Source organism: Lactuca virosa, chromosome 6, assembly GCF_052849685.1.
Source record: "Lactuca virosa cultivar CGN04683 chromosome 6, Lactuca_virosa_CGN04683_v6, whole genome shotgun sequence".
NCBI classification, from domain to species: Eukaryota; Viridiplantae; Streptophyta; class Magnoliopsida; order Asterales; family Asteraceae; genus Lactuca; species Lactuca virosa.
In genome coordinates this window covers 98,496,528-98,568,616 of record NC_136431.1, presented here as the reverse complement: position 1 = coordinate 98,568,616, position 72,089 = coordinate 98,496,528, and the positions used below count along the sequence as shown (strand labels likewise).

Below are 72,089 nucleotides of genomic sequence, written 5' to 3'. Positions count from 1 at the left end.
CCATACAACCCTGCTGTAAACTCTGCCTCGCCCTGGCAGCAGAGCAGAAAGCTGACCCAAATCTGGTACCCTCGCCATATACTGTAAGCACTCCCCCACTAGGGTCTCGTATAGTCATCATCTGACGCTCGCAGTCGATCACTGCTCCAAAACGGCTCAACCAATCCATACCCACGATGACACATACATCACCCATCGCGATCGGTACCAGGTCAATCGGAAACTCGACACCAAAAATCTCCACCACACATCCTCGGAATACATCAGTAGCAAAAACCGCATGCTCATGGGCTATGGAAACCATCAGAGGTCGACTCAACGCCTCCCGTCGGATACTGATGTGACGACTAAAAGCTAAAGACACAAAGGATCGACTCGCACCCGAGTCAAATAACACCAAACCAGGTACAGAATTCACAAGAAATGTACCTAAATACAGCACACAGAATAAGCACAATAAATCTCAGAATAAATAATAAGGAAATACGTACCAGCCACGACATCAGGTGCTGCGCGGACCTCCTCCGCTGTCAGCTGAAAAGCTATCCCACGAGCCCTCGGAACCTCGGCCTTCACCGGCCGAACATCAGTAGTACGCAAAGCAGCAGGAGTGGAACCCTGGGCTGATCCCTAAACAAGCTGAGGTCACTCGGCCTTCTGATGGCCGGTCTGATTGCAGTGAAAATAGACTGCAAATCCCTTGGGGCAATCCTTCGGCATATGCCCCTCCTTGCCATATTTGTAGCAAATCCCCGCCCGAAAAGATCCCTCATGACTCTTGCCGGATTTTCCACAAGTGCGACCCTTCTGTCCTCCTGATCTCGAATCAGCAGGCTTAGCCCGCTTGGCTGCCGGCTGCGACTGCGCCGACCGTCGGTCTCTCCCCTGAGACTCCGCATCCTCCCTGGCCTGAGTCTCCAGCTCGATCTCCTTCCTCCTGGTATTTGCCTGAAGCTCAGCAAATACCCGATAAGACGAGTTCACCACGAACTCTCGGATATCCCTCCTCAGAATGCTCAAATACCGGCTCACGCGTGCCTGCTCAGTCGACACATGCTCAGGGTAGAACAACGCCCTCTCGTGAAACATCCGTATAATCACAGTCACCGACTCTGTCTTCTACCTGAGAGTCAGAAACTCTTGGGCCAACCATTCCCTCTCCACCGGGGGAACATACTCATCTCGGAACATCGCAAGAAACCTCTCCCAAGTCACTACAGAATGCTCAGCAAGAGTAAAACTGGCTGTCGCAAACTTCCACTAGTCCTTCGCTCCCAAGCGAAGCTGGTTCAGCGCGAACCGTACCCTCAAATGCTCGGGGCAAGAACAAGTGTAGAAACACCCCTCGATATCAGATATCCACCTCATCGCATCAATCGGATCCTGAGCCCCATCAAACTATGGTGGCTTCGTGTTGCTAAAATCCCGGTACAGCAACGAGTCACCTCCCTGTGGTCTGGCAGCAGCGACAGCTGTGGTGGCTGCAGCAGCAGCGGCCTCAGTAACAGCGGCATACCGTTCATCAAAAGTCTCAATCAAAGTGGTCTTAATAGACCCAAACATCTCAGGAATCTCCGCTCGAATAGCTGCGGCCACCTCCTCGTGAATCATCCTGCGAATCTCATCATCACTAGTCCCACTGCTCCCGGGGTTGTGGCGTGTACCCACCATGATGTCTCTGAAACACAACACAAAATCATCAGAGAGTCGCTCGAGCATACACACACTCGATCACTCATCCCTACTCGTTCCTCAGCATCCTAAGGATTCTTACTTGGGTTGCATACAGATCCGGTGCTTTCAGTAGTACGGGCCCAATACTACCTTCCACACCAACCTGTAGTCATCCCAAGTCCTCCTCCTAGGACCCCAGTTCACTATTACTCTATCCATTACGAATAACAGACTACCCTCTCAGAGGATCCCTCATATACTCATCTAGATATCTCCCTTATATTATTCCTTGACTCAAGACTTTCTCTCTCTAAGTGATCCTGCTAGATACTCTCACTCAGTACATACTAAAAGCATATAACAGATAGCAACGACTCCTAAGCTAAGGCATCACAAATCAGGCAACTCTAGCCCTAAAGAATGAAATACCTAGCCTATCCTCTAGCATGCATTACTAATATCTCATAAATATCTCATAACACAATTAAATAAGGGTATTTTGGGAAATCACCGTTTGGGCTCTGGCTGATTGTACACACCGCTTTAACTCGTTTTCTCTTAAAAACTCTTGCTCGGTTTTAGAAAAATCATTTCTTTTGAAACATTTTTCTCAAATCCTCAGTTTGAGTTCAGACATACCCAAAGGTGCATCCGAATCCCTCAAACCAAGGCTCTGATACCAACTTGTAACATTGTAAATTTTCAAACAAAAATTTTCATTTAAAAACCCAAATATATCATTTCAAAATCACAATGTCCACAAACATCAAGTTATCAAAACACATGTCTCAAAAACTGTTTATAACACAAATCCAGGATCCTCCAAATAACATATCTCCGACGCAGGTGTGTGTACAATCAAGCCAGAGCCTTCCTGTGATCCTGAGAAATACCTGAAACACATAACACATAACACGGTAAGCACGAAGCTTAGTGAGTTCCCCAAAATACCACACACAGCTCATTAGCCACTCTAAGCTATAACTCAATAAGACCCTCCGGTCAGTGTGTCTCAGTGGGACCCTCTGGTCCCAACTCACTAAGCTCATAATAACAATACTCAACATAAATCACAAGACATGATGCAAAATATTAAGATACACAGTTAAGCACAATAAACATCTCAATTACACAAAGTTACCACTCATGGTAAGTATAGTGAGAAGACTCACTGTTGGATATAGTGTCTAAGTCCATAACTATATTTGGTATGTACTTGACCCGACCCGGCATGGTCCATTTGGGTTGCACTTCACCCGAACAATTTATGGATAATCGTTTGAGAATAGTATAAGTTATGATTTATTAATATATTATAAGTCCTAATATATTAATATAAAATCATATTATTTAATTAGTATTGATCTATAATTAATTTAGAATTAATTTAGAGATCAAAAGTATGACTAATTAAATATGGGCTCTTGTATTTATATAGTGTGGGCTAATGCTTATTTGGAATGGGCTAGGCTTGCATGGAAAGTCCATGGATACTCCATGGAGCTTTAACCCATGGATCTCATGGAAATGAAAAGACATGGGTATTAGGGTTTACATGGATGTAACCCTAATCCACCACACTATATAAAGGAGGCTTTGGTTCTTGAAATCACACTAGTTGTGGTGAGTAAAGTAAGAGGGTCGATTTCAACAAAGGTGATTACTATTCTCTCAAAATTCCAAGTTTGTGGTGATTTGTGACTTCCATTTGAGGCATCCACATATTGGTGCTAGGCTCTCAAACTCCAAGCAATCAACTACTACTACAAGGTAAGTAATTCTACTAGTTTTATTTGATTCAAGTATCCCATGCCATGCTAGTTAGGATAAGAACCTTGGAAAAATAATTATTTGCATGTATCTTAGTCAAACATAGATACAAGGTTTCTAGGGTTGCATGTACACCATAGGAGTGTTAGAATGCTCAAAACCCATCAGTGGTATCAGAGCCAAGTTTGTTTATTTGATACTTGATGCAAAAAAAAAAACTTGAAAATCGAAGTTTTGTTCAAAAGCTCGTATCAAAATTTCAAGTTTTGTATATGTACTTACGATTCTTGAAATTTTTGATATGAACATTCATAAACATATGAGTTTAGAAGATCATAGAAATTATGTGCTAATAATTGATTAGATTAATTCTTGATCTTTATGTGTTTTAATGGAGTTCATAACTAGTTCTTAAATTATGGATAACCAAAAGTCACATTTATAAATAACCATTAAAAGAACACATAGGTTACAAAAAATGAAGAGTCTTCATTTTTAATAACCATTAACTCATAAGTTATGAGAAATGAAAAGTTTTGAAAGTTTACAAAACTTGCCCTCAAGTTTTGGAACATGTAAAGTCATATTAAAAACTTTAGTTCCAACCCCTAGAATTTTAAAAGTTAAAATTCAACCCTTATACTTTATAATATTATAAGTTTAATAATATTTATATATGTATAAGATCAAGTCGTCTTACCACTAGTACGCCTCATTCACGAAGCCGGTCTACAAGGGGGGTATAAGGTTGTTGCCTATAAAATTGTAACTTAATGGGTGTCCACTCTCACCCACCGCTTCCTTGATCGGTGGAGGGTCGTTAGCCGAACGGGTAGGACAAGGACTTATAAATTCTCATTAAAAGTATAATGATAATACTAAAGTAACTAAACTTTATTGAATTCCCAATCTTAGTTATTTTAGGAAAATGTGAATACTAATCCATGAAATTACACTTTACACTTTGTTTAAGTCGTTAGTGGAGCGTGTGTAGTTAACCGGCACACTAACTTGAACTTAACAAGGTAGGTAAAGGGTGACTTAATGTTTATCATAGTATCGATGGAGCGTGTGTGGTTAACCGGCACATCGATTGAGGGGTAATACATTAAGGGTACCAAGTAATTTGCATGGTTACTTCACACCTTGTTTTGTGATCCTCGACATCCCAGTCACAAAACTTGAAGGGCACACTCGAGATTGAAACATGCCATTGAAGAAAGTTCAATGAAGCTCAAAGAATCTAGGAGTTTCTAAACCAATTAAAACCTAATTAAATATTTCGTTTTTCATGGTGGAAATTGGTGAATCGTCATTCACCTACCTTCAAATATCTTATAGCTTAGATTACGGCATCCCTCTTCTAAGTTATAAAATATTGTGTTGGGTCCTAGCCTTAATATTACATTTGGGTGTTTTGTTAAGGACTGTCTCTATATCTAATCTAATCTATTCCCTCTTCTTTTCAGATGTCTTCCAATAACAATGCTTCTGGCTCAAACCCTACTAGCTCCTTCTCTCTCATGAATCTTTGTGGGAGAGTCATCTTTGATGGGTCCAACTTTACAGATTGGATCAGAAACATCAGGATGGTCACTCGGTATGAGAACAAAGAATATGTTCTCGACAAGGAGCTGAAGGTACCCGAGCCAACTGCTACTCCTGAAGAGCTTGCTGAATATGAGGTACATGAAAGAGATGCTACAAAGTGGCATGCATCATGATGGCCACCATGACAGCCGAGCTCCAAAAGTCCTATGAGGACTATTATCCTTTTGAGATGCACCAGGACTTGATGGACCGCTACCATCAAAGTGCTCGTCAAGAGCGATATGAAATAATCTCCTCCATGATAACAACCCGAATGAAGGATGGTGAACCCATCACGGGCCACATGCAGAAAATGCAAAGGTATGTGGACCGTTTATTGAAGCTGAATGTGAACTTCCCTAAGGAGTTAGCAATAGACATCATTTTGCACTCCTTGCCATCGTGTTATGATCAATTCCGCATGACATATCACATGAACAAGGAAGAAGTCACCCTCAGCAAACTTCAAGGACTCTTGAAGACCGCTGAAAGTGGTCTAAAGGGTAAGTCGGTTGTTACTACTCCTACTCCTACTCCAACTGTGTCCAATATCTTGGCAATCGGGCACGGAAAAGGGAAGAAGAGAAAGAACCCTTCTAAGGGTACCAAGGGTAAGATCCTTGAAGGCTCCTCTTCAAGCAAAACCAAGAAAGGTTTTGTCACTCCTTCTGCTAACCCTAATGAGGTTGAATGCTTCTATTGCCATGAAAAGTCGCACTGGAAGCGAAACTGTCCAAAGTACCAGCAAGATTTGAAGGATGGGAAAGTAAAACCCAACCATGCATGTATATACACTATATTGTCTAATAACTCACCTCATTCTAAGCCTTGGGTCCTTGATATAGGTTGTGGTATTCACATATGTTCTGATTTGCAGGGACTAAGAAGAAGTGAGAATGTGGAGCAGGGAAAGATAAACTTGATCATGGGAAACAGGAAAGCTTCACCTGTCACCAAGATAGGAGTTTATTCCTTAGTGCTAAATAGTGGGTTTACATTAGATTTGAATAAATGTTATTATTCGCCAGAAATGGCAAGAAATGTTATTTCCTTTCATGCATTGTATAAACAAGGTTTTACCTTTTATTTTGATAATAATAATGGTAGTATTGATGCTTTCTTTAATAATGTTCTTTATTTTAAAGCATTACCTTGTGATGGCGTGTATGAAACTGTATCTGTTGTAGATAATCTAGGAAATAATGTATTGTGTATTAACTCTTCCACTAGCTTAGATAAAGCATCCTTATGGCATTGTCGTCTTGGACATGTAAGCAAGAAACGCATAGGCCAACTCCAAAAGGATGGAGTCTTGGAGTCATTTGACCTAAAGTCAGATGATAGTTGTGAATCTTGTTTGCTTGGTAAAATGACAAAGTCACCTTTTACTGGCACTTGTGCCAGGGGTGAAGGTTTGTTGGACCTCATACACACGGATGTGTGTGGACCCTTCAGAACCGCCACAAGAGATGCTAATCGGTTCTATGTGACTTTTACTGATGATTTTAGTAGATATGGATATGTCTACCTAATCAAGCATAAGTCAGAAACCTTTGAGAAATTCAAAGAGTTTAAGCAAGAAGTGGAGAATCAGTTGGGCAGGAACATTAAGATGCTTCGATCCGATCGTGGTGGTGAGTATCTTAGTACTGAGTTCCTTGAACATCTTAAGGAATGTGGGATTGTCTCACAATTGACACCTCCTAGGACACCACAGTTGAATGGTGTAGCTGAGAGGCGCAATCGGACCTTGTTGGACATGGTTCGTTCCATGATGAGTCGAGCTTCGCTACCAATCTCATTTTGGGGGTATGCCTTAGAGACTGCCACCCATATCCTTAATCTAGTCCCTACAAAGAAGGTTGCCAAAACACCTCACGAGTTGTGGACTGGAAAAGTTCCCAATCTAGACCACATCAAGATTTGGGGTTGCGAGGCTTTCGTGAGACGCGAGACTTACGATAAGCTCGAACCCCGAAGCAAAAGGTGTATTTTCATCGGCTACCCACAAAAATCCTTTGGTTACATCTTCTACAGACCCAGTGATAATGTGGTCTTTGTAGCAAGAAGAGGATTCTTTCGAGAGAGAGAATTCATGAGCCAAGGAGACAGTGGGAGGCAAATTGACCTTGAGGAAATTCAAGAGTCAAGTGGTGAAGGAACCTCAAACCCTAGCCCTCAACCTGAGGAGGAAACTCCTGTTGAGCCGACTGAAGAATCTATACCTCTGAGGCGTTCCACCAGAGTTAGGAATGCACCTGAGCATTATTATGGTTTTCATATTACTGCAGAAGGTGAGACACTTATCAGTGATAACACACTGGTAAATCTGGATAAGCCTAACAGCTACACGGAAGCCATGGCAGGCCCTGAGGTTGCTAAATGGAAAGAGGCTATGGATAGCGAGATATAGTCCATGTATGACAATCAAGTTTGGAACTTGGTTGACAATGTAGCTGATCGTAAGATAGTTGGGTGCAAATGGATCTTCAAGAAGAAGACCGACATGGATGGTAATGTACACACGTATAAGGCACGACTGGTTGCAAAGGGTTATTCTTAAACTCCGGGAGTTGATTATGATGAGACCTTTTCACCAGTGGCCAAGATTAAGTCTATTAGGGTTCTGTTAGCCATTGCTGCATTTCATGATTATGAAATATGGCAAATGGATGTCAAAACCGCTTTCCTTAATGGAAAGTTGGCTGAAGATGTTTACATGGTTCAGCCAGAGGGTTTTGTCAGTACAGAGTACCCCAGTAGAGTGTGTAAGCTCGAGAAATCCATTTATGGATTAAAACAGGCACCTCGCAGATGGAATCTTTGCTTTGATGAGAAAGTCAAAGAATTTGGCTTTTCAAGGAGTGAAGATGAATCTTGTGTCTATATCAAGGCTAGTGGGAGTATAGTCAGCTTTTTGGTACTGTATGTGGATGACATACTACTCATAGGAAATGACATCCCAACCCTGCAGGAAGTAAAGTCCTGGCTTGGGAAGTGTTTCGCTATGAAGGACCTTGGAGAAGCTGCCTATATCCTAGGGATAAGGATTTTGAGAAACAGGAGTAAAAGACTAATTGGACTTAGTCAAAGCACCTATGCGGACAAAGTGTTGAAAAGGTTCAACATTCATACCTCCAAGAAAGGAGAGTTACCCATCCAGAGTAACGCCAGATTGAGTAAGACACAAAGCCCTAGTACTGAGGCTGAGATAGCAGAAATGAGTCGAATACCTTTTGCTTCAGCTGTAGGATCGATCATGTATGCTATGACGTGTACTCGACCTGATGTAGCCTTTGCTTTGAGCATGGTTAGCAGGTATCAGGGGAACCCTGGCAAGGAACACTGGACTGCGGTAAAGAATATCCTCAAGTACCTACAGAGGACTAAGGACTGGGTCCTTACCCTCGGTGGCAGTGAGGACTTGAGAGTTGTAGGGTACAGTGATGCTAGCTTTCAGACTGACAAGGATAATTTCCGCTCTCAGTCGGGCTGGGTCTTTACTCTAAACGGAGGGGCAATTACTTGGAAAAGTTCCAAGCAGGAGACAGTGGCTGATTCCACTTGTGAATCAGAGTATATAGCAACAAGCGAGGCAGCAAAGGAGGCTATATGGCTAAAGAACTTCATCGGAGACCTTGGAGTTGTACCAGCTATAAAGGAGCCAATGGAGATTTTCTGTGACAGCAGTAGTGCGGTTGCCTTAGCCAAGGAACCAAGAGATCATGGGAGATCCAGACACATTGACAGAAAATATCACTTCATCAGACATCGAATAGAAGAAGGAATCCTCGTGGCAAAGCGGGTATCATCGGATGAGAATCCAGCAGATCCCCTCACGAAGGGACTGACTCGGGCTAAGCATCTCCAGCATGCTCGGAGCATAGGGTTGAAGGATGATATTAGTTTTAGTAGTTAGATAATCTTGAAATTTGTAAAATGTAATTGACATTTGATGATAAATAAAAGCTGTTATTTATGAGTAAAGTGTTGCTATCTCTTGTCAATCGCTTACTATTATTTCTTTTTGCATGTTTTGACTTCCAGAATAATTATGTTATGGTTTATATCATATTATTCAAACTCTCCACAGTCGGTCATATGTTGGAAGTAGATATGAATCAAGACTGTCATGGGTTGGCTTGTAGAGGTCTCAGATGTTAGACAAAGCGGGGCTACATCACTCATAAGTGCTCATAAGTTCTGAGTATTGGATTCAACCCACGCTCACTTGTATCACTTCATGGAATTTATCTCGAGTGATCGTGAGCCGGTAATATCATATAAGTCTTCAAACCTAGAGATATGATTTGTTGCCTATGAGTTGGTTGTGTGTAGTTCAACAAGTAGTAGAGCAAACATATGAGTCGAAGTTTATCTGTTACTTCTAGGATTAGAAGCGATATCTGGGCCCCTCGATGATTTTGTTTTGACCTATGTACCGGGCCCGGTTAGAACTAAATTGATGTGTTCAGTTAAGTTCTATGTCAAACAAATCGGAAATCGGGAAACAAATGCTGGACAATAAGCAAGACCATGTTCCATGTATTTGTCCGGCTGATATCTAGAACAGAGGATTATATGATCACTTATCTAAAATGGCGCTTCATAGTTCAACAGAGTTTAAAGAGCTACGATTTCTGATCGGTTCCTGAAGTCATACTTGCAACTATAGTTATTAGACTTATCCAAGTGGGAGACTGTTGGATATAGTGTCTAAGTCCATAACTATATTTGGTATGTACTTGACCCGACCCAGCATGGTCCATTTGGGTTGCACTTCACCCGAACAATTTATGGATAATCGTTTGAGAATAGTATAAGTTATGATTTATTAATATATTATAAGTCCTAATATATTAATATAAAATCATATTATTTAATTAGTATTGATCTATAATTAATTTAGAATTAATTTAGAGATCAAAAGTATGACTAATTAAATATGGGCTCTTGTATTTATATAGTGTGGGCTAATGCTTATTTGGAATGGGCTAGGCTTGCATGGAAAGTCCATGGATACTCCATGGAGCTTTAACCCATGGATCTCATGGAAATGAAAAGACATGGGTATTAGGGTTTACATGGATGTAACCCTAATCCACCACACTATATAAAGGAGGCTTTGGTTCTTGAAATCACACTAGTTGTGGTGAGTAAAGTAAGAGGGCCGATTTCAAGAAAGGTGATTACTATTCTCTCAAAATTCCAAGTTTGTGGTGATTTGTGACTTCCATTTGAGGCATCAACATTATTGGTGCTAGGCTCTCAAACTCCAAGCAATCAACTACTACTACAAGGTAAGTAATTCTACTAGTTTTATTTGATTCAAGTATCCCATGCCATGCTAGTTAGGATAAGAACCTTGGAAAAATAATTATTTGCATGTATCTTAGTCAAACATAGATCCAAGGTTTCTAGGGTTGCATGTACACCATAGGAGTGTTAGAATGCTCAAAATCCATCACTCACCTCGTAAGCTAGAAAGTAAAAGTCTCGTACTCGGAAATCTCGAACTAGCCTCCGCCTAACACATAGGATAATCATCTCTAATTAATACTCTACTTATACTCAAATATACCAAATGTTGTTCTCTCTTTCTCTCTAACTCTTGGAATGGGCAAAAGACCATTTTACCCCTCCATGGTCTCCATTACTCATATTGACCAAACCCTAAAGTTGTCGCACCCCCAAACCAGAACGGCGGAAACGTTCGGGGGCGGAGGACTTAAGGTAAGTATCACAACACATGTAACATAGTAATCAAAGTACAAACAACCATTGCATTAATAAGTATAAGTTTTACATAAGTGTTTAAACATTACATATTCAAACACTAAAGTAGGTACAGTAGAAGACAAGAGTCGCAGTACGGTACTAGGTAGTCTTCTCAAAAGCTTCGGGAGTGTACCTGTCTACTGGATTCCTGAGAATACAAGTTATTTGGAAAGAGTAGATCAGCATTTAAGCTGGTGAGTTCATAAGTATTTTAGTTCTGTTAAGTATACCCTAAGTTCTTTGAATAAGTTCACTGGTTTCTCTAGGAAATCCTATATTTCCTGAGGTGCTAGATTGATAACCTCAATAGTTTCCCTCTGTAATTACTTAGTTTATACTGATTATACATAACACAATATCGAATAGACAGTCAATTGGGTGCATCTGCCCTAAGCCCACAACCAAACAAGGAACATGAAGTAAGGCGGAAATCACACATTTCACTGTCAATCGGATATTACTTATGTATAACTATGATGTAATAACTAAGGAATTATAGAATTAACCACTAAAGGTCTTTTATGTTATACTAGTTTACTGAGATTGAATGACTAAGTTCCATTTGATAAGTGGTTTATTCCCATAAACCGTTCTCTTTGTATTACTGTTTTGTATTTGTATTCCTTTCTGAAAACTTGTATTTGAGAGTGTGCCTGGCTCCACCAGGTGTTAATGAAAACTGTATTAAACCATTGTATTTCGTATTCTATAAACTGGTACTTTGAAGGTGTACTTTCGTTTATTTGTTTATACACTTAACGTATTGTTAATATCTTTTTAATGAGTAGTTATTATAACCATACTATGACTGATGGCCTGAAACAAACGCTTTGTGGGCGTTTAAACTGGTGATAACAATTGTCACTCATCTAACTGTAGCTAGCAGCCTGAGGGCGGGGTTGTCAATACCGATATAGATCTACACACACTTGTTTCGATCCCCGGCTGGAGATTCTGGTTATAATGTCAGGACTTTCCTATGTTGTCTAAAATGAATTAAACAACCTGAATATAGAGTCTCATAAAAAACATATTAAACGTTACATGTATATTAGTTTTGAAAACCCAATCATTCTGAAATAATGATTGATAGTATATTCTTGAATCAAAACCCTAATTTCTTGTAAAACAGTGTATTCTAGTATACTTAAATCATGAATTATTACCTCGTGTTTGCTAAATCTGGTACTCTGTATAGTACCATTGCTAATGCAAACCCGGAATTGTGTATTATTACCTCGTGTTTGCTAACTCGGGCTCTCTGTATAGTACCTTTGCTAATGCATACCCGGCATTACCACGTGTTTGCTAACCCTGGTACTCTGTATAGTACCTTTGTTAATGCAAACTAGGTATGATGTATCTTTACTTCTTTAATATGTTGTTCGTATATTAAAGGTATTATACATATCTTGGTATAGTTGAATGTATTTTGGTAATTTCCTTGGAAAGTATACAGTCGTGAATCATACTTGTATATTTAGTTTTGAATCATAAATTATACCTATTATAATTTATATGTTCTATCTGATTAGCATGAATTCTCATGGAATATCACCTTTGCTCAGCCTGATACAAAGGTAATGATACTAAAAGGAGTAACCTTTTAGACTCATATATGTATAATATATATATAATTAAGAAGGAAACGACCTTCGGACAAATAACACAACCTTAATTCCACATCCAAACAAGGAAAAGGATATAAGATAATTCATTAGTCCTAAGCCCTTCAAGTCTTATTTATATATTTATACATATAAAAACATGATTTTGGCATTTATAATTTGAAATAGTTTATAAAACATTTTTCAAAGAATTTAACATGGCTTTACGTTATTTTGGAAGTATTTGGTAATTCTTAAAAGCATTACAGAAACTTTGTGTGTGATTATTATCACACACAGTTATTAACACAATTTATTATTGTGTTAAACTTGTATTCCCCCCCCCCCTAAAAAGCATTTAAAACCATTTAAAAATGTATATTATAGGGGTATGAACTCACTTTGATAAGCGGTGATTCGGCCAACGTTTCGTTTCCCGTAAAGAGTTTATTTAACGAGAAACCGGCTCAAACCGGGCAGAGTTTCGACAGGAGAGAGGATGACTTCTCGAGAATTACGGGGCTCCGGGGCTTGCTTCGTGCTTTAGACACGATACCGGGGCCTTGGGGGTCGTGAGAAAGTCGAGGGGGTGAAAATGTGAAATTGGGTGAAAAATGGGGTGATAAACCTCTTAAATCCGAGAAGTCTCGCACCCTTTATATAGGGGTGCGAGGGTTCGGCCGAGGTTGGTGAGTCATCGGACAGCTGGCGATGGCGAGGAGTCAGCAGCCACGCGTCGGTCAGCAGCGAAGCCACGTGCGAAGTCTGAGGCGGTTGCGAAGCTCGGACCTGGTGCGAGACACGTGCCTCAGACAGATGTAGGTTTCGGATTTGACCAACCTTCGGTCCAATGGGGGAATGCCACGTTGCGAGGGGGGTGTCCGAAGGCATCTCCGGGGTGTCTCTTGCGAGTGCTGTCCGAAGCTTATTGGACCTCGGCTGCGGTCCACTCAGAAGGTGACACGTGAACTGTGGTCCAACCAGAAGATGACACGTGGAGGTTCGCACGTGATGATGACGTGTCCGAAGAGTGACATGCGAAATTTCTCGGTTATCCACAATTTCTCGATTTTTGTGCCAAAAACTTGCGAAATTCATAACTTTCGCATACGAGCTCCGTTTTTGACGTTCTTTATATGCACGCGTAGGTAAAATCATACCCTACGACTTTCATTTAGACTTCATCGGCTGGTTTTGATTTAATTTTTTATATTATTATTTTAAACAGACCGGGACGGGAATCCGTTAAAAATTCATAACTTCTTCATCCGACGTCCGTTTTTGTCTGTCTTTTTACCGTTGTGCTACTTTTGATGAGATCTTCGATTCTCGTTTAAGTTGCATCGGCTAAATATCGATCGATTTATATTTCGAATTTTTAGCTGTCTGCTGCTAAACCGAAACTTCGAAAAATCATAACTTCCTCATACGAAGTCGGATTTTCACGTTCTTTTTATGAACGTTCTCGGTTTAACATATTCTACAACTTTTATTTAGATTGTTAAGGCTAAAAAGTCTTTTATCGAAAATTCGCTTCTTACACTGAATAGTGTTTTGCCGGTTTTACCGCGGATTTTCGATTGGTCATAACTTCTTCGTTATAACTCGGATTTTAGTGTTCTTTATGTTTTTGGAAACCTCGTTACAAACTCTACCACTTGGTTCATCCTAATTACGATTATTGATCAATTTATTTTTGACCAAAACTTGACTGGTGTCACAAAAGTCAACATAAGTCAACTCGAGTCAACAGTCCAAGTTTGACCTGACTCGCCGAGTGCATCTATGTGACTCGTTGAGTCCACCTGTTTTCCTCAGAAGTCTCATGAAAGGTCTAACTCAGCTCGTCGAGTTGACCCCCAACTCGTCGAGATTCCGCATGATCAAGCTCACCGGGACAAACCCTAACCGACTCGTTGAGTCAGGTCATGGACTCGGCGAGTCTCTTCGATCTGATTTCTCATTCAGATGTTTTAAGGCAGATCTATCACTCCAAACACTAGATCTACCATCCTAAGGCTCGATTGTCACGTAAAGCTTCGATCTTTACGCTCATGCATGGTGGTTTTGTCACACCCCAAAACTGGAACGGTGGAAACGTTCTGGGGTGGATGACGTCATGTTTAGTATCACAAGACATGCATCATAGTAAGCAAAGTAATGAACAACCATTTCATTAGGAAGAAAGTGTTTACAAAGTGTGTGTACACAAAACATAGAATACATAAGCAAATAACAAACAAGACGTGAAGCTATAATGCTCCATCTTCTGAGTTCCCAGCACGAGTACCTGTCTACTAGGCTCCTGAGAATACAAGTTATTTGAAAGAGTTCATAAGAAAAGTTTGCCTGTTCCTCCAGAAAATCCTATATTTCCTGCTTTGATGAAAGATAAGTAAAAATGACTCTACAGTCCTTTCTATGAGTATTAAATGGATATAAATTATATAAAACTCAACGTAAACAAACAATGGGTTGTGTGTATCTACCTTAAGCCCACAAGCAAACAAGGAACAGGGAATGAGGCGGAAGGCACACAGTCCATTGGTTGTTTGATCATCGTTGTATATAACCCTGGCGTATTCACTTGGTACTCACGGAGTTAACTGTAATAGTTCCTTTATATTTAATGGAAAGATTCTTTAAGGAAAACTCTTATTTCTTATAATAAAATGGTGACCACAGTGATTACTCCTATAATCACTTAGTTTATACTGACTCTATATGATCTAATATCGAATAGAGAGTTAATTGGGTGAATCTGCCCTAAGCCCACAACCAAACATGGAACAGGAAGTAAGGCGGAAGGCACACATCCAACTACCTATTGGGTATTAATAATATATATTTCCGTGATGTATAAACTAAAGTATTATAGAGTTAATCACTTATGGTCCTTTAAGTTTAGACTGGTTTAATAAAATGGGTTAAACCCTCAGCTGGTAAGTTTCTAGTTTCGCAAACCCAAAGTTCTGATTTGGAAGGTATGTTCCGAACTAGAAAACTGTGCATTGACTCTATGTCTTATGACTTGACCCATACCTGGTACCCTCATGATGACTCGATGTATACTGGACATATATATCTAGAATCGGATAGATAGTAGACTGGGTGAATCTGCTCCAAGCCCACAACCAAACAAGGAACAGGAAATGAAGCGGAAAGCACACATCCTATTACCTGTCGGATCCTATTGATATATATATATATATATATATATATATATATATATATATATCCTCTGGTGTATACATTAGGGAATCATAAGGTTAACATTATGGTCCTTTATACTAAACGTAGCCTTCTACCAAGGCATCAAGTGTTATGAGTGTTCACCCCTTGTATTAGTAGGTATTTTCCCAAATGGGACTATCTTTAACTAAATATAGTTTATACATTAATGAATATGTGAGAAGATCACAAGTAAATGTAATAGGGAAAATAATGTTTCACCTCAGCAATGGCACTGCTGGTTATAAAGTAATAAAATACTGACTCCAGGTAGTATTAAATGAACGATACACCTCGGGGAGTCTAAAGTAGCCTTTAGTCCTAAGTCAGTTACTTAAAGGTTTATCACCTCGTGCCTGCTAGTCCTGGTACGTGAAATCGTACCAGTGTCAATGCAAACCCGACAAGATATATTATTAGGTTTATCACCTCGTGCCTGCTAGTCCTAGTACGTGAAATCGTACCAGTGTCAATGCAAACCCGGCAAGATATATTATTAGGTTTATCACCTCGTGGCTGCTAGTCCTAGTACGTGAAATCGTACCAGTGTCAATACAGACCCGGCAAGATATATAACGTGATTTTTCCCGGTACTTAGTATGGTGTATTCCTCCCTGTTTCTCTTTATAGTGGGTTCTCTTTATATTATCGTGTATTGTATCTAGCATGAATCAGATTTCTAAACTATACCTATTATAGTTTACTAATGTTTTCCTTGAATTGATATTGAAAAGACTCTTTTATTTACCAAGTTATGCCAGTGCTATAGAAACGGAGTTTTGTGAAATTATAAAGTAACATAACTTTAAAAGAGTTTTGAAATGTTTTGATCACTTAAAAAAAAATAAACAATATTTTGAAAGATGTTTGAAACAAACAATTACACAATTATCATTGTGTTCAACTTGTATTCCCCCCTTAAAACATTGAAAACAGTTAAAAGATTCATTACGGGGTATGAACTCACCTGATGTGGGTGATTCAACGAATATGCGTGTAAGGATGAGAAGTTCCACGAATGAAGTCCCGAGACTTAACGAGTCCTAATGACATATAATGACATATATAGACATAAATATAGCGTTTAGAAGCAACCAAATGCAAGGAAACACCTCACGGGACTAGGAAACACTTTGGCCAAGTGTTGGAATCACATGTGATTCACTAAATGGGAGTGTACGACCATATTGATGGGTGTGCGGCCATGGGTGTGCGGCCAGCATGTGTGTGCGGTTGCACACAGGAGTGTGCGGCCGTACAGAGGGCGTGTGCGGTCGTACACAGAGGTGTGCGGCCGTACAGAGGGCGTGTGCGGTCGTACACAGGGGTGTGCGGCCGTACACTCTTCATTCATGCCCAAAATGCTGATTTTCGGGTGTTTCAAGGCCAATACCAAGTCCAACTAGCAATTGAAGGCCAAACTCTCACCTTGGTGAGTGTTTAAGGTGTGTACGGCCACCTTATGAAGGTATGCGGCCGTACACCTTCAAGTGATGAAGAACATGAAGAACATGAAGAGCTTTAAGCTTAGATCAAGGTGTTTTACCAGTATAACAAGTTGAATGATGGAGTGATTCACGTTTTTGAGGCCCTTAGAGTGTTTTTGGATGAAGTTTTTAGAGAGAGAAAGTAGTGTGTAGCCAAAATGGAAAAAGAGTGAATGAGGGGTCTCCTTCTATATATGGAGGTGGGTGTACGGCCAGGAGAGGGGTGTGCGGTCACACACCCAGTGTGCGGCCGTACACTCCTGATGTTGGAGTGTAAGGCCCGGATTTGATGCTAAAAGTGTACGCGATCCATTTCTATGCTCAAAGCTTGAATGTACTGACCTTTGGACCTTTAAACGGACTCCAAACGAGGCTAAATGATAGCAGAAATGAGTTTGACATCCAGTCGACGTGACTGGCTGAGCTTTGCAAGGCAAAAATTTAAAAATTTTCGGGTTGTCACAGGTTTTGCCCCAATCTACCAATACATGTTCTCACAAGGTGTTAAACACCATACTCCTCATATGGATGAATACAGTTGGGACCTTTGGGCTCTAGGGACCTCACAAGGTCTAGATATGAGGTTTAAACCTCTTGATAACTTAGTATGCTCGAAGTCCCAAATCAAATGTGATGAAAACCCTAATTTCTCAAACTCATGAGATCTAACCAAATAAAGGGGAAATATTCAAGCTTTTTACCTTCCTCTTGAACCTCTGGACGAAATGGCCTGAACCCCAACAGCTCCTTATTGTTTCTTGCTGAACAAACTCCTCTTCCTCCTCAAATATGCACTAAAATCCTTCAAGGTTTGCTTGGAGACTCTCTTATCTCACTACACTCGTTTAGGGTTTCACACAGTAAGGTTAAGCAGCTGATGAGCCGCAAATGAGGCTATAAGTGTCCTTATATAGGCCCCAAACCCGGGGATTTTGGGTTTCTCTTCACATCGTCTACTCAGCGAGTCGACTCTCTGACTCGTCGAGTAGATTATTAATCCCACGTGGAACAACGCGTCTCTACTCGACGAGTTGTAGCACCAACTCGTCGAGTTGCTCAATAGCCCTAAAAATAAATAAATAAACAATATACCCGGAAGTCCGGATGTTACATTTCGTTTATATATATGCTTCACTCTTGGTGTTGTTTCTGTAAGGGTAAGTAGTTAATATTAGGACAACATAAGCAAAATGTGAAGTAACGTTTATATTTTAACAGAAAAGTTTTGAATAAGTATGAAAAATGAAGAGAAGATGTAAAATCATTTATATATAAACTAATAATGGACGATTTACAAAAATTTCAAGTAAATCAACTAATAATGAAGGATGATTACGAGAATGAACGAGGATTACAAAATTTGAAGTAAACAACCTAGTTTGAAGAATGAACAGTGTGAATACAAAGTTTTTAGTTCTAAATCAACTAATAATGAACGACGATTACGATGATGCCGATGGTTACCTTTCATAGTCAAGAGTGACGAAATGGTTTCGTTTATGTTTTCGTCGGAAGAAAATTTTCTTCGATTTTTTCTTCGTGAGGTTGAGAATGCTTTCGGTGATTGAATCCTTCTGCAAATGGTTTTCGTGTTATGGGGAAACGATGATGTGTTCGAAGAGGGAAATGATGGTTTTGCTGTCGAGATTTGATGTGTGATAAGATTACACAAGTGCCCTAACGGTTTAATGTTTTTGGATTATTTACAAGTTTTCCACCGCGTTTTTATGTTTTTAAGCTCATTAAATGATTAACTGAGAATGATTCTTCCATTCTCAACCTTTTTTTTTCTCAATTTAACCCTCATTTCTTTCTCTCTCTCTCTCTCTCTCTATATATATATATATATATATATATATATATATATATATATATATATATATATATATATATATATATATGGTTTTTTTAAATACATAAATAATAAGTTTTTTTGTAAAAACTTAAGGGTATGCAATTGCATACTTTTATTATACTCTAGATCCGATATATATATATATATATATATATATATATATATATATATATATATAATATGATCTAAAATGAGATGATTCAAAAAATATTATGATTAACATGTTTATAATCTTTAATTTGTTATAATATAAAAATATATTATTTCTAATATTTTATGATCCTTAATTATTATATTCTTTTTTATTAAAAATAAATGATTCAAAAAATATAATGATCCAAATGTTGTATTGAACAAAAACTTTGATTAATTTAATATATTATGATCTAAATCATATGATTGAAAAAAATGATACGTTTCAAAATACTATTAATAAAAATGATATGATCCAAATTTTATAATCCAAAATATTATAATCCAGAAATAATATGATCAAAAATTATATGATGCATAATATCGTTATGATTAAAAAAAAATTATAATTGTTAAACATCAAAAACTCGAACTGATATTTAACTTAACAAAATCAAAAGGTGAAAAAACAAAAAACCAAAAAACAAAAAAAAACACAAGAAACTTCAAAGATGTACTAAAAATGTTAAAAGAATAAAAAAGAAAAATATTAAAAAAAGAAAAAAAAACGAAAAAAAAACTAAAAAAATTGAAAATTTTAAAAACCATGTATATATTAATATAAGAAAGTTTTCTTTTATTTCTTTTAAAATAAAAAAAACAAAAATAAATAAACGACAAAAGTTATAAAAACTGAAAAAACCGAGTAAATGTTCCTTAGGCGTTCGTCACATATGATTATTTCATCGAGTCTGTATTACGTTCCACGGACGTGTGTCATATGCGAACGCGTCATAGCCAAGTAACGGGTCTGATGTTTGTGCATTTGACGAAATAGTTGATGGAGAATTGTCCTCGCAGTTCCTACCGGATCCGCATTATATATATATATATATATATATATATATATATATATATATATATATATATATATATATATGAAAAATTCAATAGAGAATCATTATTAATCGAGGAACCAAAAAACAAATATAAAGCGTCGGAATTTAAAGCGATCAATGGCAAAATGAAGGGTTGTAGACTTTTATAATAGACACACATGTACCATATTATAACAAAACTCATTTTTTTTTCATTTAAATTTATTTTTGGCCATGTTTTTTATCGAAAAAAAACCTGAATATACTATTATTCATGATTTTTCGTCATTTTCCATAGAGATCTATATTGATATACAAAAAATGATTTTTTTTCTCAAAAAAACCCCAGTTCATTTCTTTGTTTTTTGAAAAGTTAAGACCTATTTTTTATCGAAAAAATTTATTAAATATATATCAAAATTCATATTTTTTGATACACTTTAAACATAGATTCATATTGATGTAAAAAAAAACGAAATTTCAGTACAGATTCACATTATGAATCTGCTCAGATTCACATTGTGAATGTGAGCAAATTCACAATGTGAATAATAGTAAGTCAGATTCACATTGTGAATGTTAAAATTGAAATATTTACAGTTTAGATTTACAATGTGAATTTGAATTAATCGATTTTTTTAATCGTTGATGATGCTTATTAGTAGAGGAAAAAAATTGAGATTTTTGGTATAATTGATTTTTTTTATAAATATAAACTTAAATATTGAAAAAAACAACAAAGCGAAGTGAGTTTTTTTTTCGAAAAAAAGTTTGCTTTTAATATATCAACATGGATTTCTATATAAAGAAGACGAAAAATCGTGAACAACGGTATATTCCGTTATTTTTTTTGATAAAAAACGTGACTTAAAAAAAATTAAACGAAAAAAAAGGTGAATTTTTTTGGTAAAGATGCAAGTTTTATGGTATAATAAGATATATGGGCATCCAATATATATAAGTGTACATCCTTTCCTTTGGCCGTTGATCGTTTTAAATTTCGACATTAACGATTGGTTATTTGGTTCATTGTTAATAATGATTCTATATTAAACCTAATTCTCTCTCTCTTTTTATATATATATATATATATATATATATATATATATATATATATATATATATATATATATATATATATATATATATATATAACAAAATTACAAAAGAACATTTTAGACCAAAAAACCAAAAAATAAAACTAAACCTAAGAACTAGTCAAATGAGAATTAATATTACCAACTTTGCCTTTTTATTTTTTTATTCTTTTGTTTTTGTTGTTCATTGTTGGGCCAAATAAAAGGCCTCATTAGTCTCTATAAACTATTGCATGTGCTTTTGTCCAAAATCACTGTGAAATAAAAGTGCTCTTCCAAATCCAATGGGTCGATCATCCACGTAATGTGGATGTGCTCATAAATCTAATCGTCGATAAAATATAGATAGAGATCATAAAATCGAAATTCTAAAATATGAGTGAATTGTAGGTTTTCATACAGTTTAAAATAAAGAAGTTGTATTTATCTTGGAAAAAACATAAACTAATGATTAGCTATCTTAAAGTAACATGCCAAGGATAAATGGAAAAAGTTTATAAATAAAAAAGAAAATTATTAGTGCAATATATTTATTAGTATTCATGAAGAAATAATATAAAAATGGAGACTTAACAGAAAATAGAATATTATACTCTTAAGTTAGTTATACGTGACGTCCATCTTTGAAGTTAACAATAAAAGTAAAAACCAGTCACGAGTCAATATCGATGACGTCTTTATCATCTGATATCCAATAAACATAATAAAATTTATTATTAGTAAAGTTATATAAACACATACTTATTTCAAAATTGAGTTACACTCGATCACCTTTTCGGAATAATTTCTTTTTGTAATATAGTTGAGATGTAGATATAGATGTAATTGCAAATTTTTTTGTGACATAATTAAAAAAACTGTATCATTGCATCTGTGTGGACATTTTATATATTGGTGCATCTTTAATCATCAAGACGATATGTAATTTTTTTTTGTTTTGTCATATCTCAACTTCAATATTTTATTAAATCAAATGCTATTAATTTAACTTATCTCCAATCATGGACAATATTTTAAAGTTTTTTTTAATTATTATTTTATTTTATAAAATTAAGTAATTACTTTCATCTTTATGAAATATTTTATAAAGTCTCATCATCTAATTTGTTATTTTTAAAAATATGTAATATTTATAATGTCTCTAGCGATTACTATACAACAAACCTCAACCCAAGTAATCAGGCCCAACATGGGTACTGTTCCCATGTTTTACTTTAACGACATTTCTGTTGGGACTAATTATTTCCTATCGGAACTTCTAATACTTTTCACGCTAACAATCTTCGAAGATGTTTTGAAATGGTTAGGAATTAGCAAACGTTTGGGGGAGAGCCGATTCCATAATTATGGCTAAACCGAAGGCTGTTAGTACTACAGTCAATAAAAGCATGAAAGGCGTCCTCTAGAAACACATATGAAAGGAATATTAGAACTAAAAAAAAGGAGAAAATATATTGAAATTGAAGCCAAAACAGGCCCCTTTTGTCTCTGTACTGGATTTAATTAAAAAAGTTAGAATTAAAAGGAGAATTGAAGCCGATGAAAACACAAGATTTTCATGGAATAATTAAAAAATCATTGAACGGGCAATAACTGTTGGGATCTCTATTGAGAGGTCTTGGGTATTGGAACCAGCAGCCTTGAAAGAAGAAGTAAAATCATTCTTCGAAGAGAACTTTCCCGATTCAGATTCAGGTATAACTACAGCAAAGCTCCAGTCCAATCTATTCAAAACTCTTAGGTGCTGTTTGTTTTTGGAAAAAACCTCTTCAGACCTCTTATTGCTGCGCGGCGCAGCACACGCGCAGCACTTTTCATCTCGCAGCTGTTTGTTTTTCAGAAGTTTTCGGATTAAAAAACCTCTGCGCGTGCTCTTCTTGGCACAACACTTGTTTTGCCTCTTCGTACCTCTTCCAACCTTTTCTTCTTCTTTTTTTCTTGATAAAATATTGATTATATATTATTGAAATCTTATTTCACATTTTTTTTTGTTTTTTTTTGTTTATTCTTGTTGAAATTTTTTTTTCTTTTTTTTTATATTGAATAATAATAATTTGTTGATGAAATATCATTATTTTATGCTAAAATATCTTTATTTTTTGTTAAAATATAATTATTTTTTGCTGAAATATCATAAATTATTGCCGAAATGTCATACATTATTAAATTTTCGGTATTAAAAAACTATATTCGGATTATAAAATCAGTTTATTTTAATTTTTTAATATCTGCAGCATTATGCAGATGTTAAAAAAACAAACACGCTTTTTATTACAGTCTGCAGCCGTTTGGTCCACCTCTTCTACTGTAGAGGGCTGCAGAGGTGGTCCGCAGACTTTATGAATTTTTGCTTCAAAAAAACAAACAACACCTTAATGTAGAAGATAAGGAATTTATGGGAATGGCTAAATAATCACCCAAAATTATTTAAAAAACAACCTTAACTAAAAAAACATCTTTAGTCAAAACTCATTATTATATACTAACTACGTGCGACACTCGTGTGCTACACGAGTTTATTAAAAGTAAATGTTTAATATCAAAGTATAAATATTAAACACTTTTTAAAGAAAATACTTGAAAGAAGTAGTAAAAGACTACACGGGTTTATTAAAAGTAAATGTTTAATATCAAAGTATAAATATTAAACACTTTTTAAAGAAAATACTTGAAAGAAGTAGTAAAATCATTCTTCAAAGAGAACTTTCCCGATTCAGATTCAGGTATAACTACAGCAAAGCTCCAGTCCAATCTATTCAAAACTCTTAATGTAGAAGATAAGGAATTTATGGGAATGGCTAAATAATCACCCAAATTTATTTAAAAAACAACCTTAACTAAAAAAACATCTTTAGTCAAAACTCATTATTATATACTAACTAGGTGCGAGACTCGTGTACTATACGAGTTTATTAAATGTAAATGTTCAATATCAAAGTATAAATATTAAACACTTTTTAAAGAAAATACTTTTATATAAACACAAATGATATAATGACTAAGGGGTCGTTTGATAGTTGTTAATTGGGTTAGAGCTGACTGAGTTAGAAACTGACTGGGTTAGAAGTTCTGACTGGGTTAACTTCTGACTGAAACTTGTTGTTTGATTTTGTATCTGACTGACTGTGCAATATGACTATATTGCCCTTAAACAATATTTTTTATAATAATTCCTTTATGATTCACCATTTAACTTATAACATTACATTTTTTTATAAAACAATTATAATTAATCACTTATTAAAAACAATTATAATTAATCATTATCCAAAAAAATCCATCGGTTTTTAATCCAATCAAGTTCATAAGGCAAGATTATGAAACTATGATGCAAGATTTCTTCTGAAGCGGATGATAACAGCGATAAGGATAAATTCGTAAAGATTTCTTCCTTGTAGAGTTTATCGATTACAATTTACACTATATTATAAGCTTTAAATGCAAAATTCACAAAGTAATTCACAATTGATGCATAAAAAGATGATGATCAGAGAGTAATTTACACTTGAAACACTACAAACAAAATAAAAACAGAAAAAGAGCAAAAGTTGTGCAATGGGGAGGTGAGGGTTTACAATGGCTTTTGATCTACTACTAGTTGTAGAGTTTATGTTATTGGGCTGTGTTTTATCATCATATAATGCTTTAGTCAATGCATCAATATCCATGAACAATATTCCATGTCCATAACCCTCACCACTTCTCCTTTTGAGCTCGTTTGGCATCTTCTTCATTTCCTATAGTTTATTGAAAATCAGTATTAAACCTTTAGAAAAAAACCTCAATTCATAAGACCTCCCAAAAGATCATTTTTCATTAAACTTTTCAAGCTTCAGTTTTGAACTATCAAATTCAAGTTCAAGACAATCAAATTGATACGTATACATTCAAATCCGAGTACCAGAAAAAAAAGAGGCTAGGTTCTGCATCGACGATTAACGGAAGAAAAAAGAAAATCAAAACCAAGAAGAAGAAGACTCCAACAACAACAAGAAGAAGATCTTGAGGTGTTTCTTGGCAGAAAAAAAAACACACACAACCATGTTTTTGCATCTATTTAGAGAAGGAACATAAAAAACAAGGAGGTTTTGTTGCTCACCCGAGAAAGACGACGACGAGGCAGAGATGGTGATGCTGGAGGAGTGTGAACAATTTCGATGGAAGGCGCCTGATGTGTTATGTGATTTTTGTGATCGATGGTATTAGGGAAAAGGGCAAAGGGAAAATATGTGAAGTAATCCTTAGGACTGAGTCAACTGCAATCTGATCAAGGACCTGGTCAGACCTTGGGGCCAGTTATTACTGACTGAATCAACACTTTTGGGCTTTACCAAACAGGCTGACCGAACCGAGTCACCAAAAAATGCTGACCCGGACCCAGTCAACTCAGTATCAAACGACCCCTAAGTAAGTAATTCAATCTATACTAATAAAAAACTATTGATATATGTTAAATTGATGCTAATCATTAAGGTGTAAACATTAAATATTTTTCAAAGTAACTTTTGAAATAAATACAAACGAAATCATAAATAAACAGGTAATTGAATCTATACTAATAAAAAAACTATTGACGTATTCTAAGTAATTGTTACGAATCAAAATTCTCAAATACTTCTTTGAATCACAAATTAAAAATAGCGAGGATATAGTGGACTTTTCAGATTAAATTTGAAAGTAGATTGGAAATATGTATGTTGATATCCACATGATATATTTGGGTTGACATTTTAGATTGTTACCGACAACATATTTACACTTGTTTGATGATGGTGTTTGACTGTTGCTACTGAAATTAAAAAGCACTGAGAAAAATATAGACGATGTAAGTTATATTATACGTATAAATATTTGTAACTTAACGTATATATTAAAAAAAATAAGCGTAGTGCATCATCAGAAATGATATATAACGGATTTATTAGATTAAAACCGAAAATAGATTCAAAGCAATGATGATCATCACGACCATTAGACATGTAATAATAACAATAGTTAATACAAATATGCATTGATTATGTCGCAAAAGGTCTACATAGAAGTAATTTGTAACATCCAAAAAATATGACCCAAAAATTTCGTTTTCAAATCATTATTAAAATCATAAACCATCCGATGTCATAAACAAAATCATAATTCATGTATCATAAAACATCATAGTATCTGTCTCAAATCAAAATCTCATAGCAAAACATCAGAGTAAACTCTCAGGCTGTGACTGTGGTGTGTGCCATGCGATCATCCCGAGCCCTTCCCTTTGCTAGTGGAAGTACCTGAAACCAAAACTGAAACTGTAAGCACAAAGCTTAGTGAGCCCCCCAAACTACCACATACCATACAATAACACATATAACACATATTGCGCCTTGCCCACTGCATTGGGCCCCGCCCGACATTGAACCGCAGTCCGGCATAAATTGGGCCCCGCCCGGCATCGGACCGAAGTCCGGAATAACTTGGGCCCCGCCCACTGCATCGGGCCCTACCCGGTCTCGGACCGAAGTCCGGAATAAACTGAACATAACATAAACATGAACATATAACATAATCACGTATACTGCATCGGGATTGCCCGGCATCGGACCGGAGTCCGGAACATATAACACATATCATAAACATGCATGAATCACGAAGACATCAAGCATACATAACTACTTTTCGGGACCACGTGTCACACCCCAAAACCGTAACGGCGGAAACGTTCAGGGGCGGAGGACGTCATGTACAATATCACAACAAAGTATAGTAGTAAACAAGCAACAACATCATCCATTGCATTAATAAAATAATTTCATACAAGTGTGTTCTGTAAAGTTATAAGACACCAAAAATATAAATCAAAATAAGAGATGAGTCTTGAACGAGCTCCATCTTCTCAAAAGTCTGGCATCGGTACCTGTCTATTGATGACCTGAGAATACAAGTTATTTTGAAAGAGTTGATCAGCTTTAAAGCTGGTGAGTTCATAAGCATTTTAGTGACATTGTTTGTATGAAAGTGTTTGTAAGTACTTGATGTATAAGTTTGTAAATGTTTGTAAATGTTTGTATCTCCTAGAAAATCCTATATTTTCTACTAAACGCAGCCTTCTACCAAGGCATCAAATGAAATGTATGTTTGTTTCTTGTAAAAGTGTGTATTTTCCCAAGTATGACTATCATTAACCAAAAATATAGTTTTACATTATCTTTTATGTGAAAAGATCACAATGTGAATGCAATGGGAAAATAATAAAGTACTGTAGTGTTGTATTATAGTAACTACTGCTGTACTAATTACCTTCAATCAATTGTTATTTAAAGTAACATGTGATATGCCTGTACCATACTACCGACTAAAAACACGACGATGAAAGACGTCGGAAGAAATGACATTTGGCACCCGTAGACTTGCAAGTCCCACTGTAGCGAGCAGCAAGGTGTAGGATAGTCAATCCAGAATAGATCTATACACAAATTCAACGCTCTCCTTCTAGGAGACTCTGGATACAAAACGAGCCATGACAGGTGATGCCATGCCCCGTTACGTGGCTCACATTTCTGTTGTAATGTTCTTGTATATGTATTGTATGTACTAGTGTAATGTATGTTCTCTCTGTCTAGTATGCTCTGTTTGTTTCTCATCATAGTATGTTATGTTTGTTTCTCATCATAGTATGTTATGTTTGTTTCTCATCATAGTATTCTCTATCTGTTTCTCGTTATAGTATGTATTGACTCATGTATGAACTGGCTCATTGTATGTTTCATTGTTCTAGTAATAGTAGTAGTAACTTCCTAAACTATACCTATTATAGTTTACTAGTAATGTTGTTGGTGTGTATGGACTTGATGGTGTACCTTTGCTACCCACAGGCACTGAACTGTATGAAGGAACTTTTATATCTATACACATATACATAAAATATAACTAAGATTCAAACGACCTTCGGACAGATAACCGATACCCTAAGTCCACAACCCAACAAGGAACAAGAAGCAAGGCGAGCTATCAGTCCTAAGTCCTTTCAATCCTACTTATATAACTATATCTATATAGATATGCTTTTAACAAAATATAAGTTTAAAAGAGTTTGAATAGAAAGTATTTAACATGTAAAAGTATTTGATAACCATTTTGAAGTAGTTTGTTTGTTAAAACAACTAATTGAATAGCAAATCCTTTGTTTGACAGTTATTAATCACATGTGATTGATATAATAACTATAATGTTTCAACTTGTATTCCCCCCCATAAAAGCATTTAAAATCATTTAAAAGGTTGATTAAGGGGTATGAACTCACCTGTAGTGAGTGGTGCGAATGAACGGATGGTATAGGATGCTAAGTGTCAAGTGAAGGCTTGAGCACAACGGATCCTAATGAGCATATATTGGCATACATATGAATATAATTAGTCTATATACCACTAATCATGAAAGGAAAACACCCTAGGACTTAGAAAACACTTAGATCAAAGTGTTAGAAGCATCAAAAGTCTTCTGAAGTGGGTGTACGGCCGTATAGGGTCGTGTGCGGCCATCTGGTGTGCTGCCCATTGGGTGTGCGGCCAGGTGTGTGCGGTCAGGGAGTGTGCGGCCGCACACTCCTAGGGAAAATGGTCAAAAACATGTTTTAAAGGTTATATCTTGTATCCCTTAAGTGTGTTTGATCGATTTCTAGCATGCTAGTTGAGTTTGAGGCCTTAAAGCACTAAAATAAGGGGTGTACGGCCACATGAATGTGTGCGGCCGCACACTCCTTGAAGATCGAGTTCTGGACTTTTAACAAAGCTCAAATATAGCTAAACACATGTAGGAGTAGGGTACTTACAGTGTATAAGTGTATGGGGGTGTTTGGAGCTCAAGAACTTAGTAGGTGTTCTTGGTGTTTTTGAAGAACAATTGAAGATCTAAACAAAAGGAGTAATTTCATGGATGAAATCATGTATTGTTACTTAGGAAGTGTATTGAATCAACTTAACATAAGGAGAAACACTTAACACTTGAAGATCTATAAGAAAATTCGGATGATAGTTGAGAGAGAAGTGTGTTCTTGGATTAGGAGTGTGAAAAGAGTCTAAGGAAGGATGAGTTCTTACCATATACACTCGTGTGTGCTGCCAGGAGGGTGTGTGCGGCCGCACACCCAAGTGTGCGGCCGTACACTCCTAATGTTGGAGTGTTTGGCCACTTTTTGCGTATGGTGAACTTGCGGAACACAAATCCAAACTTCTAACTTGCATCTACTAGGTTTAGAACACCCAAATGACTCAAAACAAAGCTAGAAAATAGAAAAAACGAGTCTAACTTTAATTGATTTGAATAATAGCACTAGATGAAAATTTCGGGTTGTCACATCATCCCCCCGTTAGAGAGAATTTCGTCCCGAAATTAGAGTTTAACAAATAAGCTATATAAACACTAAACGAAAAGATGAGGATATTTCAGTTTCATCCTATCCTCGCGCTCCCAAGTGAATTCAGGTCCTCGCTTGGCGTTCCAACGAACCTTCTCTATCGGGATACGGCTTTGCTTCGTTTGCTTGACCTCTCGGTCCATGATCTCTACAGGTTCTTCCACGAAGTTGAGGCTCTCGTTGATCTCGGTCTCGTCGAGTGGGATTACAAGAGTCTCGTCGGACAGACACTTTTTCAAGTTTGAGACGTGGAAAGTAGAATGCACGTTACTAAGCTCGCGGGGTAAGTTGAGTTTGTAAGCTACAAGGCCGATTTTGGCGAGAATCTCGAAAGGCCCTACGTATCTTGGATTGAGCTTCCCATGCTTTCCGAAGCGTATCAAACCCTTCCAGGGTGAGACTTTCAAAAGAACGCGGTCCCCCACCTGGAATTCCAAAGGTTTCCTTCGTTTGTCTGCGTAGCTTTTCTGTCGGTCTCTAGAGGCTTTCAATCGTTCACGAATCTGAACGATCTTCTCTGTCGTTTCCCGAATGATTTCCGGACCTGTGAGAGTGCTGTCAGGAGCTCGTCCTTTAGCTAACTGCGTGTCTCCCACCTCAGCCCAGCACAGAGGGGATCTGCACTTACGGCCATAGAGGGCTTCAAATAGAGCAGCCTTTATGCTCGTGTGATAACTGTTGTTGTAGGAAAACTCGACAAGGGGCAAATGAGTATCCCTTGCCTTTCCAAAGTCGATCACACAGGCTCGCAACATATCCTCCAAGGTTTGGATAGTCCTCTCACTTTGTCCGTCGGTCTGTGGATGGTAGGCTGTACTCATGTTCAGCCTAGTTCCTAGGGAACTTTGTAGCGACTGCCAGAACCTCAAAGTGAATCTACTATCTTTATCAGAGATAATGGATATGGGAACACCGTGTAGTCGTACAATCTCCCGAATGTAAGTTCTTGTTAGCTTCTCCATCTTGTCTGTTTATTTGATCGGCAGGAAGTGTGCGGACTTGGTTAACCTGTCTACGATCACCCAAATGGTATCGAGACCACCCGTAGTCTTGGGTAACTTGGTTATGAAGTCCATCGTGATCCGCTCCCACTTCCATTCAGGTATCTCCGGTTGCTGGAGTAATCCTGACGGTTTCTGGTATTCGACCTTAACCTTGGCGCAAGTAAGGCATTTACTTACGAAGGTAGCAATCTCTGCTTTCATGTTAGGCCACCAGTATAGCTTTTTAAGATCCAGATACATCTTATCTAAACCTGGGTGAATGGAATAACGAGTGTTGTGCGCTTCGGCCATGACCAAGTCTCTGAAACCATCGTGTTTCGGTGTCCAGATCCGATCCATGAGATATAAGGCTTCGCCACCCTTGACTTCCAAATTCTTATTCATCCCCCTCAGGGATTCACCCGCCACATTTTCAGGTTTCAAGGATTCGAGCTAAGCTTCATTGATTTGTGTGGACAAGTGTGAATGGATAGTCATAGTCAAAGATTTGACTCTACGACCAGAGTATTCTTTCCGACTTAGGGCGTCAACTACTACGTTGGCCTTGCCGGGATGATAACGAATTTCGCATTCGTAATCACTGAGTAGCTCGACCCACCGTCGTTGTCTCATGTTGAGCTCCTTCTGGTCGAATATATGTTGTAGGCTTTTGTGGTCTGTAAAGATAGTGCTTTTTGTACCATACAGGTAGTGTCTCCAGATCTTCAGAGCAAACATGACTGATCCTAGCTCAAGATCGTGTGTGGTGTACTTGACCTCGTGTGTCTTCAGTTGTCTTGAGGCATAGGCGATGACCTTACCTCGTTGCATTAGAACACATCCGAGCCCTTGATTGGATGCATCGCAGTAGACCAGGAAGTCTTCTATTCCTTCTGGGAGGGATAGTATTGGTGTGGTGCATAAGGCTCGTTTCAGCGTTTGGAACGCTTTCTCTTGCTTCTCTTCCCAGTCAAAGGCCACGTCCTTCTGGGTCAAAGTCGTAAGAGGTTTCACAATTCGCGAGAAGTTCTGAATGAACCTACGATAGTAGCCAGCGAGGCCTAGAAATTGGCGAATTTCTGTAGGCGTCTTCGGTGCTGACCAGTTCTCAATGGCTTTGATTTTGGATGGGTCCACGTGGATTCCTTCTTCGCTAACCACGTGCCCTAAGAATTCTACCCTTCGGATCCAAAATTACCATTTCGAGAACTTCGCATAGAGCTTCTCCGATCGTAATGTTTCCAAGAACTGTCGAAGATGTTGACTATGCTCCTCCTTACTAGGAGAGTAGATAAGTATGTCATCGATGAAGACGATGACGAACTGATCCAAGTAAGGACGACACACCCTATTCATTAAATCCATGAATACTGCGGGCGCGTTGGTTAATCCGAACGACATCACTACGAATTCGTAGTGTCCATAATGAGTTCGGAAGGCTGTCTTTGGAATATCCTCCCCTAACACTCGTAACTGGTGATACCCGGATCTCAGGTCTATTTTTGAAAAGAAGTTCGCCCCTTGAAGTTGGTCAAACAAGTCGTCAATGCGAGGTAGAGGGTAACGATTTTTGACGGTTAGTTTGTTGAGCTCCCTATAGTCGATGCACATACGAAACGATCCGTCTTTCTTCTTGACGAACAAGACCGGAGCTCCCCAGGGTGAGAAGCTCGGTCTTATAAAGCCCTTGCTGAGCAGTTCGTTTAGTTGACCGGACAGTTCTTGCATCTCTGCAGGTGCTAGACGATAGGGCGATTTGGCTACTGGGGTAGCCCCTGGAACTAAGTCGATTCTGAACTCGACTTGATGTTGCGGAGGTAATCCTGGGAGTTCTTCTGGAAAGATGTCGGGGAAATCGCGTACTACTTGGATGTTCTTTATGTCCTTCTTTTCTTGGCTCACATCGACAACATGAGCAAGGAATGCGCGACATTCCTTTCGCAAGAATTTTTGGGCTTGAATGCTCGAGATGAGGCGAAGGTTAGTGTCGGGTTTGTCGCTGTAGATTACTAGAGTTTCGCTAGATGGTAGATTAAGGCGTACTGCCTTTTCATAACACATGATGTCGGCACGATGTAGACTCAACCAATCCATGCCGATAATGACGTCGAAACTTTTAATTGAGACCGGCATGAGGTCGATTGAAAATGAATGGCTATCTAGAGTTAGAGTACATCCTATGTATATACTACTAGTGCTCTCAGTCTTTCCGTTAGCCATTTGTATAGTGAACGGTTCCTTAAGTGCTCGTGATTTTTGCTTAAGTAAGTGAGAAAACTTTTGATTCACGAAACTCCTTTCCGCTCCACTATCAAACAGAATGCATGCATAAGAGTTATCGAGGAGAAACGTACCAGTGACCACTGTGGGGTCGGCAACTTCTTCCTCGTGGCCTATAGCCAAAACTCTTCCTACTCTGCCGGCGTTCCCTGCCTTCGGGCAGTTCCATTTGTAGTGGCCCACCTCGCCACAACCGTAGCAAGCTTGGCCCACACCTGTGCCGGGGACTTGGTTGAGCGGCCTTGCCGGCGCTTTGCAGAAACGGGCAGTGTGCCCCTTCCTGTTGCAGTTTGAACACTGCATTTCCCGGCAGGCTCCTGTGTGGTGGAAGTTGCATTTGTTGCACTTGGGCAAACTTCCAGCGTACTGCTTTACCGGAGCAGCAGCGGCAGTTGCTATCGCAGCATTAACCGCCACGACCTGCTGCTTCTTGGCAGCCTTCTTCTTCTTCTTGTCATCCCAGAACTTCCGCTTGGTATCAGCGGTTTTGGAGGGTTCTGAGATGGCTAGGGTTGTTGTTGTTGACGGGGTATGGACCCCATGGTCAATGAGCCGCTGTGCCAACCGCTTGGCACTATCGAATGTAGTGGGGTTTGAAGCCAAGACATTCCATTGAAATGGAGGCCCCAGCCCCCATATGTATCTCTCTATTTTCTTTCCCTCCGTGTGAACCATGTTGGGACAGAGGGCCACCAGTTCGCAGAATCTGGCGGTGTAGGAAACTATGTCGGAGCCCTTCATGGTTAGGCTCCATAGTTATTGCTCTAGTTTCTGGATTTCGCCCCTCGGGCAGTATTCTTCAATCATGAGCTCTCTCAGAGCTTCCCAGCCCATGGCATTTGCCACTATTAGAGATAGTGACTTGACGTGGCTATTCCACCATGTCAGGGCTATTGCCTCGAAGGTGCACGCAACAAATTTGACTTTGCTCCCTTCCGAGCATGAGCAGATCTCGAAGATCGACTCTGTCTTTTCGAACCATTGCGAGAGGGCAATGACTCCGCCAGTCCCTTTAAAGGACAGTGGCTTGCAGTTGGTGAAGTCCTTGTAGGAGCACTCTCTCGAGCGCACGGGGGCTTCACCGTGAGTAGAATGAACAGGTGTTCCACCTCCGGTGGCACTTGAGGAATGATATTGAGCCATGGCTGTTGCCACAGCCGAAGCTACTGCAGCATTTAGAGCTGCCGTATCGATTTGAGGAGTAGGTGGTGTTGAAGTTACCGGAGGATTGCGTCTCGTTGATCGGCGCGGAGGCATCTTGTAGCTAAAAGTTTACAGAGATGAAGATATTGGTAAGAATTTAATAGAGAGAAATGATGAGAATGACGGACTAACTCCTCATAGTCCAACAACACAATTGAATAGTATGATTGAATGTAGATCTAGTACTAAAAGATGAAAGCATTAGGATAATAATTTCCATGAGATTAGATATCTGTCAATAATACTGGTATTACAGATGTAACAAGTTTGGGAAAAGTGACATAGAAGTAGGTCTTACATCAACCAAGATGGGAAAATTTTGACAGAATTATGACCTGATTATGACTTAACAGATCCAAAGTTTTCACAATGATAGGAAATTAAACTAGAGTTTTTACATAAACTAAGTTATATCCAAAAGAGAAAGTCGAGTAGGCTCTATCTACGACGAGAGCCACTAGAGTGAGTCCTTGATTCTGACAGACGACGCTCCATGTCTCTCATGCGTCTTTCTATCATTGCCTGTCGAGCTCGAAGTTCCCTGACTTCAGCTCAGGTTTCAGTAAGTTCTCTCCTCAGTGCTGCATTATGGATCTGAGTTCTTTCATGAGCAGACTCTAGCTGACGAATGCGGACTGTGTTAACGCCAGAGTTGGCGTCAATTTCCACGACTCGGTCGATGGCTACTCGACCTTGCTCGGTGTTCCGAGCAATCCTACAGAGCATGATGGGCAGGACTCGGTCAGCTGAACCTCCCTCGCTTAGGTTGTAAAAGCTTTGGTCCCCATTGTAGGGCATGGGTTGACCTTGTTCCTGACTCCATCTATTCAAGTTTGTGGCCCACAGAGGTGTGAGTCCTTGAAATGCTGGACGAGGGTTCGAGTTTGGAGCTACTGGGGGTAGGTTGTTGACCTCTGGTTCGGAGTCAGAACCATCAGAAAAGCCTTCAGCTTGGTGATCATCCAAAGTGATTGGATGACATCTTCTGGCTCCTCAACAAGCCATCCAACATTGCCTTCGTTCGGGAAGTACGGGTCTCCGGGGAGATGGAATCCAGCCATGATATCTACGTGAGAAAATGGGGTACATAAATAATTAATAGTCGTACTAATTAGATAATTATAAGATGTCTTTATCAGTTACTTCAACATTTGCGTAGTGCATACCAGTCATATGTAACCAAGACAGGATAGACCTTCGAATAAGTGACCCTAACTCTAAGCCCACAACCAAACAAGGAACAGGAAGTAAAGCAAAGATGACAGATTCTAAGTCTATGACGTCCTAGTTACATATAACCTTAGCGTAGCCACTTAGCAATTATTGACCTACTAATAAAGACCTTTAGTTCTCAGATAAGTAGTTATAGTAACACAAAATACTCCTATAGTATTTTAAGTTTATGTTCTGTTCTAATGTTTTCATTATAGTATTGTTGGTAATTTTTTAGACTTGTTGCAACCTCACAACCACTCTTAGGCACATGCTAGTCACTCCTCGGAAAAATATAGTTGATCAGGCTATATCCTTCCCAGGTTTGACTATACGACTCTAAGTCTAATCGTGTTGCCCAACAATCGTAATACTTTTGTTCTGTCCTAGTGACACTGATTTTAGTATGAATGCAGGTATGTATACTTGGTTAAATATTTTATTATTTAAAAGTATAAACTCTTGGTCAGAGTATTTTAATCCCGTTGTGTTTATAGTTTGTATATCTTTTATGGGTTGATATACCCGATTCACTATAAACAATGCTCTGATACCAATCTGTCACACCCCAAAACCGTAACGGCGGAAACGTTCGGGGGCAGAGGACGTCATGTACAGTATCACAACAAAGTATAGTAGTAAACAAGCAACAACATCATCCATTGCATTAATAAAATAATTTCATACAAGTGTGTTCTGTAAAGTTATAAGACACCAAAAATGTAAATCAAAATAAGAGATGAGTCTTGAAAGAGCTCCATCTTCTCAAAAATCTGGCATCGGTACCTGTCTACTGATGACCTGAGAATACAAGTTATTTTGAAAGAGTTTATCAGCTTTAAAGCCGGTGATTTCATAAGCATTTTAGTGACATTGTTTGTATGAAAGTGTTTATAAGTACTTGATGTATAAGTTTGTAAATGTTTGTAAATGTTTGTAAATGTTTTTAAATGTTTGTATCTCCTAGAAAATCCTATATTTTCTACTAAACGTATCCTTCTACCAAGGCATCAAATGAAATGTATGTTTGTTTCTTGTAAAAGTGTGTATTTTCCCAAGTATGACTATCATTAACCAAAAATATAATTTTACATTATCTTTTATGTGAAAAGATCACAATGCGAATGCAATGGGAAAATAATAAAGTACTGTAGTGTTGTATTATAGTAACTACTGCTGTACTAATTACCTTAAATCAATTGTTATTTAAAGTAACATGTGATATGCCTGTACCATACTACCAACTAAAAACACGACGATGAAAGACGTCGGAAGAAATGACATTTGGCACCCGTAGACTTGCAAGTCCCACTGTAGCAAGCAACAAGGTGTAGGATAGTCAATCCACTATAGATCTATACACAAATTCAACGCTCTCCTTCTAGGAGACTCTGGATACAAAACGAGCCATGACAGGTGATGCCATGCCCCGTTACGTGGCTCACATTTCTGTTGTAATGTTCTTGTATATGTATTGTATGTACTAGTGTAATGTATGTTCTCTCTGTTTAGTATGCTTTGTTTGTTTTTCATCATAGTATGTTATGTTTGTTTCTCATCATAGTATGTTATGTTTGTTTCTCATCATAGCATGTTATGTTTGTTTCTCATCATAGCATGTTATGTTTGTTTCTCATCATAGTATGTTATGTTTGTTTCTCATCATAGTATTCTCTATTTGTTTCTCGTTATAGTATGTATTGACTCACGTATGAACTGACTCATTGTATGTTTCGTTGTTCTAGTAATAGTAGTAGTAACTTCCTAAACTATACCTATTATAGTTTATTAGTAATGTTGTTGGTATGTATGGACATGATGGTGTACCTTTGCTACCCAAAGGCACTGAACTGAATGAAGGAACTTTTATATCTATACACGTATACATAATATATAACTAAGATTCAAACGACCTTCGGACAGATAACCGATACCCTAAGTCCACAACCAAACAAGGAACAGGAAGCAAGGTGAGCTATCAGTCCTAAGTCCTTTCAATCCTACTTATATAACCATTTTGAAGTAGTTTGTTTGTTAAAACAACTAATTGAATAGCAAATCCTTTATTTGACAGTTATTAATCACATGTGATTGATATAATAACTATAATGTTTCAACTTGTATTCCCCCCCCCATAAAAGCATTTAAAATCATTTAAAAGGTTGATTAAGGGGTATGCAATCACCTGTAGTGAGTGGTGCGAATGAACGGATGGTATAGGATGCTAAGTGTCAAGTGAAGGCTTGAGCACAACGGATCCTAATGAGCATATATTGGCATACATATGAATATAATTAGTCTATATACCACTAATCATGAAAGGAAAACACCCTAGGACTTAGAAAACACTTAGATCAAAGTGTTAGAAGCATCAAAAGTCTTCTGAAGTGGGTGTACGGCCGTACAGGGTCGTGTGCGGCCATCTGGTGTGCTGCCCATTGGGTGTGCGGCCAGGTGTGTGCGGTCAGGGAGTGTGCGGCCGCACACTCCTAGGGAAAATGGTCAAAAACATGTTTTTAAGGTTATATCTTGTATCCCTTAAGTGTGTTTGATCGATTGCTAGCATGCTAGTTGAGTTTGAGGCCTTAAAGCACTAAAATAAGGGGTGTACGGCCACATGAATGTGTGCGGCCGCACACTCCTTGAAGATCGAGTTCTGGACTTTTAACAAGGCTCAAATATAGCTAAACACATGTAGGAGTAGGGTACTTACAGTGTATAAGTGTATGGGGGTGTTTGGAGCTCAAGAACTTAGTAGGTGTTCTTGGTGTTCTTGGTGTTTTTGAAGAGCACTTGAAGATCTAAACAAAAGGAGTAATTTCATGGATGAAATCATGTATTGTTACTTAGGAAGTGTATTGAATCAACTTAACATAAGGAGAAACACTTAACACTTGAAGATCTATAAGAAAATTCGGATGATAGTTGAGAGAGAAGTGTGTTCTTGGATTAGGAGTGTGAAAAGAGTCTAAGGAAGGATGAGTTCTTACCATATACACTCGTGTGTGCTGCCAGGAGGGTGTGTGCGGCCGCACACCCAAGTGTGCGGCCGTACATTCCTAATGTTGGAGTGTTTGGCCACTTTTTGCGTATGGTGAACTTGCGGAACACAAATCCAAACTTCTAACTTGCATCTACTAGGTTTAGAACACCCAAATGACTCAAAACAAAGCTAGAAAATAGCAAAAACGAGTCTAACTTTAATTGATTTGAATAATAGCACTAGATGAAAATTTCGGGTTGTCACACCACGCCGGTATCGGACCGAAGCCCGGAACTACGATCATCTAAACGGGTCGGCATTGTGGCCGTAGACCCGTTCTTACTGGAAGGAAACTCACCTCGTATGACTGACTGCTGTAACTCTGGGTGAGGAATCTCTGTTTGCTGCTCCGGCGACTCTCCGGCTATAAATTTCCATAAAGGTACTTAGTCAGAAACTGATAATTGCTCTGAGGGTAAAATGACCATTCTACCCCTGGCTAAAGTCAACATCCTGGTCAAAGTCAACATCCAGTTGACCTGACTCGCCGAGTTGATTCATCAACTCGTCGAGTCCCTATTATTTCATTTGTTCCCAACCCTGACTCTACTCGTCGAGTCTAGCAAGAACTCGACGAGTTCTCCTTTAAACATGACATCAGGACTATCTTCATCTGGCTCGCCAAGTTCGTTTGAACTCGTCGAGTTCATGCTCACCATATGAATGTGACTAGTCTGTGACTCGCCGAGTTGTATGAACAACTCGTCGAGTCCGTCTTCATGGGTTGGGAGATTGCCTTGGACTCACCGAGTGTGTTCATACACTCGCCGAGTCCCATGGTTTCAAGGTCCATAGCTACGTCTATTTCGTTGAGTCCTTCTTCTGGACTCATCTAGATCCTTTCTACACTTAACTGGATCCCTTCAAATCATAGAAGATTGGAGAACCAAACCCCCGACTCGCCGAGTCCCAAGAGCGACTCGTCAAGTCTACTTATGTCCAAGTCCATAACTCGATTTCTGTTGTGCAAAGCTCATCCAAAAGGTAGATCTGGGCTCCTAAGGCTGATATAGCACGTAAAGTCACGAACTTTACGTGCATGCATGAGACTTTTAAGCTTAAAGGACCAAAAATGGGGTTTATTACATGCATGGGGTTCTCATGGCCATAGAGATGGCACCTTTATGCCATGAGGACCCTCCAAGGTTCCAGATCTGAAGCTTCTACCCTACATTACACCCTAAAATCCGAAATGACATGGAAATGCCCTCAAAGATGCCAAGGTTCAAACCCCAAATTAGATCTAACACATAGGAGGTCAAGATATGGGCTATTTACCTCAAATACAATGGAAATGCAACCAAACTCAGAATCCACTGACTTGCTCCTTGATTCACCAAACTTCCCTCCTTCTTCTAGCTTCAAACCAAGATGCAAAGGCACAATATATCTCAAAGATGCTCATAATTGATTAGGGTTTCGAGGACAGAACTTGGGGGTGATGGAGGCTGGGGTGGAAGCCTCTTAAGTTGTTTAAATAGGGTGCAAACCCTCCAATTTAGGGTTTTACTCGGACAACTCCTACTCGCCGAGTCGGTCTTCCGAATCGTCGAGTAGGTCACTTAATTCCCCGACCCGGAGTCGATCCTACTCGACGAGTTGGGCCTCCAACTCGCCGAGTCCAAGGATAAAATATGAAGTTTGGCTCGAATTTAAATGCGTACCTGAGACCGGGTGTTACAATTCTCCCCCACTTGTCTTAGACTTCGTCCTCGAAGTCTGCTGTCTCTGAAAACAACTCTGGGTAATGCTCCCTCATTTCCTCCTAGGACTCCCATGTCCACTCCGAACCCTTGCGGTGCTACCACAACACCTTCACTAACTCTACCCTCTTGTTTCTCAGCTCCTTCGTCTTGCGATCTAAAATCGCCACGGGTCTCTCAATGTAGTTCAGACTATCATCAATCTGAATGTCCTCAAGGGGTACCACTGCTGAATCATCCACTAGGCACTTCCGCAACTGAGAAACATGGAACGTGCTGTGGATCTGGCTGAGCTCTGCTGGAAGATCTAACCGATAGGCAACCCGACCCACCCGGGCCAAAACCCTAAATGGACCAATGAACCGGGGGCCCAGCTTGCCCCGCTTCCGAAACCTGATAACACCCTTCCAGGGTGACACTTTCAAGAGGACCATATCGCCTACCTGAAACTCCAAATCCGAACGCCGCTTATCAGCGTAACTCTTCTGCCGACTCTGAGCATTCTGGAGCCTGCTCCGGACTTGCTGAATCCGCTTTGTGGTCTTGAGTACTACCTCCGTACTCCCCATGACTCTCTGACCGACCTCACCCCAACAAATTGGGGTCCTACACTTCCTCCCATAGAGCATCTCAAAGGGAGGTCGGTCTATGTTGGCATGGTAACTGTTGTTATACAAAAATTCCGCTAACGGATGATACGTATCCCAACTGCCACCGAAATCTAACACGCATGCGCGTAGCATGTCCTCGAGAGTCTGAATCATCCTCTCGCTCTGACCGTCCGTCTGAGGGTGAAAAGCGGTGCTGAAATGGAGATGAGTACCCATCTCGTCGTGAAACCGCTTCCAAAACCTGGAAGTAAACCGAACATCTCGGTCTGACACCACCGAGACAGGCACTCCATGACGTGCCACTACCTCTCGCACATAAATCTCGGCCAACTTCTCGGCCGAGATGCTCTCCTGGATCGGTTTAAAATGGGCGCTCTTGGTCAACCGACCCACGATGACCCATATCGAATCAACCCCACCTGCGGCCCTAGGAAGCTTAAGAATGAAGTCCATCGTGATATCCTCCCATTTCCACACGGGAATGTCTAACAGATGCATCTTTCCGTGAGGCCTCTGGTGCTCTGCCTTTCCCTTCCTGCAGGTCAGGCATCTCTCCACATACCAGGCCACGTCCCGCTTCATGCAGGGCCACCAGTAATCGGGTCGAAGATCTTTGTACATCTTCTTCGCCCCTGGATGGATAGAGAACCGAGACTTGTGAGCCTCATCCATCAACACCTGCCGTACTTCACCCCAGTACGGTAGCCAGACTATCCCATGCAGGGTCAACAATCCTCGGCTATCGTAATCAAACGAAGCTACTCGGCCCACAATCCTCTCGCACTTCTAGCACTCCTCCTTCATGCCCTCAACCTGTGCCTCTCTAATCTGCTCCAGCAGTGGAGTCATCACTGTCATCCTCAAACAAGTGTCTCTGATCGGAGCCGCTACCGCCTTGCGGCTCAGGGCGTCGGCCATTACGTTGGCCTTGCCCGGGTGGTAAAGGATCTCACAGTCGTAATCCTTTACCACATCCAACCACCGACGCTGCCTCATGTTCAGATTCAGATGATCCATGAGGTACCTCAAACTCTTGTGGTCCGTGTAGATAGTATACCGGAACCCGTAGAGGTAATGCCGCCAAATATTGAGGGCGAACACCACCGCCCCCAGCTCCAAGTCATGCGTCGGGTAGTTAGCATCGTGAGGCTTCAACTGTCTCGAGGCATAAGCTATCACATACCCCCGCTACATCAACACTGCTCCCATACCTGTGATCGAAGCGTCACAGTAGACTACAAAGTCATCTACTCCCTCTGGCAGGGTAAGAATTGGCGCCTCGCACAGTCGCTGTCTGAGCGTCTCAAAGACTGTCTGTTGCTCAGGACCCCAGCAAAACACCACTGACTTCTTGGTCAGTCGGGTTAGCGGAACTGCTATCTTGGAGAAATACTGGATGAATCTCCTGTAACACCCTGCCAAACCCAGGAAGCTCCGAATCTCGAATAGAGACTTCGGGACCTCCCACTGCATCACAGCCTCTATCTTAGCCGGATCGACTAATATACCCTTCTGGTTGACGAGGTGTCCCAGAAACTGCACCTCGCGCAACCAGAACTCGCACTTGGAGAACTTCGTGAAAAGTCTCTCCCTCCTCATTGTCTCTAGCACCTGTCTCAGGTGTTCCTCATGCTGCTCCTGAGTCTTGGAGTAAACCAAGATGTCGTCAATAAATACTATTACAGACCGATCCAGCATCAGTCTGCACACGCGGTTCATGAGATCCATGAACGCGGCTGGAGCATTGGTGAGCCCAAACGGCATCACCACAAACTCATAGTGACCATAGCGGGTCCTAAAAGCGGTCTTCTGCACATCATCATCCCTGACCCGCATCTGGTGATATCCGGACTGTAGATCAATCTTGGAAAACCAAGATGCTCCCTAAATCATCTCAAACAAGTCATCTATCCTCGGGTGTGGGTAACGGTTCTTCACTGTTACCTTATTTAGCTCCCGGTAATCTATGCACATACGGTGCGACCCGTCCTTCTTCTTCACAAACAGGATCGGGGCTCCCCATGGTGATTTGCTCGGCCTGATAAAACCCTTGTCTAGCAGCTATTGCAGCTGCATAGACAACTCCCACATCTCGGGAGGAACCAACCGATATGGTGCCTTGGCTATCAGATCCGCACCAGGGACCACGTCAATCCGGAACTCGACTTGTCTCTCCGGAGGTATACTAGGAAAGTCCTCCGGGAACACATCTGGATACTCTCGTACCACTGGTACATCATCGACTGTCGTCTTACCCTTACCTCGGGTATCAGGACATATGCGACATATCCCGCACAACCATGCTGAACGTGACGTCTCGCTCTCGCTGCAGAACAGAAAACTGGTCCGCAATGTGGCCTCACACCCTGGATCACTAACTCTCCCCCACTAGGAGTACGAACCCTCACTAACTGCTGCTCGCAGTCGATCACTGCCCTGTTGGGGCTCAACCAATCTATTCCCACGATAACCTTATTCCCTCGCAGGGGAGTAGGGACCAAGTCCACTGAAAACTGCTCATCAAATAACTGAAGTGTACATCCTCTATGAACTCTTGCGACCTTGACGATCCTATCATCTGCTATCTCAACGTCAAGTGGGCAATCCAGCTCCCCCGGAGCTCTGCTAAATCGCTTGCTAAGTGCAAGCGACACAAACGATCGGCTAGCCCCCGAATCAAACAATACCATAGCTGAAATGTCGTTCACTAGGAACGACCCTATAAAAAACGCATAAACATGAGTAATAATCAAAAGTAATAAGGAGAAGATGGAGAAAATACATAACAACAACCACATCAGGAGTCGCGCGTGCCTCCTCTGCTGTCAACGGGAAGGCTCTGCTCTTCACTACTGGCGCCTCAGCACGACCCTGCCGGCCGTCTGTAATCCTCAGTGCAGTAGGAGCGGGTACCACCACTTGTCCTGCTGATGCTAAACTCGGACACTGGGACTTCTTGTGTCCCCTCTGATTGCAATGGAAGCAAATCAGATCAGATGATGCGGTGGTGGTAGTGGTAGCAGCTATACAATCCCTGCTCATATGTCCAGTCCGACTGCACTTGAAACAGCCGGAACTCCCCGCCTTGCACACCCCATCGTGCAACCTACCACACTTGCCACACCGATTGTGGCTCTGCTGTCCCCTAGACCTGTGATCAGACACCATGGGCTTTTTGCCCGAACCCGCTGCGCCGGACGCCACCTCTGGCTTCCTCTTCCTCTCCATCTCTATATCAATCTCCCTCTCATGAGCCCTCGCAATCATGTCCTCTAGCGTCTTGCAGCTGGAGCGGCTAACAAATTGGCGGATATCACTCCGAAACATCTCATTATATCGGGCCTTCTTCATCTCCTCGTCCGCCACATACTGCGGAATGAGAAGGGCCCTCTCCCTAAACTTAGCGGTGATCTCCGCCACAGTCTCTGCTGTCTACTGGAGGTCCTGAAACTCTCGTGCAAGCTGCTACACCTCAATGATAGGTGCGAACTCGACCCTGAACCTGGTCGTGAAATCACTCCACGTCATCGCATCCAAAACTGAGTCATCACCAATAGCTCGCCCGATCTCCTCCCACCAATCTCGTGCCCTGCCCTTCAGAAGGCAGGATGCTAATCTGACCTTGTCCCCCTCGGGACATCTGCTGGTGCGGAACGCGTTGGCGACATCCGCCAACCATCTGGTACTCACAATGGGGTCCCGGGCCCCATGGTAGTCGGGAGCTCCACATGCTCTGAACTCCCTGAAATTCAATGTGTGCGATCCTATCATGGCCGCTATCTCAGTGCGGAAAGCGCTCAACTTCTCATCCAGAAGCTCTAAGATACCCTCCTTGGCCGATCCAAAGATCACAGGAGTCTGGTCTAGTATGCTGCGCGTGACCTCCGAGGAGATGAACTCCCTAGTCTGCTCATCTAACTGCCCGACTCCAGAGCCTGAGCCCGATCCCTCTCCTGCTCCTGAACTACCAACTGCTAGTCTAGGGCGTAAAACCACCATTCTGAAAACACATTATAACAAGCGTCAGAATACTAATATAACTGGAGGGATCACACATACTACAAGTTCGATGGTCTTATCTCAGCCTTCCTTGATTCGAGTACGGATCCTCTGCTTTCAATAGTACGGGCCCATACTACCTTCCACATCTATCCGTACTTTCCTCAAGAACCGCCTCGACTCCACCAAGTCCCTTCTACTGCTACTGTTCTCTGCTACTCTCATCCTAGGCTTGCCCTAGGGTAATCACCAACTCACTCTTCGCCATCAGCTGCATAAAAAGTCCCTGCTTTCTTCCCCTAACTAGCTCACAAATACTATTACATATTACTCGGACTAGATAATTTTTCGAATGAGAGATCCTACACTACAACGGTTGGACTCAAACAAGAGCTGCGCAGTAGAGCTAGACCTAACCTTCTAAAATTATTTAATCCTCACAATATGTAACATAGCATATTCATTGACTAGTTAATAAGAGATAACTAAGACTCCTAAAAGCACAAAGCAAGCAGCATTCGAGCATCGAGTACATATAATCAAGCATCTACTACTCTGGCTATCATACTGACTAATCTGTACTAGCATGCAGTTCTCATAAAGCGGTACACATATATCAGGCACATAAGGCATCCTTCCTAGATCCTTAGTCCTAATCTAGCATGCTTGTTCTAAAAGCTGATAATCATAAGATAGCATAAACTTGTATGGGTAATTTGGGAGTACTTACTTGAGCTCGGCTGATTGCATGCACCACACCCTTTTCTCTTTTCAAAGTTCTTTTCTTTCTAAAAATTCTTTTCGCTTTTCCCAAAACTCTTTTCTTTCCTCAAAATATTTCTTACAAAAATCGATTTTACTTTTCAAAATTTCTATACCAATTCCTTAGTTTGAGTTCAGACACACCCGAAAGTGTGCCCGAATCCCTCAAACCAAGGCTCTGATACCAACTTGTAACATCCCAAAAATATGACCCACAAATTTCATTTTCAAGTCATTATTAAAATCATAAACCATCCGATGTCATAAACAAAATCATAATTCATGTATCATAAAACATCATAGTATCTGTCTCAAATCAAAATCTCATAACAAAACATCAGAGTAAACTCCCAGGCTGTGACTGTGGTGTGTGCCATGCGATCATCCCGAGCCCTTCCCTTTGCTAGTGGAAGTACCTGAAACCAAAACTGAAACTGTAAGCACAAAGCTTAGTGAGCTCCCCCAAACTACCACATACCATACAATAACACATATAACACATATTGGGCCTTGCCCACTGCATCGGGCCCCGCCCGACATCGAACCGCAATCCGACATTAATTGGGCCCCGCCCGACATCAGACCGAAGTCCGAAATAACTTGGGCCCCGCCCACTGCATCGGGCCCCACCCGGCTTCATACCGAAGTCCGAAATAAACTGAACATAACATAAACATGAACATATAACATAATCACGTATACTGCATCGGGATTGCCCGACATCGGACCGGAGTCCGGAACATATAACACATATCATAAACATGCATGAATCACGAAGACATCAAGCATACATAACTACTTCTCGGGACCACCCCGACATCAGACCGAAGCCCGAAACTACTATCATCTAAACGGGCCAGCATTGTGGCCCTAGACCCGTTCCTACTGGAAGGAAACTCACCTCGTATTACTGACTGCTGTAACTCTGGGTGAGGAATCTCTGTCTGCTGCTCCAACGACTCTCCGGCTATAAATTTCCATAAAGGTATTTAGTCAGAAACTGATAATTGCTCTTAGGGTAAAATGACCATTCTACCCCTGGCTAAAGTCAACATCCAGTTGACCTGACTCGCCGAGTTGATTCATCAACTCGTCGAGTCCCTATTCTTTCATCTGTTCCCAACCCCGACTCTACTCATCGAGTCTAGCAAGAACTCGACGAGTTCTCCTTTAAACATGACATCGGGACTATCTTCATCTGGCTCGCCAAGTTCGTCCTTGAACTCGTCGAGTTCATCCTCACCATATGAATGTGACTAATCTGTGACTCGCCGAGTTGTATGAACAACTCGTCGAGTCCGTCTTCATGGGTTGGGAGATTGCCTTGGACTCGCCGAGTGTGTTCATACACTCGCCGAGTCCCATGGTTTCCAGGTCCATAGCTACATCTATTTCGTTGAGTCCTTCTTCTGGACTCATCTAGATCCTTTCTACACTTAACTGGATCCCTTCAAATCATAGAAGATTGGAGAACCAAACCCCCGACTCGCCGAGTCCCAAGAGCGACTCGTCGAGTCTACTTATGTCCAAGTCCATAACTCGATTTCTGTTGTGCAAAGCTCATCCAAAAGGTAGATCTGGGCTCCTAAGGCCGATATAACACGTAAAGTCACGAACTTTACGTGCATGCATGAGACTTTTAAGCTTAAAGGACCAAAAATGGGGTTTATTACATGCATGGGGTTCTCATGGCCATAGAGATTGCACCTTTATGCCATGAGGACCCTCCAAGGTTCCAGATCTGAAGCCTCTACCCTACATTACACCCTAAAATCCTAAATGACATGGAAATGCCCTCAAAGATGCCAAGGTTCAAACCCCAAATTAGATCTAACACATAGGAGGTCAAGATAGGGGCTATTTACCTCAAATACACTCGAAATGCAACCAAACTAAGAATCCAATCACATGCTCCTTGATTCACCAAACTTCCTTCCTTCTTCTAGCTTCAAACCAAGATACAAAGGCACAATATAGCTCAAAGATGCTCACAATTGATTAGGGTTTCGAGGACAGAACTTGGGGGTGATGGAGGCTGGGGTGGAAGCCTCCTAAGTTGTTTAAATAGGGTGCAAACCTTCCAATTTAGGGTTTTACTCGGACAACTTGTAACATCCCAAATTTCGAGTCCAAAAATTTCTTTTAAAAACATTACTAATTCATAGCGTTAAGTCATTCAACATACTAAAAGGGTTTATATGACAATTCACAGTTTCATTTCCAAAACACTTGTTTAATTATCAGAGTAAACATCCCAGGCTAACTTGTCATGGTGTGTGCACTGCTAGCCTCCCGAGCTCCTCTTCTGAAAACTAAATACCTTAAACCAAAACTGAAAACCGTAAGCACGAAGCTTAGTGAGTTCCCCAACCTACCGCATACCATACATATCTACTGATCCATACATGTCATACCTAATACTGAGCACATAACCACATACTGGGCTCCCGCCCGCTGCATTGGGCCTCGCCCGCTGTCGGACCCCGTCCGTCACCAGGCCCCGCCTGGCTTCGAGCCCCGCTCGGCGTACAGATCTGTTTTCCTTAGGCCCCGCCTGTCTCCGGGCGCCGCCCGCTAACATATACTAGCATACAATCATATCACAACACATAACTAACATACTCAACTGGATTACTGTGCTAAGGCCTCGCCTATATTGGGCCTCGCCCCTGTCCTGCTACTGATGAATCATGGAACCCCGTCCACGCTCCTACTGATACTGAGAAACGGGCCCAGCCCACACTCACTCTTTTCCTAACTTGGGCCTCGCCCCTGCTCTGCTGCTAATGAGGTATGGAACACCATCCACACTCTGCTATTGGTGAGATACGGGGGCTCGCCCACACTCACCTCCCTACCAGACACATACATGTATCACACAGACAACAAGTATAACTATCATACAAACCATTCCTTGGGCACCTGCCCGCTAACATTGGACCTTAGTCCCGAATGTCATACTAGCATACTGTGCCTAGGGCTAACCCCCGGGTCTTCCTACTCATAACTACATGGGCCGGCATTGTGGCCGTAGACCCATTCACACAAAGGGAAACTCACATGTACTGCTGAACTTTGCTGATAACCCTCTGGCTGCTGTCCGACAACTCTCTGAACCGCTGCTCCACTAGCTCCCCAAGCTACTGTTATCAATATAACACTTAGTTCCAAACTGAACTCTAGAAGTCAAACTAAGTCAACTCCGGTCAAAGTCAAAGTCCTGGTCAAAGTCAACCTTCCAGTTGACTCGACTCGCCGAGTCAACTCGTAGACTCGCTGAGTTCTTAAGCTCAGAAACTCTCAAAATACGACTCAACTCGCCGAGTCACCCCAAGACTCGTCGATTTCAACGATCTCTGAGTCCCATCCTATCCAACTCGCTGAGTCACCACTCAACTCACTGATCTGCGTCTTAACCATAAAAGGTTGAGGTTCTGCGACCAGACTCGCCGAGTCCAAGAACAGACTCGCCGAGTCTAAGGCAATCTTCTACGAACTCGCCGAGTTGTTCTTCCAACTCGCCGAGTCCATGCTCATGTTCATAATACTCGCCGAGTACACCCATGTGAGTCGCCGAGTCTCTTCAGATCTCAATCCATACAGTGGCTTTTCGAGCCATGCAGGGGATCCAATTCATAGATGCACTCTTCTACCGTCTATCCCCCACGTAAAGTTGCAAACTTTACGTGAAACCAAGGAGCTAAAGGCCCAAAACACTCTAAGGCTAGGGTTTAAGACAAAGGGGCTTCACCAACAACTTATTGACATAAACTTTATGACCTTCTGGACCATCACAAGTCTAGATCTGAGGTAGTAACCTCAGATCTAGGCCTCTAACTCGACATAGATCTCAATCATGCCGAAAATGCTCCAAATCTCAAACATAAGATAGATCTATTTGCAATAAAGCCAAAGCAACAGCTTATTACCTCCAATATATGCTCCAACTGAAGTAGATACCGGATCTACACCACTCCTTTGCAGCAAGCCTCTTGATCTTCAAGCCCCTTTCCACCAAAATCACTTATCTAGGCTCTAAATTGCTTCCAAGGGTTCTCACTCACGATTTAGGGTTTCTGGATCTCAAAAGGGGAGTAAAGAGGCTGGGGAAGGGATGTAATGTTCTTTAAATAGGGCACAACCCCCGGGATTAGGGTTTTTATCGCCCAGACCAGACTCACCGAGTCCACTAGCCGACTCGCCGAGTCGGTCACTTACTCTATACCCCGGATCCCGCTCCGACTCGTCGAGTTCCTCCCTAGACTCGACGAGTTTACTCATGACTTAGAGCTTTTCCTATCTTTTCTTGGTCTTTCTGATTCTGGGTGTTACAACTCTCCCCCACTTAAACTAGACTTCGTCCTCGAAGTCCGCTACGGCCAACTGTCCTGCAATCCGCTCACATCGCCCCTGCCTGATGAATATAACTCCGGCCGACCACTCTCATGGACCTTCCGCCCGGTTACCCAGAATAAAACTAGTCCTCGTAGTTATCAATCCTCAAGTGCATTCAAATCCTGCCAATCCTGAGCACACAACTCTCTCAACTGACAATCCTTCCAGTACTCCCCGAGTACTTATGCTGAAATCCTAGGGGTTCACCCCCTTTGTCCTTGCGCGTTTTCTGGCCTTCCCAAGGCAACGTTCCACCACAAACCCTCCTCTACCACTGTGAAAGACATATCCTTCATGGTATCCATTACTCCAGCCACTCCCAGTGCTGGTCACTACTGTCGATACCCACCGAACACTTCATGCTACTATAACTTGGCGCTGAGCACCCAGCCCATCGTATGGACCAGATAATCCTACGAGTAAAAACTTCATCCCTGTAACGGTTAGACTCTAACGAGAGCTGCACAATAGGGTCAAACCCTTCCCTCTGAGATTACCCAACCCTGCTGCTAGAGGCGTAGCACTCCTTGGTCAACTAGCTATCCCGCGCCATACTTCTCTCTCGTCACTTCCCTGCCTTAAAGTCCTGCCATTTCTCATTCGCCTTCCGAATGGACCGAGACCACCCTGGTCCCTCTACAGATTCTGCCAATAACTGGGTTACCGGATACTCACCGGTCACTACAACTAGCACAATCTCTTAGTCGCTCCCAACGACTTCCGAAGAAACTTCGGCTATATACACTGCTCTATCTATCCTGCCACTCTGGCGCTACAAGTCTTGGGATCCTCGATCCCCTATCTTGACCCTAAGGTCCCTACCAGGTCCCACCTGTGCTGCTATAATCTCACGGGCCTCGCCCATGGGTCTCACCCGACTATATCCTAGAGCGATCCTCCCCTCTAGTCTCACCCGCCTAACTACTGTCGCACGGGCCTCGCCCGTGGGTCTCACTCAAACCATACTACTGAGCAATCCTGCTCCCAGGTCTCACCTATACTATTGCTAACATACGGGCCTCGCCCACGGGTCTCACCCAACTACATACTGGAGTGGCCTCACCTAACAAGGGCTATGCAGGCCAACTCCATACTAAACCTCAACGACTTAGCCTTTCCTGATCCCCATCGCTGACTAGGAGATACGGGCCTCCGCCCACACTCCACGAACTAGGAGATACGGGCCTCCGCCCACACTCCGCGAACTAATCTGCTAATGAATGCTACGGTCTACCCGCAGTCTTACATCACTTTCCTCACGACTTGCTGCTGGGGAATGCTGCGGCTACCCCACAGTCTTATATCCCGCCTAAACTCGCACCTGGCGAAGGCTCTGTGACCTGGTTTTTCCTGAACCAGTCACCTGCTAGACATGAATACACAACTCAAGGTTGGAAAGTTTCTCCAACTCCCAACCAACCTAATCCTCCATCCAAACAGCCACTTGAGCTGCTTCCTTCCTTACCAAGACTGCGGAACCACCCCAGTCTTGTACTTACTTCTATACTTGGCCACACAGATGGCTCTCCCCCAGTTCGACTTGACTAGCTACTCACAGCTCATAGCTCAGAAGAATTTCCAATTCTTCCTACCATCCCTTGGTCACTTCGCTGAAAACCCGACTTACCACCATTGGGGATCTAACCGCTCCATTTCCAATCGACACCTTCCCAAACTAGCGAGGCACTACCAAGCCCCTCACAGCCATGCTACAGTTAATGCATCCTAAGTAACCCGGTCTAAAGGAGACGACCTCCAACTATCATTCCAACATCCAAGGTATGCAGGTGGCATATAAATTAATCACAAGCAGACCACAAAATTCCGAAATATCATTATCAATACCGATGCAGAACCATAACAATAAGACCATAACATAAGCTGATGGAGAAATGAAAGAAGATATGTACCTGACACATCGGGCTGCTCACACCTCATCTGAAACCAACTGATACGCCCTGCTCCTCGCTGCAGGCGTCTCTGCCCGGCCCTGACGGCCATCGGTGATCCTCATGGTTGCAGGGGCAAGTGCTATCACCTGTCCTGCTGAATGCAAACTCGGACATTGGGCCTTCTTGTGGCCCCTCTGACTGCAATGGAAACATAACAGGTCTGATCACTGGGTGGTGGTAGTAGTACAATCTCTGCTGAAATGACCAATCCGGCCGCACTTGAAGCAGCCAGAATCACCACCGCTGCCACTCCTACACGCACCCTCGTGCGTCCTGCCGCACTTTCCACAGCGGCCCCGGTCCGGAGGACATCTCGATCTAGAGTCTGATGTCTTGGGCCTCTTTCCCGATCCCGTAGATACCTGAACCTCCTCCGGCTTCCTCTTCCCGAGGTGCTCCAGATCGATCTCCCTTTCCCTGGCCCGAGCAATCATATCCTCCAGCATCTTGCAGCTGGACCGACTCACAAACTCTCTGATGTCGTCTCTCAGCATATCATGATATCGAGCCTTCTTCATATCCTCATCCGCGACATACTGCGGAACAAGAAGAGCCCTCTCCCTAAACTTGGCGGTGATCTCCGCCACCGTCTCGGTCGTCTGCTGTAGATCCTGGAATTCCCGGGCTAACTGTTGCACCTCAATAATCGGTGCAAACTTGGCCTTGAACCTGGCCGAGAAATCACTCCATGTCATCGCGTACAACGCGACATCATCCCTGATAGCATGACCAACCTCCTCCCACCAATCCCGTGCTCTATCCTTCAGAAGTCAGGAGGCGAGTCGAACCTTGTCCCCCTCGGGACACCGGCTAGAACGAAAAGCGTTGGCGACATCAGCCAGCCATCTGCCACTAACAATGGGGTCCCTAGCCCCATGATAATCTGGAGCTCCACAAGCCCTGAACTCCCGGAATGTCAAAGTACGCGCTCCCAACATAGCCATCATCTCTGTGCGAAAGGCTCCAAGCCTCTCATCCAAAATCTCCAGCAAACCCTCCTTGACCGTGCCAAAGATCACAGGAGTCTGATCAAGAATACCGCGTGTAATCTCAGCTGATACAAACTCTCTCATCCGCTCCTCGAGCTGCTCGATCCCTGAACCCGAGCCTGACCCCTCTCTGACACCTAATCCATCGACTGGTCCATCTTGCGACGTCGCCATACTGAAAGCATGCCACAACAATCATCAAAATGCACATCACTGCTGAGGGACCTCACACGCACTACAAGTTCCCTGGTTTTGTCTCGGCCCCTCTTGAATCGAGTACGGATCCTCTGCTTTCAGTAGTACGGGCCCATACTACCTTCCACATCTATCCGTACTTTCCTCAAGAGTTTCCTCGACTCCACCAAGTCCCTTGCACGACTACTACTGCTGCTCCCAGCACTAAACTCATCCTAGGCCTACCCTAGAGAAATCTCTGACCCAAACCAGTCCTCAGCTGCTGAAGGTCTCTTTGTAATGCCAATTATCCATCACCTGAATACCATCACATGTAACGAGGCTCAGATAATCCTTCGAGTAAAGGACTCGTCCCTACAACGGTTAGACTCAGACGAGAGCTGCGCAATAGGGCCAGATCCACACTCTGAGATTATTCAACCCTGATCACATGTGACGTGACGTATTCACCTGATGGCTAACTCCCATCACTCAGAGTCCTACAAAGCATAAAGCAAGCAGCATTCGGACACAGGAAACTACTCAAGCAAATCTATCCTCATACGAGAAACTGTACTAGCATACAATGCTAAGCTCATACTATCAGTCATAACCTAAACATGCTATCCTATTACTGTCTAACCAGCACTATCATGGAGCTCAAAAGCACATATAAGAGGCACATAAGGCATCCTCCCTAGATCCTTAGTCCTAATCTAGCATGCTGATCACATAGTCATAACATATCATAAACTTGTATGGGTATTTTGGGAGAACTTACTTGAGCTTGGTTGATTGCATGCACCACACCCTCTTCTCTTATCAAAGTTCTTTTCTTTCTGAATTCTTTTTCTCTTTTCTAAAACTGTTTCCTTTCTCAAAACTCTTTTTACAAAACTGTATTTTCTCTTTGAAAATTTCTATACCAATTCTTTAGTTTGAGTTCAGACACACCCGAGAGTATGTCCGAATCCCTCAAACCAAGGCTCTGATACCAACTTGTAACATCCCAAATTTCGAGTCCAAAAATTTCTTTTAAAATCATTACTAATTCATAGCGTTAAGTCATTCAACATACTAAAAGGGTTTATTGTTGGGTTTAGTATACTACAACATCCTATGGTGCACATACAACCTAAATACCTTGGATCTATGTTTTCTCTATTATACATGCAAATATGAAGTTTCCAAGATATTACCCTATACTAGCATACAAATATCATATACTTCGGTAATAAAATAGATAGAATACATACCTTTTTTTTTTTATGTAACTTGTCTTCATGAAGCTTGAGTGCCTAGTGCCCCAAGTGTGACACCTCAAATGGTTAACACAACACCATGAACACTTGGAATAACCTTGAGAATAAGGATACTTTGGTTCTCTCTAGTGAAATCGGCCTTGCCCTTTTGTGTACACACACTAGTGCCAATTTCACCAACCAATGACATCTTTATATAGTTTGGACATTAGGGTTAAACCCTAATACCTATGACCTTTCATTTCATATGATCCATGGGTTAAACACTCCATGGACTATCCATGAAAGCTTAGCCCAACCTAAATGAACTTGGCCCATCACACACATATATCTTAGAGTCCATATTTAATTAGTTCATTTTGATCACTTAATTAATTATAAATTAATTCTTGATCAATACTAATTAAATAATATGATTATATATTAATATATTAGAACTTATAATATATTAATATAAATCACTAGTATCCTTTTTCCTCATCTTGTCTATCCAATTGTCCCGATGCCATGCAACCCAAATGGACCATGCCGGGTCGGGTCAAGTCTTACCAATTATAGTTATGGACTTAGACGTTAATCCAACAGTCTCCCACTTGGATAAGTCTAAAACTATTATTGAGTATGACTTCAAAAACCAACTGGCAATCGTAGCTCTCAAAAGCTTCTGTCGAACTCTGACCTTGCCGATGAACTCTGACCTTTGTCAATGACTTGTCCATTAGATAAGGGATCATATATTCCTCCATTCTAGATATCATATGGATTGAGACATGGATTATCAATCATTCTCTCTGTCCATTTGTTGTTTCCCGATTTCCGATTTATGATGACTGACTGATTGAACAAATCAAATCAGTCCTGGCTTGGCCAAGCACTCACATGTGTCATCGCTAAATCATCGAGGGGCCCACATATATCGCTTTTATCCCGAAGGTAAAAGGAATGGATAAACTTTGACTCATATGGATTGTTCTACTACTTGTTGAATCATACACAAAGGTACGTTTTATAACATCGAGTTACCAATGCCATTTCGTGCAATCAATGTATAACCAACTCATAGTAACAACTCATATCTCTAGGTTTTAAGAATATAAGATATTATCGTCTCATGATCACTCGTGATAAAATCCATGAAGTGATTCAAATGAGCGTGGGTTGAATCCAGTACTCAGAACTTATGAGCACTCATGAGTGTTGTAGCACAACTTTGTCCACCAACTTGGACCTCTACAAGCCAACCCATGACAGTCTTGATTCATATCTACTTCCAACATATGACCGACTGTGGATGGTTTGAATAACTTAGTCATTCCGGAAGAATAACCTAGTTATTATGGAAGTCAAAACATGCAAAGTGAAACACAAGAATAAATGAATCAAATATGGTATCAAACCCTATGAATATAAATAGACCACTTTTATTTATCACCATACTGATTACTCATTATTCATTGTTTCGGTTTTATCAACTTTATACCTAAATTAAAAACACTAGTTGTCCCATGCTCCAAGCATGTACACCATGTTTTTCTAAACAATAGCTTTGCCATACACCAAGTATGCACTCTATGTTTATCTATGATCCTTACTTTGTGAACTAGATCGATTGAACATAATTTCAATGATTCTCTTTTCACACTTCCAAATCCTTGTCGTAAATGTAAGAATTCCTAACATTTATCGAAATCTGTTTAGATTTTAAACTTATATGCACTGACCCTCCTGTAATGAATATGTACAAAGTCACAAAGACTTGTCAACAGTCATTATAAGGTATTCCAATGGAGATCAACTCCATGGAAACTAAGTCTCATATTCAAAGTACATTGCTTTGGACATGCTTCTTGCATTAAGTTTTCTAATCTTACACAGATAACTTCCACCTATGGAGACAACTCCATATTCTCATTTTGACTATCACTTCTGAACAAGAGATGCCTCTTTTCAGAATATGTCAATGTGGTCCTTCCAAAATTAGCACTATACTTCCAACTGTCCCTGAGCAACCAATCTTCGTTAAACCTCAGATTGTCCTCGACAATTGCTTAATCATTTTAGTCATATCCAATTCTAGACCTTTTCCCTTCTTAATGCCTCTTGGCATTTGGAAAAATTTAGAAATGACAAATATTATAGCACATGCAATCGATCCTGTACCCAAAGCAAATTGGTACACGATTCATGATGTCTCACATAAAGACATGATTCTAGACCAGTATTTTGCTACAATATTTTTATTTGCCATGTTTTCAAAATTTGACTATGAAGAGGGATGCCGTAATCATAATTGAATTTTTAGAACGCAATATATAGAATTTCCTTAAGTTGAACCAATCCAACATGAAATTCATATATATATTCTTGACTAAAGATGATTAAGGTCTCAATCTAAGCCTTTAGAACTAAAATGAAGTATATCCTCTCCCTTAATTATAGCAAAACAACTTTTTCAATCCCTGCAGCCTCACGAATTGAAATTTTTGTTTTCTATAATTAACATTGCTAACTTGCAACACTAACAATAATTATCATGCTCCCACTAACATGATGATTATTAGCATAACACTTATGCTCCCACTAGCTTTGACATGTACTCAGAAATCAGCTGGACTTCTAGAAATCAATACTTTATTGACTTTCTTACCAAAGTTCAGATTTCTGATACGAGATGCTTTGATAAAACTTTATCAAAATCATACACCATTCCTTAGATAGCATGCATGTGTGTCTAAACAATTTCAGAACTATGAAAAGGGATGCCGTAATCATAGTCTCAATTGTTTAGACCTTTTGCCATCTGCTTCAAATCTACTTGGTGGAAGTGTTTTCTCACCATCATTTTCATGAATCGGAGAGAAACCTTATGACCCTTAGATTTTATGGTGTATCTGTTCTTATGCATGTGAATCGTCAAAACCATAGTCACAAGACAAGGATAATGACAAATCCAAGCTCATATGGACTGAACTTATGCAATTTTAACTTCTTTCCACCTGGCAGTACAGGGCCTGCCATTGCTTCCAAGTTGTTATGCAACCAATTGAGAACTTTCAGAACTCCTATGCAAAGCCAACTTTAACTGGAATGGGCACAGAATATGTCAACACGATAGGTTATAAACCTCAAGTCGTGTGCTAGTGAAGAACCTCAGGTTTTATTCTTGATTAGTTCTTGAAATTCTTTTTAGGATCTTTAAGACTCCCACTGTCCTCTTGACATATAAGACTATCTTGCCAAATATTCAAGAGATAGTGCGGATTCTTTATCAAGACAAACACTTCACACAATTGGCCTTAGTTGGTCTTTGTTTTATCCAAAACATCACAACTTACCAATTTCAAATGTACAAGAGTAGGACACTTTTACTCTTACATTTGACAAGTGTTTTAAACCTTTCTTTAAGATATGTCACCCAAGTTACAATCTTGGAGTATGACTCTAAGAATTGTTTTGGAACGAAGTATGACTCATCTTCCTGATCTAACCATTTCAACAATTGATGACTCCTCTTCTTAGTCATAAGAATGCACTGAGATGACCTTTAGAGGACTAATTGTGATATGATTTCTAAATCATTAAGATGATCACAAACATGATACTAAAGTACTCTCCCATCTTTTCAGATTTGAGAAACTTTTATCTTTCTGCCTAATTTGATTCTTCCCATTCGTTTTGCCATACATTGAGACTTTTCCAATGTTTCAGAATTATACTTAAACTTGTAAGTATAACCATATTTACTAAACTTTAGTAAATCAAATAGTCTTAACGAGCTTTGTGGTGGACATGACCAGTGCACAAGAATGTGGACTCGATCCCTTTAGTCCTTCACTTGACTCACACATCCATGTGAACAAGTAATTAGTCTTGATTTTCCAATGCTTGAAAGTTCTCATTCATCATACTATTCAACTTGCATGATTCCAAGTTTCGGTCCAATTGAAACTTGGTCGATGAGGAACTTTCCTGATTTGGTAAATTTAGACACTACCACAAATGAAAGAATCAAATCCATTTTCCAATATTACTGTCAGTGGAATCATATAAGCAACAATTTTCCACAAATGCCATTGTAAGGATACTTCAAATAAATAAAATTAAACAATTTTCTTTTATTTTAAAACTTTGCGGAAAAAGTTATCCTTACAATCCACATGGAAAATTGTTGTTATCTATTCCTTAGCAATATATCATAACTTCTTAAGCAACTGCTCAAAATTCTGATGCGATCGAAATCCACCTTCGCGATCAGAATCAGCATATACTTCCTTTAAGAGTTCTCTCTATTCTTTGATTCTTAAAACATCAACATGTGACCCAGTCACATCATGTAATGAGGATCTCAGAATAGAACTTAACAGAGTTAGATAATGGGCTCTACCTGATGTAGAGTCAAACTTATTGACTTTAACATCCTTAGGTAAATTTGGCAGCTTTGCAATCAACGCCCCTTCCTTTGGCAAAATAAACATATGGACCCTTTGGCAATGGGACTATCTCAGACTTAGCCTTTCTCTTTACCATTTGGTCAACCGGGTTGACTATGGCCAATCCCTTTCCATTGGGAAGAGAATGCTTTTTCTGGATTTCCAGTGTCACCATTGTCACTGTCCATAAAGTTTTTGGGAAGTTGATATTCTAATCAAATTTGCTTTACTATCATTCCAAATCATTGTTGATTCAGCAGCACCAAGCAAATAGATATGATCATTAAGGTTCATGTCATAGTCTGTTTCATAGTAGCCCCAAAGGAACTCACTATGTGACTTAGAAAGTGATTGAACATCCAACTTTCTCAAGACTTTGACACTCAACTCTCTCGGCTTGTCAATATGTGACTTCATCTCTAAGATGTGATCACACATAGACCTTGCTTGCCATTAGGGCTTGAGTGACCTTGAACTTGTGGGTTAGGGAGAATAATTGGAGGAGGTGGAGGAAGTAAAGTTCCAAGAGATTTGGGAAGATCATAGATGTCTGAACTAGACATCTTCTGGGAGATATTCAAGATAGTTGATCTAAAGTCCTTAATATAACACCCAATATGAAATATTAAGGCTAGGATCCAACAACCTATTTATAACTGGAAGAGGGATGCCGTAATCCGAGTTATAAAATAGTTGAAGGTAGGTAAATGACGATTTACCAATTTCCACCATGAAAAACGAAATAATTTAATTACTTGGATTTGAAACTCCTAGATCTTTTGAGATTCATTGGACTTTTCAATGACATGTTTCAATCTCGAGTGTGCCCTTCAGGTTTTGTGACTGGGATGCCGAGGATCACAAAACAAGGTGTGAAGTAACCATGCAAATATACTTGGTACCCTTAATATTTATCCCTCAATCGATGTGTCGGTTAACCACACGAGCTCCACCGATACTATGATAAATATTAAGTTACCCTTTGCCTACTTTGTTAAATCCAGGTTAGTGTGCCGGTTAACCACACACGCTCCACTAACGGTTTAAACAAAGTGCAAAGTGTAATTTCATGGATTAGCACCTTATTCACATTTTCCTAAGTAACTAAGATTGGGAATTAATAAAAGGTTTAGTCACGTAGTATTTATCATTAATACTTTTAATGAAGGGAGAATTATAGTCCTTGTCCTACCTGTTCGACTAACGACCCTCCACCAGTCAAGGAAGCGGTGGGTGAGAGTGGACACCCATTAAGCTGCCATTTTATAGGCAACAACCTTATACCCCCCTTATAGACCGACTTCGTGAATGAGGCCTACTAATGGTAAGACTGACTTGCTCTTATACACATATATATATTATTAACTTATAATATTATAAAGTATAAGGGTTGAATTTTAACTTTTAAAATTCTAAGGGCTTAACTTGGAATTAAAGTATTCATTAGAGAAAACTTTTCAAATTCCAAAACTTGAGGGCAAGTTTTGAAACTATTCAAAACTCTTGGATTTTCATAACTTATGAGTTTTAACTAAAGCTTTAAAACTTTTAATGAAGAGACTCTTGGACATCCATAACTTGAGGACAAGTTATGGAGCCATAAAAACTATTTATAAGAAAAGACTCTTCATTTTTTTTGTAACCTAAGACATATTTATGAGTTTTTAAGATTCATAAATGTGACTTTTCATATAACTTGAGGACAAATTACAAAAAAACACATTTTATGAACAACTTTTAGATTAATTAGGATTGAAAACAACTAAAACACAATTTTTTTTCCATTAATCTAAACTAAGTCATAAATCAAGGAAACATAGAACTTTTGGAAATCCATAACTTATGGAGTTAAATGCTTGTTTTATGGTGAAACTTTTCATGTTCCATAACTTAAGAATAAGTTATGGAATTTTTTAAAACATTAACACTAAATTTTTTAACTCCATAAAAACTTTGAATCAATTTTTTTTTAAAACCTTTTCATATCCATAACTTATGGAGGTTTCAAAACACATAAGATCACAACTTAAAATTTTTTTTTTGAGCTCCAAAATTTTATGACAAAATTTGTAACTCCTTAAAACATTTAGATCAAACTTTTAAAACTAATAAAATAATCATATCATTTTATCTTTTACTAAATTTGACATAATTTAACTCATATAGTAAATGATTCAAATTTTAAAAATAATTAGTTTTTCACAAAACAAGTAATTATCTTAAAATTTGACAAACTTCATGTTTTTTTTTCTTTTTTTTTTTCAACTTTGAAAATCAAACATTTGCATGAATATAACAGAAAACAACCCATGGCTTTGATACCACTGTTGGGTTTTAGTATACTACAACATCCTATGGTGCACATACAACCTAAATACCTTGGATCTATGTTTTCTCTATTATACATGCAAATATGAAGTTTCCAAGATATTACCCTATACTAGCATACAAATATCATATACTTCGGTAATAAAATAGATAGAATACATACATTTTTTTTATGTAACTTGTCTTCATGAAGCTTGAGTGCCTAGTGCCCCAAGTGTGACACCTCAAATGGTTCACACAACACCATGAACACTTGGAATAACCTTGAGAATAAGGATACTTTCGTTCTCTCTAGTGAAATCGGCCTTGCCCTTTTGTGTACACACACTAGTGCCAATTTCACCAACCAAGGACATCTTTATATAGTTTGGAGATTAGGGTTAAACCCTAATACCTATGACCTTTCATTTCATATGATCCATGGGTTAAACACTCCATGGACTATCCATGAAAGCTTAGCCCAACCTAAATGAACTTGGCCCATCACACACATATATCTTAGAGTCCATATTTAATTAGTTTATTTTGATAACTTAATTAATTATAAATTAATTCTTGATCAATACTAATTAAATAATATGATTATATATTAATATATTAGAACTTATAATATATTAATATAAATCACTAGTATCCTTTTTCCTCATCTTGTCTATCCAGTTGTCCCGATGCCATGCAACCCAAATGGACCATGCCTGGTCGGGTCAAGTCTTACCAATTATAGTTATGGACTTAGACATTAATCCAACATTTATATGACAATTCATAGTTTCATTTCCAAAACACTTGTTTAATTATCAGAGTAAACATCCCAGGCTAACTTGTCATGGTGTGTGTACTGCAATCCTCCCGAGCTCCTCTTTGAAAACCGAATACCTGAAACCAAAACTGAAAACCGTAAGCACGAAGCTTAGTGAGTTCCCCAACCTACCGCATACCATACATATCTACTGATCCATACATGTCATACATAATACTGAGCACATAACCACATACTGGGCTCCCGCCCGCTGCATTGGGCCTCGCCCGCTGTCGGACCCCGTCCGTCACCAGGCCCCGCCTGGCTTCGAGCCCCGCTCGGCGTACAGATCTGTTTTCCTTAGGCCCCGCCTGTCTCCGGGCGCCGCCCGCTAACATATACTAGCATACAATCATATCACAACACATAACTAACATACTCAACTGGATTACTGTGCTAAGGCCTCGCCTATCTTGGGCCTCGCCCCTGTCCTGCTACTGATGAATCATGGAACCCCGTCCACGCTCCTACTGATACTGAGAAACGGGCCCAGCCCACACTCACTCTTTTCCTAACTTGGGCCTCGCCCCTGCTCTGCTGCTAATGAGGTATGGAACACCATCCACACTCTGCTATTGGTGAGATACGGGGCCTCGCCCACACTCACCTCCCTACCAGGCACATACATGTATCACACAGACAAAAAGTATAACTATCATACAAACCATTCCTTGGGCACCCGCCCGCTAACATTGGACCTTAGTCCCGAATGTCATACTAGCATACTGTGCTTAGGGCTAACCCCCGGGTCTTCCTACTCATAACTACATGGGCCGGCATTGTGGCCGTAGACCCATTCACACAAAGGGAAACTCACCTGCACTGCTGAACTTTGATGATAACCCTCTGGCTGCTGTCCGACAACTCTCTGAACCGCTGCTCCACTAGCTCCCCGAGCTACTGTTATCAATATAACACTTAGTTCCAAACTGAACTCTAGAAGTCAAACTAAGTCAACTTCGATCAAAGTCAAATTCCTGGTCAAAGTCAACCTTCCAGTTGACTCGAATCGCCGAGTCAACTCGTAGACTCGCCGAGTTCTTAAGCTCAGAAACTATCAAAATACGACTCAACTCGCTGAGTCACCCCAAGACTCGTCGAGTTCAATGATCTCTGAGTCCCATCATGTCCAACTCGTAGAGTCACCACTCAACTCACTGATCTGTGTCTTAACCAGAAAAGGTTGAGGTTCTGCGACCAGACTCGCCGAGTCCAAGAACAGACTCGCCGAGTCCAAGGCAATCTTCAACGAACTCGCCGAGTTGTTCTTCCAACTCACCGAGTCCATGCTCATGTTCATAATACTCGCCGTAAACACCCATATGACTCGCCGAGTCTCTTCAGATCTCAATCCATACAGTGGCTTTTCGAGCCATGCAGGGGCTCTAATTCATAGATCTACTCTTCTACCATCTATCCCCCACGTAAAGTTTCAAACTTTACGTGAAACCAAAGAGCTAAAGGCCCAAAACACTCTAGGACTAGGGTTTAAGACAAAGGGGCTTCACCAACAACTTATTGACATAAACTTTATGACCTTCTGGACCATCACAAGTCTAGATCTGAGGTAGCAACCTCAGATCTAGGCCTCTAACTTGACATAGATCTCAATCATGCCCAAAATGCCCCAAATCTCAAACATAAGATAGATCTATTTGCAATAAAGCCAAAGCAACAACTTATTACCTCCAATATATGCTCCAACTGAAGTAGATCCCGGATCTACACCACTCCTTTGCAGCAAGCCTCTTGATCTTCAAGCCACTTTCCACCAAAATCACTTATCTAGGCTCTAAATTGCTTCCAAGGGTTCTCACTCACGATTTAGGGTTTCTGGATCTCAAAAGGGGAGTAAAGAGGCTGGGGAAGGGATGTAATGTTCTTTAAATAGGGCACAACCCCCGGGATTAGGGTTTTTCTCGCCCAGACCAAACTCGCCGAGTCCACTAGCCGACTCGCCGAGTCGGTCACTTACTCTATACCCCGGATCCCGCTCCGACTCGTCGAGTTCCTCCCTGGACTCGACGAGTTTACTCATGACTTAGAGCTTTTCCTTTCTTTTCTTGGTCTTTCTGATTCTGGGTGTTACACATCTCCTACTCGCCGAGTCGGTCTTCCGAATCGTCGAGTAGGTCACTTAATTCCCCGACCCGGAGTCGATCCTACTCGACGAGTTGGGCCTCCAACTCACCGAGTGCAAGGGTAAAATATGAAGTTTGACTCGAATTTAAATGCGTACCTAAGACCGGGTGTTACATAATTAATCAATAAACTTAACATCAATGTGTAACATAAACATATGGAAGAAAAGTCAAATAATTTGCATGATAGAAAAAGAAATATCGTTGGCGTAGTGGACATATAATTATACATTCTATTAACCAAATATAATTTTCTAATTTTTCTTGTCGTTAGCACCGTTAGATAATGAACTTGTAATACTAAAATTATAAGTAGATTGGAAACTTGTATGATGATATCCACATGATATATTTGAATTAACATTTTCATTGTCACTGACAATATGCATAAAATTATTTGAAGATATTAAATGTTGTTGTGGATGGTTATCTACATTTGATATATAATAGTAACAACAATTAATAAAAAAAATATACTGGTTATGTAACATAAAAAGTGATACAATATATGACAATATTTTTATATAATACATTAAATATAAAAACTGATTGACACTCAAACTAAATTGACTTGTAGATAAACAATTTCCAATTGACACGCGATATAACATTGAATTTTCTTTTATCCATATATAATTTTTTATATTTGCGTCTGTGTCTTTAGGGTTGTTCAAACCCATATCGCATTTGTATATTTAAATATTAGTTCATGTAATAAAACTATAATGAAAAAATGTTATAAAATTTTAAAAGTTCGATTAATAAAATGAAGATATTATAAATTCAAATTTATAGCTATATAAAAATAATCTTAATATATCAAAATATGTTTTTACATGACCTAAGCCTAAACTATAAATTATATGTACAACTTAATTGTCATATAACATATAAAAATATATATTATAAATAGATAAAATAATTAGCAAAAATAGAGTCTTAAAAAAAATTAGCTACAAAAAATTTAAAATCCTAAAAACCACCACTAAAATTAGTTTATCTCAATTTCAACAATATTATTTTATAACATTTCATTATTTTAATTTTTATAACAAAAAAAATCATAATAAGTGTTTTAGTGTTAGAAAAACACAAACCATTTACTTTTATATTCATTTTATTCAGAAAAATATTTTCAATACTTATAGTTATTAGTTATAGTATTGATTTATACATTTAATAGAATGAATACTTTACGTATATAATAGAAGTATTAATTAGTGCAGTTGATTAATTTTTTATTAATAAAAAAATGAAAATACCACATAATGAAATGTAGAATTTAAGTAATTTAAAAATCTCATATAATGACATGTGTCAAAAGTATTGAGGAAATGACATGTGTTAAAATTATTTTCATTTATTAGGGTATATAATATAATATAATAATTAAGTAATAATTAAAAAAAACACTTTTTAATATTTTTACTTTGTCTTTTAGAATTATTTAAATATAATATGTGTTTTTATATAACTTTTTTCATTAATCTACTAAAATATATCTTTTAAATTTCTAAATATTTTGTTCATAAAAAGTTATTTACGGTGCACTTTCATTAAATATTTTTATTTCGAATAACAAATTTTTAATATTTATTACGAATAATAAGTTTTCAATATTAAAGATTTTGGAACAAGTTACGTTTGACTCCAACTTATCAAATACAATTTGCTTTCACTCAATTTTCGTTTTGACTAATTTATTTTGTACACAAGTACACGAGTTCTTATTTCTCATGATTCATGAACAATCAGAAGTAGTATGTTGTTTGCCGTTAATTACAGAAAACTTAAAAAAATAAAAAAAATTGTTAAAAATAATTATTTATAAAAACTAATAAAAATAGCAAAAAAGAGCAGTATAATATATTAATAAACAAGATGATAGTAAAAAAAGAAAAAAAATTTATAATTAATGTTTAGCTTAATTTAATAAATATAATTAATAATTTGTTTGAATTCACGGAATGCAAAAGCATAAAGTATTCAATGGCTAAAAGAAGTTTGACTTTTGAGAAGAGTGTTTATATGATGTTTATTTAGTTTTTTTGGAATCGACAATTATATTAAAATAAGGAATCTAGCAAGGTGCTAGGGGCCAAAAGTACATAGTACATAGAAACATACAAAATTAAATACAACTTAAAGGGTGAGAAACACCACTTAACCCAATCATCTCCGATACCTCTATTCTTCCTATATTTTCTCCACGTGAAAACCGTAGCTTTAATAATGTCCACAATCTTCGCCGGTTCCGAAATCACACCTCTGAATATCCGATCATTTCTATCCTTCCAAAGACTCCATAATGTTCCATATACAACACAAGACATCAGCTCTTTCTTTTTAGGGCAATGCCCCCAATTCCGAGCGAAGGCTAGCACTTCATTTACTTCTGTAAACTGTTTGGCGGGAAGGCCACACCAATTAAACACCATATTTATAGTATCTCTCGCCAATGTACAAGAGGTGAGGATGTGGTTGACCGCCTCCTCATTATTTCTGCACCACCCGCATATTATGGAAGAGACTGGGATGTTTCTCCTTTGTAATGCCTCTGCCGACGGAATCCGTCCGTGTTTGGCCCTCCATATAAAACTCACCACTTTTTTCGGGGCAGAATTTAGCCACCAGAAATCCCCATCACTGATCGGGTGTGATGCTTTATCCAATCTACACCGAAGTTTTGCCACATTAAAAATCCCATCAACCACAAACTCGGATCTCCATGTATTTCCCCCGTCATTAGAGTATAAGATATCCATCGCCTCAATGTTTAGTTTCCAAAGCCCATTCTTCACTTTATCAATGCCTGACCAGACCCCACTCGAATTACTCTTTGAGAAACAATACCAAGGTTGATTTGTATGATTATGAATACCCCTGATAATTTGAGACCAAAGAGATTGAGGACTTGTTTTGTACTTCCACCACCATTTTGCTAATAACGCCAAGTTTAAGTTCCTTATAGAACCCAACCACCCCCCTCCAACGTCCTTTGGAGCCTTCAACCTGTCCCATGAAACCCAATGAACTGCTGCCTTTTCTGCACCCCCCTCCATAGGAACTGCCTTTGAATCATTTCTAATTCTTCAATTATTCATATGGGGGCTGCGAACAAAGATAAGTAAAAAGTTGGGAGATTTCCAAGGACCGATTTCACCAAAGTCATTCTTCCACCAAAGCTCAACGTCTTGGTCTTCCAAATTGAAAGTTTGGATCAGAATTTATCTACAATCGGCTTCCAGGCTTTTTTCCTGTTCATGTTTTCTCCAATTGGGACTCCCAAGTAAATGAATGGGAGGGATGACGGGGCGCAACCCAATGGAGCCGCCAGTCTGCATACCTCCAAATGATCAACACCAATACCGAATACCTTTGACTTGACGAAATTGACCTTCAAACCAGATACAACATGAAAGCAACGCAGGATTCTAGCCAAATTGGTGATGTTTTTTATTGACCAATCGCCTATAAATAGGGCATCATCTGCATAAAATAAATGAGATATAGATATGTTAGTATTGGGAATTGGGAGTCCGTCGAACACCCCTTTCTCAGTTGTCGCCTTCATCATAACATTCAGTCCTTCCATCACCAGTATAAAGAGAAATGGTGATAATGGATCGCCTTGCCTCACTCCTTTAGACATAGAAAATTCCATCGTTGGGCTACCATTGAACAGTACCGAGACTCTCGCACTTTCAAGACACCCTTTTATCCATCTTCTCCAATTAGATCCAAAGTTCATTTGATCCATGACCGAGTTGAGGTACTCCCAATTTACCGAGTCGAACGCCTTGTTAAAATCTGCCTTGAATAGCAACATCCTTCGGCCATTTTTTATTCCCCACGAGCACAACTCATTTACAATCAAAGGGCCCTCAAGGATGTTTCTTCCTTCTACAAACGCCGATTGCACATCATCTATGCAAGATCCAATACACTTTTTCACCCGAATAGCCAAAGCTTTGGCAATTATCATGTAAAGAGCACCAATAAGACTTATTGGTCTATAGTCGTTTAGGGATTGCGGGTCTTTTATCTTAGCCGCCATTGATATAAAGGACGAGTTACATCCTTTGGAAAAACACCCAACCTGCTCAAAGAATTTAAGAAATCTCATGATATCTTCGTTAATAAAATTCCAATAGGATTTGAAGAATTCAAAAGTAAATCCGTCCGGTCCCGGGGCCCTGTCTGAACCACAACTCCATATTGCATGCTTGATCTCATCGACTGTGAATGGTAACTCCAATGAGCTACTTGCCTCCGGTGTTAGTTTTTTGAATCTGTTACTGCAGATCTTTGGCCGGCTCTTCCATTTTTCCTCAAATTTCCGAGAAAAGAATTGAAATACCTCTCTTTTTATGGCAGCATGACTTGTTTCCCATTGACCATTTATCCTCAATCCATGTATAAGATTCCTACTGTTTTGGTTATTTACAAACCCATGAAAAAATATGTGTTTTCGTCCCCATCAACCAACCACTTCACTTTCGCCTTTTGCTTCAAGTCCATAACTCTCACCTTTTCAAGTTCGACGATCCTACTCACATATTTTGATATGTCTCCAACTTCATGGGCCAAAAGTGGTCTTGATTCCGCAATCACATCAATTTGTGCTACTCTATTCCTGCATTCTGCCAATTCCCCGTTTTCTTTGTCAAAATTTAAATCTCTCCATTTCTTTATCTCCAATTTAAGAAACCGGAGCTTGACAGCCAAATAAGAATTAGCAAATCCATAACCTCGGAAGTCTTCCCAGGCCCTTGTCACCGTTTCAAGGAATCCCGCCCGATGTATCCAAGAATTAAAAAATCTGAATGGCCTCGGGCCAAAGTCCTCACACGCCGTCTTCATCATAATGGGACTATGATCCGATAGATCCCTGGGTAAGGCAGTCGCCGAGGCTCCAGGAAACGACTCTATAAATTGATCACACACAAGGAACCTATCCAATTTGCTCATCTTCCCCCCATCTTCCGATCTGAAATAAGTGAATTTTGATCCTCCCATTCTCAGATCGTTTAATGAGTTTATATGGATGAATTGATTGAAATCACCCGCCGATACATGACAGAATCGCGAATTTACCCTCTCCTCCTTGTTCCTGACTGCGTTGAAATCACCAGTAAAAATCCACATCACTGCTCTATCGGATTTGATTTTGGATAATTCTTCCCAGAGTCTCCTTTTATCCACCGGAGTTTGCGGTGCATAAACATTGACAATGACTATGTCGCTTCTTATTCCCAAAGATTTCCCGATGACAATGAGAAAGTATCTTGATTTAATTGACTCAGAGAATCGGAAGATATCCTTATCCCAAATTGTAATTAATCCATCACATCTTCCCGTTGCTTCGATTAAATCATATCCAAAATTATTATTAGGCCAACAGTTCCTAATATTTAATTGTAATGATGAAACAGGTCCCAGTTGTGATTCCTGGAGGCACGCCATCGATACTTTGTTTGACAAACATAAATTCTTCACCCAACTTTGCTTATGGAGTTCGCCAATTCCCCTAACATTCAATGATAATAAATTCATTGAGGAAAATTATTCTCACCGTCCATACCCAATAACTCCTCCAGAATCTCGTTCCCAGCCTCAATATCTACATCAACCATCCTTCCAATCTCAACTGTTAGGTCAAACTCATTCCTTACCGGTATTTGTCAGTTATCACCATCACCACCTGTGGAGAGGGACTGGCCGATTATTTCCTCAGTAGGACTACCCATCGTCAGAGCTAAATCTGAGGTAGAATCCTCAGGATTATTATTTAAATCGAGTCGGTGAGGAGAAGAATATCGCATCTTCTTCGAAATTGATTCCCCCTGTAATGCTTCTTTATGCGTATCCAGGTTCTCCATATTTTCCTGATAAAGTTGTGTGCCAAGACGTGTTCAATTTTTAGAATTCCTACTTTTTTAGGATGTGATGTATCTTGAATTCGTCTTTTTTATCAAAGAATACAAAGATTTGGGAAAAAAATCTTGTTTTTTTTAAAACGGCAAATATCATTAGAAAGCACACGCTAGCAAGAAGCTAGGCGAGACAAAATTACAATACAATAGAAGAAATGAAAAAACAATGACAATGAGATAATTAGGATAGATGAATAAAAGGCGAAAAACTCCAATCGACCCAAATTCCACAACCCAAATTGCTTCTGTATTTACACCACACGTAGGATAAGGAGATAATATTGTCCGCTTCTTTTGTTGGGGGCACACCAGTTTTCTTGAAAACTTTGTCATTTCTAACCATCCAAATGATCCAATGTAACACCCATAAAATTCAAGCCAATTTAAAACATTTTAACCCATTCAAAAACCATTAAGTTATTACAACTTGTTTTCAAAATAGTTTAAACATCAGAGTATCCCCAGAACCAAATCACAAAATCATGAAATATGAGGAGCGGTACGATCACGCCTTTTCCTTGCCACGATCACCTGATGTACCTGAAACAATAAACTGAAACTGTAAGCTCGAAAGCTTAGTGAGTTCCCCCAAAATACCCGTACACACACAACCAAACAATACAACAATGAACATCATACTATGGGTCCAATCAACCGTCAGGTTGGAATACCCCAGGCCCTCAACCATCGGGTTGGAAAGCCAACATGCTACAAGTCCAATCATCCTCGGAATGGAATACTCTCGGCCCACAACCATCGGGTTGGAATGCCCACACACCTATACATACAATATCTACTATGGGTCCAATCATCCCTCGGGATGGAATACCCCAGGCCCTCAACCATCAGGTTGGAATGCCCACCTACTATGAGTCCAATCATCCTACCGGGATGGAATACTCCTGGCCCTCAACCGTCAGGTTGGAATGCCCACCCACTATGAGTCCAATCATCCTACCGGGATGGAATACTCCTGGCCCTCAACCATCAGGTTGGAATGCCCACCTACTATGAGTCCAATCATCCTACCGGGATGGAATACTCCTTGCCCTCAACCATCGGGTTGGAATGCCCACATACTAGCAAACATGTGCAGCTATCAAATAACCATATAACAATCTACAAGACAACATACTAGGGCCCTATCATCCTACCGGGATGGAATACCCTCTAGTATTGCTCAACACATGCACATATAACAGGTACTCTCCTACCAGCATACAGACAGTCAGACCAACTACAGGTCACTAAGTATAGCCACATCTAATCTACCAGAATACCGATCTAACAGAGCATACCATCACATAGCCATCCTATCTACCAGGATGCCAACTAACATATCACGACAATAACTATCTCAAATAACAAATCAAAGGGCCGACCTTGGTGCCTTAGACCCTTGGGTATAGTGAGGATAACTCACCTAAAAACTGCCGAACCGAACCACGAAAGTAAAATCCCGAAGCACTGCCCCAAACTCCAACACCTATAGCCATAAATGATTCATTGACTTGAATGTCCAAATTACCATAATACCCTTGAAGGTCAAACTGGTCAAAGTCAAAGTCCTGGCCAAAGTCAACCTTCCTGATTGACCCTACTCGCCGAGTCAACTCGCTGACTTGCCGAGTTCCTAAACTCAGAGAACTCCCATATCACGACTCGACTCGCCGAGTCACCCCATGACTCGTCGAGTTCAACAATCTCTGAGTCCTATCATGTCAAAATCACTGAGTCACCACTCAACTCACTGATCTGAGTCTTAACCAGAAGAGGTTGGGGTTTTGCGTCCTGACTCGCCGAGTCCAAGAACAGACTCGCCGAGTCCACGAAAATCTTCAACAGACTTGCCGACCACCGGCCTTTTCTACTTAATGTCAGAACACATCAATCCAGTATCACCCGCTGATACTGTCACCTTCCTGACATGAACACACCTTCGAGACTTGCGAAAGTTAGACACCACAATAATCCACTAAGCTCTGCTATAACTCTAATCCACCTTTCCTCCGCCCAAAATTGGCGATAACCCGGATAACCTGCAATACGGAACGAATCCTGTTCCCATCCCAAATCTATTCCCTTTTTACAATGACAGGATACTGCATCCTTCAGCTTCTAGCAACTCCTATGAATCAACCAGCTATATCACATAACAATTCGTACCTAGCCCAATCAGCCTCGGGCTGGAATACCAGGCACGCCTATAACGGGTCCAGTCATCCGAAGGATGGTATACCCTCACATTCTCACGCATGTTTGGCCCAATCAACCCTCGGGTTGGAATACCAAACATACCAGGTCCAATCAATCATAGGGTCCTATCATCCTCATGATGGAATACCCTAGATTGGAATACCACTACTCACATAACCCCTGCCTACAACCATACT

General features: G+C 40.2%; 1 protein-coding gene across 1 annotated transcript; it reads right to left on the bottom strand.

The window, feature by feature from the left end:
- Nucleotides 1-24,558: 24,558 nt before the first annotated feature.
- Nucleotides 24,559-66,822, bottom strand: LOC145121767 (uncharacterized). Its single transcript, XM_079057467.1, has 3 exons — nt 65,929-66,822; nt 24,675-24,836; nt 24,559-24,612 (listed from the first exon to the last, which is right to left on the bottom strand). The coding sequence occupies exons 1-3, from the start codon at nt 66,820-66,822 to the stop codon at nt 24,559-24,561; spliced, it is 1,110 nt and encodes a 369-aa protein (XP_078913593.1).
- Nucleotides 66,823-72,089: the final 5,267 nt, after the last annotated feature.

Excerpts from the sequence above, each read along its gene's own strand:
- LOC145121767 (XM_079057467.1), bottom strand. The coding sequence starts at position 66,822 with ATGGAGGGGGGTGCAGAAAAGGCAGCAGTTCATTGGGTTTCATGGGAC. Across the intron at positions 24,837-65,928 it reads GAGGTATCGGAGATGATTGG|GAAATGAAGAAGATGCCAAA; the intron begins GTTAAGTGGTGT and ends AATAAACTATAG. Across the intron at positions 24,613-24,674 it reads GTAGTAGATCAAAAGCCATT|TGTTTCAAGTGTAAATTACT; the intron begins GTAAACCCTCAC and ends TTTTGTTTGTAG.